Source organism: Toxorhynchites rutilus, chromosome 2 (assembly GCF_029784135.1).
Source record: "Toxorhynchites rutilus septentrionalis strain SRP chromosome 2, ASM2978413v1, whole genome shotgun sequence".
In the NCBI taxonomy this organism is placed as follows: domain Eukaryota; kingdom Metazoa; phylum Arthropoda; class Insecta; order Diptera; family Culicidae; genus Toxorhynchites; species Toxorhynchites rutilus.
The window spans coordinates 31,676,032-31,736,979 of record NC_073745.1 but is presented as its reverse complement, the minus strand read 5'-3'; the positions used below and the strand labels follow the sequence as shown (position 1 = coordinate 31,736,979).

At 39.3% G+C, this 60,948-nt stretch overlaps 1 protein-coding gene and 1 long non-coding RNA gene across 2 annotated transcripts; one reads left to right on the top strand and one right to left on the bottom strand.

Annotated features, from left to right (window-relative positions):
- Positions 1–10,257: 10,257 nt before the first annotated feature.
- Positions 10,258–11,252, bottom strand: LOC129770154 (uncharacterized). Its single transcript, XR_008742042.1, has 3 exons — positions 11,172–11,252; positions 10,676–11,112; positions 10,258–10,619 (listed from the first exon to the last, which is right to left on the bottom strand). It is a non-coding gene; the product is annotated as an uncharacterized LOC129770154 (long non-coding RNA).
- Positions 11,253–18,534: 7,282 nt separating this feature from the next.
- On the top strand, positions 18,535–28,155 carry LOC129765644 (uncharacterized). Its single transcript, XM_055766053.1, has 6 exons — positions 18,535–18,676; positions 18,736–18,872; positions 24,832–24,937; positions 24,998–25,330; positions 25,394–25,626; positions 28,072–28,155. Exons 1-6 carry the CDS (start codon positions 18,535–18,537, stop codon positions 28,153–28,155), a joined length of 1,035 nt encoding a protein of 344 aa, XP_055622028.1.
- Positions 28,156–60,948: the final 32,793 nt, after the last annotated feature.

The following is a 60,948-nucleotide window of genomic DNA, read 5'->3' as shown; positions in this document are numbered from 1 at the left end:
GGTGGTTGCCATTATTGAGAAACATCCCAACCTTTCTGTTAGAAATGTGGCTCGAAAGGTTGTAAAATCAAAATCATATGCACAAAAAGTGAAGCAAAGGCATGAACTGAAGACGTACAAAGTGAAAAAGGTGCCCAATCGTCATGATAAGCAAAATTTCACTGCAAAAAGCCGTGCTAAGGGGTTCTACACCCAGTTTTGCAAAAATGTTCATGCACCATAATGGAGGATGAAACTTATGTTCTCGAAGACTTCAAACAGTTTCCGGGTCTCGCTTCTTATACTGCAATGCGAAGGAATACCGTAGCAGAATGTTTCCGGTCCAAGAAGCAGTCTAAGTTTCCAGAATGGATTTTGTATAGTGACAAGAGGCCAAATCTGGCCAAAACAACGCTGAAGAATCGTGGCTTCTTATGAATGGTAGCAACCGCTTCTGGAGGCATTCCTTCTCGTAGGCATCTTTGTTGATAGTACATGAAGTCAAATATATGCCAAAAACAGCAAATCCACCGAACTGTCCAGAACTTCATCCAATGGAAAAGTACTGGGTTCTGATTAAGCGAAAACTATTCGAAACTAAGAAGAAAGCGAATGGCATTAATGATTTCAAGAGGAGATAGCCGCCTCTAGCATATCTGAGGATACTGTACGGAACCTAATGACAGATGTTCCCAAGAAAGTTCGTGAATTTTACAGACAACATAATTAACATCGAAGTTAGCTTTCATTGTTTTAGATATACCGTTCTGAATCATATTTCGGACAACATCATATTTCGGACACTTTGTTCTAATATCTGGAAATGCTTAATGCACTGGTGACATAACTATAAAATTAATATCACAATTGCTTCTTTAGAATAATCCCTTGGTTTCACTATCATTTCATATGAGAACTACATTTGAATTATAACATGATTGGCAAAAATCTGACACTATTCATTATCGTTTGTGTTTGACGTTTACTTAACGTGAGAACGTAGAATTTACCCGTTCATAAATATTTAAATTTCTCCCGTGTTTCATCAGTTCTCATTCATCGTTAACATTTTATTATGATTGCTTGATAAGGGTTTCGCAGTTGATTATAAAATATAATCAAGTGTAATGTAATTTTCGTCCAAAAAATTACAAAATAAAGTGTCCGAAATTTGATTTAGTGTCCGAGTTTGATTTTTATTCGCTTCATTTGAAAAGCATTTTATTCGATGATTTTTTTATGTTTTCAATCGAATAGGTACCAAAGTAGAAAGCTTAAATGCATATTGAGCTAATTTATTGAAAATATGAACCAAATAATACCTGTGCATAAAATTTAGATCTGTTTTCTGCATCATATGCCTTAAGCGTCCGAAATATGATTCAGAACGGTAAGTCTATTTTACTGAAATAAACAATCGGTTTTGTTGAAATACGTGAATTTTTGTTTTACTGGCATCATCTTGGTGTCCGAAATTTAACGTGGACAGTCTTTGAGAATATAAACACTTCTCATCATTTTGCGCCATTCTCGAAAGAAACGTTTCGGTTAATATTACTAGCCTCGAAAAAAGTTGCATTACTTTCTCATTCTAGAGATAAGCGCAGCTGTTATCCTTAGTTGAGATAAGCGCAGCTGTTATCCTTAGTGGAGAACGATTTGCTACTAGCAAGCGAAACACAATCACATAAAAAATTCTAGACATTTTCTTTCTTGGCGACTGAAAAGATAAATTCTGTCAGTTAATCTCAATAACCTCGAAAAGAGTTGCATCGCATCATTATGATCAAGATTAGCAAAAAATTTTTTTTTCTGATTCAAAGTGACATTCAACACTTTTGGCTGGTTCGTCACTTTAACCTTCCATTTCGGAAGAATGTCGAGGGTGAGAATTGAACCCGTGATCTTTAGCGTGAAAGGTATGGATGTTACCACTAAGCCAGATCGCCTCCGCGATTAGTGCAAATGCCATCCATGTTGAAGGCAGTTTTGCGAATGGCGTCAGTTTGATGTAACGATTGCAATGCCAGAGACATCAGCGAGTAAGTAATTTGGTCGCGTCCACAGCTCAATCCGAAACGAAGACATATGATGACGCAAAAAAAGGAAGCACAAGCGATATTCATTGCTTCGTATCTAGAACGATACTGAAAGTTTGCCTCAGTGAGATCCAATATTTATGCTCTAGACAAATATTCCCCTTCATTCTTATTCTTCTTCTTTTTTTGTTCACGGATCATTCCCCTTCGTTGCTCGCCGACAAGTTAGTCGTTATTGGCGGCACGGGTTGGGAAACTCACAAATGAGCGGAGCAAATGTATGGGAAAATGGACCGCTTCAAGTTTTCATCAATTTAAACCAATTACACACCAACGGATTGTGATACATAACATAAAAATAAACTTAGGGAATTCCCGATTCGTTTGGTATGTAAATCGACAAAATCCGTTCGCGCGACAAAAATAGTTATTAACGTTAACTTTGTTTCATAAAAACGTTACCTGTTTCCTGATATGACAACCTTAACGAAAGATGTAGTTCTACGTCTAAAGATACAGTTAAGTTTATTAGGTCGATTTTCGGTTATATTAAGGTGAAGGTGGAAGCTAGCCATTGTAGTAGTATAAGTAAAACCACGTGTAAAAATGGGGTAATAGTGTTTTGTGAGAGAAGAGCAAAGCACACGTAAATAGATCAATTCACTTATCAGACTGTGTGGAGCTTCATTGTTACGAGTCTTTGAATACATTTGAAAAAAAAAGCAATTCAATAGAAATAGAAATAGAATGAATGAACGATATGTTCCGATGAACAATTGCAAATATAAATATATATAGAAGGTATTTGCGTATGAAGTAAAATTTTGATTATACGCGAGCGTAACATGAGCAAATTTATAACACATGCGAATTGGGTCTTTTTTGGTATTAACAAGTTCTTCCGCATAGTAACTCGATGTTGATATTTTCTCAATATTTTCATTTGTTGATCGTATTGTTTCCACATATTCACGTTGGAAAGCCTTAACCCTTCTCTTCGTTGGCCGAGGCATTTTGATTGAATGTAATACTTTTCTGTTTACTGTTTTTGAATGCATAGGCAGCCGTGGCAGTGTTCCGAGCTCTGTAATACAATTTGCTTAACATTGGTTAAAGTTGTTAAAACTTACATTATAGACCCATTAAACGTAAAAATAATAATTGTATTGATATCAACACAATTTTATTCTATTGATTTTCATGACATGAAACGCTATGACTCAGGAATAACATTTTATTGAGTGGTTTTTATAGCTGTTTCGATGATGTTGTGTGGCATCAGTGTCGAAAAAATAACAATGATTTCACCAATACAAACAAAACCATTGCCGAAAGTTGAAAAACGAAAATTTAACTTTCAGAGCATTAGCTCGAGTTGTCCAACGTTTTTCACTATACAGTGCGATAGCAGATAAAAATTTAATATCTTGTGAGTAATCGATTAGAGCTTGGTTGATACTACTTGATGGGAAATGTGCGAAATTGATAAATTTCTTCACACTGTTTCGCAAAATTACTGATTTTCGGGCGAGGGGTGAGGGAGGGTGATGAAAGAAATGAGCGCCATTGTGGCAGCCATTTGTGGCTAGTTTCCACCTTCACCTTAAGGAGAGTGCACACGATTCGATTGCATGATCGGATCTAATAGGCAAAGGAGTAAGAGAAAAATAACAATGACTCACTGATTACAAATGATGAAATTTGCGTTATAGGCCGCACTCTCATCTCTCTCTCTCTCTCTCTCTCTCTCTCTCTCTCTCTCTCTCTTTTACCGCACTCGACATTTGACATTTGCATTGCAGAAGCCACTCCAGCCACAAGAGCATCTCGAATGATGTCGAACCTCCAAAGACAGCCATCCTTTCTTCAGCCGACTTTGAGGGCCCTTCCTTGATCGCGCGACGACGTTCACAATTGCTCGAAGCAGAACGCAGCCCCTCTTGGTGGAGGCATGGAAAGAAACATTACATTACATTGAAACTCTTATGAATGAGCTGTCTGTCAGAGCGTTCGTCTTGACTCGGTACACTTGAGTGGGAGAGCAGCGGGGGCAAAGTCATTTCAGCATAGAGCGCAGCCCTTCAGCCGCGCATAAGTAGTGAATAATAATTTAATTTGTTTTCAAACTTCGACGACGCATTAATGTTTACGGCCTAACTGTGAGCCCCCCGCGTGCGATCCAAGGTGGCGACGCCGACAGTGGCGGCGGGTGCGTAAAATCAACACACATTTTCGTGGAAACAACGCCACATGCATGCAGTGGATAATAGGGTGGATGGCCTTGTTATTGGCCTTCGGCCTGTCTGTCACACACACCGTGTTTACAAATCTGATACTTGGCATAGATATTACACCATTAGAAATAGTCACTCGAATGGAAATGATTTTCGTGGCTTGTCGCTTTTTGGTTTTTATGATGTTAGATCTTTACCCCCAGCAAGAATGCACGGAAGCACCGACACATCACCTAAGCTTTGCGCGAGTACGATCAGTATCAGATCACAAGAGACCTCGAATCAAGTGTCACGGTGTACCACCGTGGGGGTATCTCAACTTATCATGAAGGCTGTCATTTAGCGTGGCCCGGGCAGTACCGAGAAGTGATACCTTAAAAGTCAAGTTCGTCTCCGCGAAACGTCGGTTTATCTTACCCGAAAACAATGGCCGTTGAATGAACTCTTCCAGCCGGCGAACTGTTCTCGCGGAACTTATTTGAATTATACAGTCGATTGTCTCGGGACAGAAATTTACACTGAATGAGTATTTACAGCAGCCGCAGCGAAATCTTTGTAGTTACTTCTTTGAGAGAAGGAAAACGCAACACGCAATCAGCGTCAAATAATATGGTGACAATATGGTCATTTGTTTTACGCCCCCCCCCCGGAACAATGCAAACGAGTTTTGTTTTCTCATTTCGTAGCGGATATTTTATGACAAACATTTGAAAAATTTGACGTAACCATTTTGCGTTGATTTCAATTGAATAGATGTAAGAGTTATAATAACACAAAATAGGCAGAACAATGAAAGTAGTTAAATATGGACACCCAAAAGATCATATCAATTTATACTAAGATATTGCTTGTTTATCGCAGTAGAAAAACAAATAGAAATGTAAGGTCATTTCTTATCATGATTACCGTTGGTGCTAGTACGTTTCCTTCTAAGTTTTTTTTTTTCAGAATCTGGACCATTATCTGGATTTTGCTGGAAGACTTCTTGTAAGTAGTACGTTTTTAAGGGTCCCATAAAGGACACGTCAATCGGTTGTAGTCTGTTTCTGGTGTGGGGAATAAAACCAGAGCCTTAACGAAGTTAAGTCTTGCTTTCTCGGTGAAAACTAGGTTCTTCTAGGTTATAAACAAGACAGGTTTGTCTTCAGATGGTTTCACGTGCTCCAAGAAGTGATCGAACCCAGCGAATAACTCAACTGGCATGATCAATTTTTTCAGAATTTAAAAACACATGTTTTCGAAAAAAATTAAATTTAATTTAATAAAATTTTCTACATTTCATTCTTTAACCAAAATTTTGTAGATCTTATAGTTTTATATTAAGGTTTTCGGATAAAAAGATGAATAAAAATCAAAATTAAAAAAATAATTCTCACACAAAATCTATCAGACCTACAAAACTAAAAAAAATATCGAACAAATTTTTAAAAAATATTTTCAACATTAAAATTCATTTTTCTCGAAAAAAATGTTTTTTTTTTATTCTGAAAAAAAATAGAGGAATTGGTACAAATTCGGTACCCCGTGGGTAATTTGGTACCCACCCGGATCTCCGGCGGTAATGAGCGCACTCTGTTGGTGAATAAAAATAAGTGTTCTAGTAATGTAGTAACAAACGTCAGATGCCAAAAACCCAAAATATTTGTGTTTTTTTTTAAAAAATACAATTTTTGTTGTGTTTGAAATCTCGAAAATTTTTCATGTGCGTCTTTTGAAAAATCATTAAAAATCGAAAAGTGAACCGATTTTAAATATCAAAGCTAATTTGGATCAGGAAATGGATGTTCTTCAACGAATTCGAGTATGTGTATCGAGATTTTAATCACAAATTTTATAGGTTTCGTTCCAAAGTGAAAATTCGGTATACGGGTAATTTGGCACCCCAATGTAAACATAGTGTTGATGATACACTATGCTAAGTATTGCATGCCCATGCAGCAAAATCAAATTTCGCCCGATTTGGGGATACAAACCCACCAGGTCTGGCAACATTGTTTTTTTCGCGGCAGATTTATATTGTACACATTGTACACATTGAGCAATTCCAAATGAAATCGACAAATGACAAAACATGAGTATTTTTGATTCCAATGAAAGTGTGTATTCTATTTGGGTTGGAGGTAATATGAGTTTTTCACAGCAATTGGGAATTTTTTGACTCAAGCGTAACTTTTGAAAAGGGCGTATCGATTTTAGTAAAAGAAATCTTTGATAATTTATATCTCAAAAACTATGAGTCGTACCGAAATAGTGTCTTAGAAAGAGTTATAGAGTATTGTTGGTTGAATATGAAAAAATGTACACTGAGAAAAAAAAATTAGTACTCTTTTTTTTTAATACAATAATACAATACAATAGAATTTCCAACAATTCACCGATACATGGGAAGATGGGTTCTTTTACAGGAAAAAATATTTTTCGAAAAATCTTTTTTTTCATGTTTTTCTTTGAAAGTTCTTATTCTAAGAAGATATAAAAGTTTGCCGTATACACTATATCGCTATCTTGACTTTGAACAAAATTAGGATAAGTTGTTATTTTATCAAAAAAAAAAAGACATGAAAAAGTTGTTAGAAAAACTTTTTCCCTGTAAAAGTACCCGTCTTCCAATGCATGGACGACTTGTTGGAAATTTTAAGGGCCATTCATTTATTTTTTTTGAGAATTTAAAAAAATTATATTTTTGGAGAAAAATAAATTTTAATGTTTTAAATATATTTTTTTTTTTTGAAGAAAATATTTTATCTTTTTATTATAATTTTGTAAAAAATCAAGAAATTTGTTTTCGGCCCTATTCAAAAAAAAGTATGAATCTTTTTAGAATATTTCAGGTATGCAAAGTTGCTTAAAAGATCCATGTATTTACACCCACAACGTTTCACTGCTATCTGAGATAATGCCAACGGCCACTCTAGTTGGCATGACATTCGTCTATATCTCAAAACAATGACAATGATTTGGTCATAATTGAGGGACTTAGAATGAAAGGGATGTAAGCAATATTGCCACATATTAATCTGTACCAGAGGGGTCAAAAATCTTACTCATCTGTACTTCTTTTCGAAAAAACTGTACCAAAAATCAGTACCATTGAAAATATTCGTTGTAGAGAAAAAAAATAATGTATTAGCATTCCAACAATACTCATTCATTTACTACAAATACTACAATTACATTTGCAAGTCATTCGTGTGTTTGATGATGCTTATACTCAGTTTTTTTAAATCTATATTGCATAGGGTAAATGATCTTGGTTTGTCCAGTCGAAAATATGATCATGGTTTGCCCACTTTTTTGAATGCTCTAATTCAGCGCTCCTGTGTCAAAAAAGGCCTTCGAATGTTTCGAAACATATAAATGAAATTGCCTTTTACATGATTTATAGTAGTTTGATAGTATATTTTTACGAAATCACATGTTTTAAAGGATTATAAAATACACCTTCTATTTGTGTCAATGCGCCCCTCATTCGAGCTAACTTTTAATCGATCACCAGATGATTATTTGGCACGTATTCAGACCTTTTCTGGATTACAACACTTATAAATATTGTAAACATCATGCTTGCTCACCATTTGTATCGGATTTACATAGCTAAACCATTAAATTAACGCATTTTGATGAACTCAATTCTGATCATGAGTTGTCCAATTCAATAATGCTGTTTTGTCCACATGATTTCTATGGCAACCGCTTGGCGCGCTGCAGTTTGTTTATGTTTGTTTATGGTGTGCTTCGCGCATAGCAGAAGTATGGTGTTTCTGTGTTGATTGTGTTGAGGTGAACACTTCTAAAATGCCCAAGAAAAGGCAATATTCTGAAGAAAGCCTAAATTATGAATGAATCAATATGATGACAGAAAACTCAAGCAATGATAAATGCAACATCTAATTGTGAATTCGAATGTTTTCATTCAAAAATGGAGATTTCTAAAACTGGACAAACCATGATCATTTTTTTGGGTAAACCATGATCAGAGGTGGTCAAATCATGATCATAATTCTTCTTTAAGGAAAATCGTTAAAAAACATAAAAATTTGAATAATTTCAACACCTTATGGTAGTATTAGTAACTAGAGACTTGGGGCTTTTCAACAAACCCAAAATCGTATCGATTATGTGTGATTTTCATGAAGAAAAATCGATTTGCATTTACTAGTTGCGTAAAACCACCCCAAATTGGACAAACCAAGATCATTTACCCTACTATCATTTTTAACAATTTTCGAGCTGCCAACACGATGTTTGACCAAATCCTTTGATCTCAAAATAGCGTTCATCGTATCGTTGCTGAGCCGATTTCAAAGCTAATTTTTGTTCTGATTATATTCAGAAAAAACTCGCTCGACCGTAGCCGAGAAGTGAGGCATAGTGAGAACAAGACATCGAAGAGCCGAAGATGCGAGCGAATCGTCAATTCTTTTTAGGCATCCAATTTTTGTCCACCAATCCTGCACATATTCGTTTTCTGAAATTGTGATTTCCTTACATAGTAATTTTATCTTTAGGCTACAGAACTAATTCTCCACATCTTGTACATTTCCATTTTAGAATCCTGGAAGCGCTTCTAACACAACGTTAATGCTAGTCAAATTGAAAAAGTTTCTGGAATTTAACATTGCCGTAGACTTGAGCGTCGAATCATCAAAATCAAATCTTTCCTCATTTATTTGATCAGCTCCACAAAAAATCTGCGACAAATATCCTTTGAAATGATCTGCCTTTCGCTGTCCATTGTTCTGATAATTTCTTCTGCTGCTATTCTAACCTAAAATTCTTGTCGCTTTTCAAATGAATTTCATATTTAATAGCATTGGACATTGAAACAACGTAAGATTCCTTGCAGATGTGAGAATGATCAAATAAAAATCTTTCAGCTCTTCATGTAGCATCGTGAATTCAGGTTTTTTCAGCCAGGAACAAACGATTCAATCTGTTGATCTGGGGCAAAACATACGTCGCATCGTCCGACGCGAATCCTTTCAGACGATTTTTTTTTGTACGATTCATTTATGCGGTTTTCTGTTCTTGTACGGTTTTTTTGTGCGATTTTTTTTGTGCGGTGTATGAAAAGAAGCATATTTGACGAAGTTATCGTCCATTTATTTTTTTTCTCGATGGTTTATATGCATTTCAGTGCGAAAAAAGCATATTTGCCTCTCAATTATCCACTTCTGAAATCATTCCTCTCCTCTCATCAAATGCTCTAAGTTTTTGCATGACATGATTTTTAACAGCAGCACGTTTGGACTTGCAACAAAAAAGCACAAAACAGCCACACGCAACCGAAGAGTCAAGTGTCCCATCGAAAAACAGGAAACAAAAAGAAATTGAACGGTGAATGGCGTGGATTTGAGTTTTTTTTTTTTGGGGGGGGGGGAACTTTTTTAAGCGGTCCCTATCTACCACACAAAAAAAGTTTTTTTTTCAAAATTTGGTGAAGTTTTGCTCGATTTTTTTATGCGACTTTTTTGTGCGGTCCCTATCCCCCGCACAAAAAATAGGCTTGCCTGTACTCTGTACCGTAAAGAATCTGTACCAAAAATAACGAAAAAAATCGAATGAATCTGTACGTGTGGCAACACTGGGTGTAAGTGACTTGATCGATTTCTCTTCATCAACTTTTTCTTTCGAGAATAGCTCAGCGCACAAATACGATCCAATAAGTTTTTGCTGTAGAAACCGATACTTGAGATTCTGACCTATCGGTCACATTGGCAAATAGGCTGGAAATGTGTTTGCAGTTAAGTTCCCACATTCCGTTTTGCCTGCCAAGATCGGGTCGATGAAATGTCAACAATCGACCTCAAATGCTGCCACCTTGCAATCGAGTTATCGACCGATATGCATTCATCGAACAACTTGACGCCACTTTTTCGCCAACATGTGCAAGGCGTCGACCTGCTTGCTGCTTGTTTGTATTGGTTTGTTATTGAAAATGAAAAGGAAATACATTGATCGATTTTAATCATTTTATTGAAAAATAATAATAAAAATTCATGTATAATAAAAATAAGGTATATAATGGAATCGGTGCATCCGGGTTGTCTGGATTGACGATTCAAATCCGACTGAGTACATTGATGAATACCTCCTTGCCCTTGATGACACAGATATGTGGCTGAGGAGGATTCTTCAATGTGCGTGAAGCACGAGATCTCCGATGGGGAAAATTGCTCGAAATACTATCGATGGCCAGGTCCTGCTGCTGTTGCTGTTCCCCGGAATAGCACCCTGGACTTAAAGGATACTGCTGCGGGAAAGCTGATGCTGTTGGCTGGTGTGACAGAAGTGGAAATAAGCAATGTGGTGATGAGGGAAATCATCTTTCTCATTCGTCGATTGATTGAGTCGGATGTATTCATAGCTGAAACAAAATAAAATGATTAGTAAGTGAAAAGCAGAAATGAATTCCCTACTCACCAGTTGTATGATCCGGATAAAAATGCGAACATTAAAATATCATGCGAATACGTTCGCTTACCTCGCCTATTTTCATTCTACTATACAACGGAATCAGTGCATTCGGGTTCCTCCGGGTGGTAATTCAGCTGAGCAAGTTGATAAATACCTCCTTGTCGTTGAGTTTTCGTGTCTGAAGAGGATTTTTGAATGTGCGCGAAGCACGGAACCTCTAATGGGGAAAGTTCTTCGCAATACCATACCATGGTCAAATTCTGCTGCTGCTGCTGTTAATGCTGTCCCCCGGCATTGCCAACAGGGGTTGGAGGTTACTGCTGCAGGAAAACGGATGTTGTTGGCTGCTGTGATAGAAGTGGAAATCCGCACTGTGGTGATGGGAGAAATCATCTTTCTCACTTACCGATTGATGGAAGCAAACGAGTCGAATGTATTCATAGCTGATAAGACAAGATAAAATAATTAATAATTAAAAAGCCGAAATATATTTCATACTCACCAGTTGTATGATCCATTTGTTTTTGTTTGAGATGACAGTTTAGCGGAGTGGAAAAAAGAACCACCAGTGATGCCATTTGGTTTATTTAATTATTCAGTATTTTCGACTAACGAACTATCCGCGTTGGCGATATTGGGGAATAGGCATGACAGTATGGATTTGCAGAAGGAATGAATACACTTTTAAAATGAAAATTATGAATGAACATGATTTGTCCTTAATCAAATTAGTACTCTATGTAAGTGAAAATCACCATTGCCTGCAAGTGGTGAAAAAACGTCATAAAAAAATATGTTTTGAGATAATTTTATATTATAATGACAAGTTTTTTTGAGAATATCTGAACGTCTATAGAAAATAATTCAAATTAGGGTCATGACAACGTACTTTAAGTAGAAAAAATTATGCCAAGAAAAAAATTTCATACAAATATAAAGCAAATATAAACTGATTCGGGCCGACTAATATGATAGAGAATAGCTTGCCTCATACAAACTAATGCCGTATCCAGATGTCGATACCTAATCGTCGTCATCGTGAATAGGTAACAGCGTTACGGTCGTTGTTAGGTCGATGTTTTTTTCGTCGATTGGATTGTGGGTTATGATCAAAAGAGAAAGTCGATGAAGAGGAATCGATCAAATCACGCTTAACTTCTCAATAGGACCTATCTGTTTTGATCGATTCTCTCTACTGACTTTCTCTTTCAATTATCACGGCCTGGCATACAGATTTTGCGCCAATTTTGTCACATAGTTTGATAAACGAGGATCCCTTCTACACTCCTGTTCATCGAACAGATTAGGGGATGCTTTTCCCGCTGAGTTATTAGCGATAGAGAATTTCGATGAAGAGAATCGATCAAAACAGATAGGTCTTATGGAAAAGTTAAGCGTGAAATCTTCTCCAATTTTTTCAGTTGTAGCTGTAACAGGTGTCCTGATTTTCAACTCCGACCAGATGGTATACCTAAGCATAGCTGAAAATCAACAGAGCATCTCAAAGGTGTACACTACAGAGGAAATATTGGTTCGCCGCAAAAGCCCCTCGTTTGGAATTAGTAACGGTAGCTTACGTGATCTGCTACCTGTGGCGGGCAATCCAATAACTAAATATGTCAACCTGTGAATTGTAAACAAATGAATAGGGGAGAATCGTAAACAAATATAACAAAAGAAAACTATTGGATTTAAGTGCGAGATAAATACGCGAATTGCCTCAAATTAAACTAAAATTCTGTTTGTGATAAGAGAACTGCAAGGAGACTGAAATGTGAGTTCTAAAATGAATTTATACTGAATATTGTTACTGTTCGGTCATTGATATAAAATTTCATTAAGCAGCCAACATTAATGTTCCAAATTTAAATTTTACTTGCTAGAATTTATCGTATCTCTCACCTTATTTGCAATATAAAAATGCCCCCGACTTGCATATATTTGCAATGTCGTTAGGGAACACTTTTCGGTGGGAACAAAAGCTCCCCCTTGCTTTCATGTATTTGCAATGTCGATAGATACCCCCCCCTCCCCCCGCAGCTTGGTTTTGATTTCTCTGTTAGGGAACCGCCGCATGTGTCGTCAATTCCGACCAATCAGAAGTGGGTATTTCCGTTAGGATAGGAGTTGATATTTTTAATTGTTCGATAGTTATTTTCATGACATATATTATTTTCTCCAATAAGAAAATTGGAGTGCGAATGGTTGATTTTCGCTGGAAGAGCTCCATCAAATTTATCGCAAAGAGCAATGTTGTTGGATTTTCTATTTAGGAGCCCAAGAAATTATTTCCAAATCAACAACATAAATTCCTAAAATAAGTACATTGTAGAATCCTTTCACAATATAATTGATTGAACTTACGTTTGATGATTTTCTTTGTTTAGCCCATATCACTACCGAGGAACCCATACCTTGCCGTTCAGCGTTGATACTGGGTAATGAACCTGGGTTGAAGAAAAGCATATGCAAATAGCGTAACAACATTATTACAAAAATCTAGTGTATAAAATATTCAAAGTGCCTATCTTTCCCAAATGTCCTGCTTTTCCTAATAGATTTGATGTTTTTTAAGCGTTTTGGTGCGGTTTTATTATTTGAATGCTTAAAAAATGAATAGTTGGATTTTTGACCTATACGGAAGATGAGTTAAATATTTTTGTAGGTTTGTTCATGGTCTGCTCTTTAAAACAAGCCATATAAATTGAATTTACCTGTTACCTGTAGTACACGGCATGTCGTTAATTGAAAAAATGTTCGCGTGTTGACCGTTGCACATTGAGAATTGAGCATTGAACGTTGTCGTTGTTTCCATTTCCGTTTCCGTTTTCGGGTCCGGTTCCGTTTACGGTTCCGATTCCGGGTCCGCCATTTCGATATCAATGTTGCCAAAAAACTAGAATTTTATGTGATGAATGGCCGTCGCAATTTAGGGGGGTCGGATCAGGGCCACCATCCCCTATTTGCTCAAAGTAAGTGTATTTATTTTGTTCAGCTAAAGGGTGTCCCACATCAAATTGAATTACGGAAAAAACACTGTAGAAAATTACCCATTGGGTATTTTATCTTGAACATTTTAGTAGAAGTAGTGTGGAGTGTATTGTTTACACTATATTTTTATAGCAGTCTGTCGCGAATTGGTGTTCACCGCCCAGCACATGTTTCATGCTCCGGAGGAAGTAAAGAAGCTAGAACATTCAAAGTTTGCCAAGAAATACATGATTTGGCAAGCGATCTGATCATGTGGCAGAACTGATCATGCGCCGTTCGTGACTACCGGGACTGTGAACGAGTAGATCTACCTCAAGGAGTGTCTACAGAAGTGTCTGCCTTCTCCGTTGAAGCTACCTGAGTGCGCTACGATCTTCTGGCAGGATATAGCTTCATGCCACTATTGAAAGAATGTGCTGGAGTGGCACGGAGCCAACGGGGTCACTTTCGTACCCAAGGACATGAACCCCCCCAATAACCCACCTTCGTTAATACAAATCTGATCTAGTAGAAGTTATTTCCCCCTAGTGGCATTCGTTTGTTGTTACATGCTACTTTTGATGACACAAATGAGAACGAAAGAACTCTTCTTCGGTTAGCACTTCATGATACACAAGCATGCGAACTAGAGCGTCATGAACGCTGTCGGTGCCGAATCAATTATACCTCGCTAGAACCGAAAATATGTAAGAATATGTAATAAGAATAAAATTAAAGTCCAACAACACAAACTACCGAGGCAAAATTTACTGAACATAAAAAAATTTAAACCTCGCGATGATTTCAACCGGACATCAATACGAATGTGTCGGACCACTGGCATGTCAGTCAACAGTCAACGGTTTCGGTTTTCTTCGCGCGCTTGCAAAAAGTTACCAATGTAAAACCCCCGTCCCCACACGTTAGGTAGGTCGTTAGCTAAACTCTGAATAATACGGTAACAACAACGAAAAAAACTTAATTACCCCCGTACCCGTGCAAATCGCTTGCCTTCGATTGGTGCGAAGACATGTTGCACCACGGCGGCGGTTTTCCATTGCGCATCCCTCGGCTGACTAAAAATGACATAAACGTCTAACCTACTTTGCTCTTTTTCTATTACATCTTTGAAATCGAGTTTCATCATAGTAATCGCGCACATTCACACGAAACACGAACGGCCTTCTCTTTACCCCCCGGTTAGTCCGTTCATCCATCCATCCATCCATCCATCCATCGAGGGGCCCTAAGGTAGCGTAAAGTCGCTGGCTACGCTTTTATGCACACACAACTCGATCCGCGTTCCCATTACCATCTCCACTCGTCGTCATCGTCGCTGCCACCATGCCTAGAATTCATTCATTCATTCATCAAAGTGCAAATAATCGAAAGTGAAAGACACGCGCGAATGTGTGGAGGAAAAACAAAGCCTAGCCGCCTCTTGTTTTCCCACCTTTTTTTTTCTGCTGCCTTCACTAACCTCGTGTGTTACGAGGGGTTCGACAGCGACAAATACTAAATAGTTGGTTTTCAGCACAGTGTGACATAAGATTGCAAGTTGCAACTAAACATTTTGAATTGAGACAAGTTGTCTCGTCAAGAAACGATGTTGTTGGTGTTCGTTTTTTTTTTCATTCCAATTGCCCACTTTTGATGGCCGAAAGTAGCACAGCGGTGCCGAAAAAGTAGCACATTCTCCCCCACAACAAGCAGCACACCGGCTGCACAAAACTGTACGTGGTTTTCCAATTATTACATCTGCTGCAGCCAAACGAGCGAACTCCCTTCCGCGCGGCATCGGTGGAGCGGCGGCGATTGCATTCACGGATTGCAGCGCAAAACATACGCCGCGTGATGTAACCTGCGCTTCGATGCGTTTTTGTGAGCCACTTCGCTCGGTCCGTGCGCGCGCTTTCTGTGTCACAGCAGCGGTGGGGGGTATGACGATTACATCGGTCGGGTGATACACATCGGCATATCTAAACGTTGTGATCTTTGGAAATGATCACCATAACTGCGTTTTGTTTTTTCCCGGGACAACGATGATGGCGAAAACTTCCCTTAACCATGGTCATGGATTTTGCGCTTGAGCGAACAGTGGAGTGACCGCCAGCAGGGGTTGTAGAAATAGGATGTCTTTATTGAAAATAAATTTTAGTTAACCCATCTAGACCATTTCACCTGCGCTCGGACTTCTTAATGGCGAAGGAGGACTAGCCTCGACGGACTGCACGTAACCTGCATGTTCGTACTATTTAGTTCTGACCAAGGAATATCGGACAATCGCGCAGATGATAAGGATGACCAACTTTCTTTTGGATGCCGGCTGATTCCTTCTCGAAGTTAAACGTCCTCAGCGCTTCAGAATGTGTGTTCGGGACAATTCCAGTTCCAGAGAGAAATATTGGAACAATTCTCTGGAGCTCCGTTGGCCACCCCATTGGCCATTCCCTTCTGCCCTAAGATGCACAAACAGGCTCTTGGTGACCCCCATTCATCAGCGCTTTCATGATGAACGAAGTTAGCTTCACCACAACAGCGACAAAATGCTTCAATCGCTGTTCAATTATAATTGAGTGGATTTCAGAGCGGCGCTCGCTTCTATACCCATTGGTGATTTCAAAAGCCTGTTTTGAAAGCAATCTTAGGGCAATTGAAACAAGTGTTTGGATCAAAAAGTAACAAATATATAACGCGTAGATATTTTATCTTTCGAATGTAGAGGCGAATGAACTGAAAAGTTTAAAACCTCTATAATTCATCACGTTCGTTCGTTCTTTCGAATGAAGTGTTCATCATACCATTTCGTTCAGTTGTTTAGGAGCTATTAACGCTCAAAATCTCGGTCTCCGGCGTAACGCTTTCGTTTTCGGAACTTTGATTTTACACCCCAGTACAGAAATGAAAGACGTAGTCCTACGTCAAAAACGATTCCCGCTGCAGAAAACGACTGCAACAGAAACAATCACTCAGAAAAAGTTGATGGGTCTGAGCCTAGGGGCACGGGTGGGATCTTGACATAGGACTGTGATTGTGTGTAGTAATTGCATTTAAATTGAGTTTTTCATTGTTCAAAATCTGTATTTTTTCTCTTTTGATACATCAAATGGATACCCTGGGAAAACCGTTTCCTGTATGTACTTGTATCCTTTAAACGTGTTAGATGACATAACGTGGTAGAATTCGGTACCGCATTCTGTTCAAAAATGTTCACAAAAATACCATTAAAGCCATTACTACCATTTCCTTCTGTTTATTCAATCATGCAGAAGAAGACAAAGAGTCATCATGTACCATTTTCAAACACAAGTCTAAACAATTGAGACCTACATAAATATAAGACTGAGTCAAACCAATCTATGACTACAAAAATATATTTTAGGTAAAAATAGCATTATCTCCTTCGTTACCACGTTGTCCGGAACATTGTTTGTAATAACTTTATAGCCCTGTAAGATCGTGACTACTCAAGCTATCATAATCTTATTTACGTGGGTATTCCCTTTCGATCTTCTAAATCAGCAGCCATTTAAATTGATTTATTGCATTTTCTCATAACCAAACAACATAGTCGACATTATGACATCCAGGACCACAATTAAACAAATTGTTAGTAGTGAAACCTACACGATAAAAACATGAATTGAGCACAAATTGATTGGACAACATACAATATAATATAACATTAATGCATATTATCGGTAAATGGAGAATAATTCATTTTACCCATCAACTCACATTATGAGCTAACGCCCGAATTTAGGCAAAAAGATTGCTCGTTGCCTCGGAGTGGAAGCGAGTGGGTAGTGCAATCGAAAGAAAACATACCCAACTAAATCGACAAATTGTTAACTTTTTTCATTATATTCACTATTCATGTTTCAAGCAAAAAAAAAAAATCTGGATAAATTTCCTGTCTAATGATATATAACTCAACATATGTCGCAATAACCATTTTGAGTAATATGCGTTTGAAAACTCTTAATAAATCGTTACATTTTTCGTAGAGTGATCCCCCTATATAGAAATCAAAGACATAGTCTTATGTCAATAGTGTAGTAGGCTAGATATACGAGGGCAGTCCAATAAGTACTTAGCGTACAAAAAAAAATTGGCGATTTACTTCTCAACATAGTCTCCTTTTAGCGATGCGATGCTCCAACTTCTTTAATCCTTCTAAAAAAATACGTTTCCTCGAGAACTGCAAAGTAGGCCTCCGTGGTGGCGATGACCTCCTCATTCGACACAAATTTCTGCCCGGCGAGTGACTTTTTCAAGTTTGGAATCAAAAAAAAGTCGCACGGGGCCAAATCTGGAGAATACGGTGCATGATCAAAAGAAAACTACGAGTCCGATTCGGTTGAAATTTTGACAGTAGCCGTTTACGAGATCTATCAATAAGTAAGAAAACGTGAATGTGATTACGGAAAATAAATTTTGGGCGAGACGAAGTTTGCCGGGTCAGCTAGTAAAGTATGAATATAAATTTCAACTTGAAGCTGTGCTACAAATAACGTCGCTAAAAGAGGTTTTAAAAACGCGTCCACATTACGCCAATTGGCGATCTAACGCAAAAATTACAGACAGGCGGCGCTGCGGTGAAAGTGATGCTGGTTTACGTTTCGTAGTGTCAAACTGGAAGTAAATTTGTGAATGTTAGTAGTTCTTTCCATAAATTACAAAGTTTGAATCATTGAAAGTTAGCGTGGTTATGATTAGATTGTAAGAAATTTTATTCTGAACATTTTTATATATAACATATTACTGTTTTTTCTCTTTCAGTTGTGTAAAAGATGTCAGTGTTAAGAATGACTGATCCAATGAAGCAAGTTCGGAAGCATATTCGAGAGAAAGCTACAAAATGCATAGTTCCTGCATGCTAAAACTACACTGGAATGCCCGAAAATAATATTTTCTTCCGTGTTCCACCCACTAATTGTAAGGTGTATCAGAAATGGACCCGTTTTGTACACCTATCGGGAAATCGAACAGAAAGCATTTGCAGCGATCATTTCTGCAATGCGGATTTTATTAAATGTAAGTAATTGATTCGATTTGGATTAAAACATGCACCGCAAGAAATTTGTATTCAACAGATACCCGACTGAAACTGAAGAATCATGTAGTTCCTTCTGTGAAGCTTACGTCTTGTAATCATGAAGTGAAACTTGGGAGAGTATGTTGTGTAGCCGGTTGTCATACTAAAAGACGAAGGTGTTTGGAAACATTTCCAGTTTTTTTTTTTTTTATCCAAAATATATATTTTTATTAAGGCTCATATGGCGTCAGCCTAACGGGGCCGGGAGTTCAATATTTCGACACTGTTTGCTTACAACTATGTTAGTAATACGTAACCGATTACTCGCGGTTGGCTCGAGGTTAGTATTACAAGTGTTCTCATAATTGGTATGTTGCAGTCTTCGATGCTCTGTACGTGTGCCCGACATGGGATACCTCCTATTGGGATGCAGCTGATTAATCAGCAACGCCCCCCTAGTATGTACCCCATATCTAGCGTGGTGCGTCTTTCTCGACTCGAGGAATCCAGGATAGAATGGTCACTAGCCGGCGCAATCATCAGCTCGTGTAGAGTTGTCATAAGCGGTACAACCTTTGGCTCTTGTTGAATGATCAGTGGACTGCACAACCTTTGGCCCGTGTATCTGTAAAGAGTGTGTGTATGTATTGCCGCGACTAAGTAAAAGTTTATCGTTTGGATAGGAGGGATATGAAACGGGGACACAACGAAGGAAACATCATTAAACGTTGACATCGGCGTTTCTGAGGAACAGGTATAGATGAAGCAGAAGATCAGGATCCCGGCTACCTAAGATATCCCGGACGGGGATATCCGATTGTCTGCCTTGTGCTCTCAGTGCTCTAGAGAGCTGAGAGCGAACAGCATGGAACCGGATACACGACCAGACAACATGCTCGATGTCGTGGTAGCCATCGCCACAATCACAAAGATTGTTTGCTGCGAGCCCAATGCGATAGAGATGCGCGTTTAGGTTGTAGTGATTGGACATAAGCCGAGATATCACGCAAATGAAATCACGACCTACATTCAATCCCTTGAACCATGCACTCGTCGAGACCTTAGGGATAATCGTGTGTAACCAACGACCGAACTCATCACCACTCCACATGCGCTGCCAACTTACGAGCGTATACTGACGAGGAATGTGGAAAAATTCATTATAAGCAATTTGCCTTTCAAAAAGTGTGCCTTCTAAAGCGCCCACCTTAGCCAGCGAGTCCGCTTTCTCATTCCCCGGAATCGAGCAATGAGAGGGAACCCATGCTAAGGTAATCTTGAATAATTTTTCGACCAAAACACTCAATAGTTGTCTTATTCTTGTTAGGAAATAAGATGAGCATTTATCAACTTTCATTGAGCGGATTGCCTCTATTGAGCTGAGACTGTCTGAAAAAATAAAATAGTGGTCGATGTTTCAATGATCCCTAATGCGTAATATATCGCACTCAGTTCAGCGACATACAAGGAACAAGGATCTTTGAGTTTGAAAGAGGCACTGGAATTTTCATTGAAGATGCCGAAGCCAGTGGACCCGTTTATGAATGAACCGTCAGTAAAGAACATTTTATCAGATCTAACTTTCCCATATTCTGCCGAAAATATCGGCGGAATAGAATCGGAGCGTAGGTGATCTGGGATTCCATGGATTTTTTGTCGCATGGAAAGATCAAAAATGACAGAGGAATTGCAGAAGTATGGGAAGCAAACTTGGTTGGAGATGCCTGGTGAAGGGTGCACGTCGTGGGTAAGGTACTCATGATATAAAGACATAAAACTTGACTGAGGAGTCAGCTGGAGTAGATTTTCGAAGTTATCAATCACCAATGGATTCATGATCTTGCAACGGATGAGAAATCTGTAGGATAATTCTGTGAACCGAAGAGTAAGCGGGGGTACTCCTGCCAAAACTTCGAGACTCATCGTATGTGTCGAATGCAAACACCCCATGGCTATACGCAGGCAACGATATTGTATTCTCTCCAGCTTGAGAATATGAACCCTGGCAGCTGATCGGAAGCAAAAACTGTCATATTCTAACACTGACAATATCGTTGTTTTGTACAACTGAATGAGGTCTCCTGGATGGGCACCCCACCATGTTCCGGTTATTGTTTGGAGAAAATTGATTCTTTGCTGGCATTTCTGTTTCAAATACGCAATGTGTCTCCCCCAGGTACACTTAGAATCAAAATATACACCCAGGTATTTGAAAAACATAGAGTGTTGGATCGTTTTGCCGGATAGGTGAAGCTGGAATTGGGCGGGTTCGTGCTCCTAGAAAAAACGACCATTTCAGTTTTCTCCGTAGAGAATTCAATACCCAGCTTGAGAGCCCACGTGAACAGGTTGTTCAGGGTATCTTGCAAGGATTTTTGCAGAACGGCGGGATTAGTACCCGTGATGGAAATAACTCCATCGTCTGCAAGTTGTCTCAACGTGCAATCTCTAGTTAGACAATCATCTATATCATTGACGTAAAAACTATACAAGAGGGGGCTTAGGCAGGAGCCTTGTGGTAGGCCCATAAAACTGTAACGAGAAGATTTCAAGCTGCCATGATTGAAAAACATGTGCTTTTCTGACAGTAAATTGTACAGGAAATTGTTGAGAATTGGTGAAAGTCCACGATTATGAAGCTTCTCTGAGAGAATTTCCATGGAAACTGAATCAAATGCCCCTTTGATATCGAGAAAAACGGAAGCCATTTGTTCTTTGCGAGCAAATGCGATTTGGATTTCAGAAGATAGCAGCGCGAGACAATCATTTGTCCCTTTACCTCGGCGGAAGCCAAACTGCGTATTTGACAGCAAATTGTTCGCTTCAACCCACTTGTCCAAACGAAGTAGAATCATTTTCTCTAACAATTTGCGAATACAGGATAACATTGCAATCGGCCTATACGAGTTGTGATCGCAAGCCGGCTTGTTGGGTTTCCGTATGGCTATCACTCTCACTTGTCTCCAGCCATGCGGGACAATATTCAGCAAGTTCAGCAAACGCTGTTTTGCCAAGTCGGGAAGATTCTTCAACAAGTTGAATTTAATCTTGTCCGACCCCGGAGCTGAATTGTTACATGAGAGAAGGGCAATTGAGAATTCCACCATCGAAAAATTCTCATAATCGCTTTGAAGTGGAATGTCGCGTTCGACGTTTTGTGCCGTATTCCAAAGAGTGCTCATAGCGGTCTCCCTTGACAAACCATTGACGAACTTCCGCCAATATCCACGCTTTTTTGCTTTGATCAAACCTTTTAGTTTGGCTTCTAGAGCTTGGTACTTTCGAAATCATTTCACTAATCCAGTTTTCCTGAATATTTTGAAAGCGGATGATTTTTCAAGGTAGCCCTTTGAACAAAAAAAGTGGTAGCCGGTACACGTTTCTTTTGAGCTTGAAGTGCGCTTTCGTAAATCAATCTCGATATAAAGTTATACTCTTCGAGTGGAGGAAGTTCATGCATTGAAACAATTGCTTCAGATATTATTTCCGCAAATGTTCTCCAGTCAATATTCTTCGTGAGGTCATACGAAATATTGACTGACTCACGAAAGCTTGATTCATTAGCGATCGATAAAATTATTGGTAGGTGATCACTACCGTGGGGATCTTGGATTACCTTCCACATGCAATCCAGGGATAACGAAGAAGAGCATAGAGATATGTCTAGCATGCTTGCCCGTGCAGGAGGGTTGGCTATTCTGGTTGCTTCCCCAGTATTCAAAACTGTCAATTTGAGGTTGTCGCACAGATCATAAATCAAAGTGGCACGGTTGTCATCGTAGAGTGATCCCCATGCTGTTCCATGGGAGTTGAAATCACCTAAGATTAACCGCGGCTCCGGCATTGCCTCGATAGTATCAAAGAACTGATGGCGGCCTACCGTAGTTCTGGGAGGGATATATATCGAAGCAATGCAGAGGTCTTTGCCATTGATTTGTGTCTGGCAAGCAACAACTTCAATGCCTGTCATCGATGGGAGAGTGACTCTATAGAAGGAGTGACATTTTTTAATCCCCAATAGTACGCCACCAAACGAGTCATTTCGATCGAGGCGAATAATGTTGAAATCGTGGAAATTCAGCTCATCGGCTGAAGAAAGCCATGTTTCACAGAGAGAAAATACATCACAGTTAGAGCTGTGAACTAAAAATTTAAACTGATCTAGTTTAGGAATGATGCTTCTGCAATTCCACTGTATTACAGTGGTCAAATCCTCTTGCACTGAATCAGGCATCGAGGGAAATGAACGCTGCTAAAAAGGCACATTTTTCTTTCAAAAATGTTCTCACAATCGGAAGCAAACATAATACTATGCTTTTAAGAGGGTCATTTATATTTAAAGCATTTAAAATGTTGTCCACCAGGTCAGAAAGTGCAAGCAAGCCAGATTGTGGCTGTTGCCTCGACCGCGAAAAAGGAGCAGACGTGTTGGGTGCTGCTCCGGGAAGTGCTGAGGACCCCTGGTGCGTAGAAGAACCGCTTAAACCAGGAGGTACTTGCTTCGGTCTATTCTCAGCACGTTCGATTCGAGTTTTCATTCCAACTTGGGAAGTTTCGGTTTTCTTTCTGGGGAGTGATGGAAAAGAAGTAATTTTTCTTTTCCTGATGGCACCCTGCGATGTACCGGAACTTCCTGCATTGGGAGCGTCAGCAACAGGCTCGTCGTTCTGCAGAATGGAGTAGGGATTGTCCTGAGTCGTTGGAACGGGACTCTTAAGCATTTCTGCATAAGTCCGCTTGGAACGTTCTTTTAAGGAACGCTTGATTTTTTCCCCTCGTTGTATGTACACCGGGCATTGAGTAAGATCATGAGGAGTCCCGCCGCAATGAAGACACTTGCGCTCTTTCGGGCAAGGATTCTCATCATGGCTCTCTCCACAATCTGCGCAACGTTTTTTGTTGCAACAATAGGCGGCCGTGTGACCGAGTTGCATACATTTGTTGCATTTCATTACCCGGGGTACAAACAACCGAACAGGTAAACGAAGTGCACCTATTGCAACGTAGTTTGGAAGGGCGGAACCCTCAAATGTCACACGAAAAGAGTTTGTCCGATTGAGAACTCTTTTGTCATTTTTAAGTGACACAGATTTCAGTCGATCGCATGCAAGAATCTTCACACTTTTAAGTGAAGAGTTCTTGAAGCGACCGACACCATCGAGTATCTCTTTTCGAGTCAAACCCTTTTCGTTTATTACACCGTCTATTTCAACGTTGCAACAGGGTACGTATACGCGATACTCGATCGCAAAGAGATCACAGCGCGTTATTTCATTCGCTTGGGTTCTACTGGAGACGACAACTCGTAATTTGTCTGGCCCCATCCGAGTAATCTCGGTAACTTCGGAAAATTTCTGTGTCAACTCTTTTGAGATGCGAATGACGTTAAGAGGTTTGGATTTTCGTCTAAAGTATACGATAAATGGGCCTTTGGCGCCATCAGGGTATTCTTTTAGACGAAAATCCTGCTTCTCGTCTTTTTCCTCATCTTCAGAGCTTTCTATCTCGTAAACAGAATTTTCCTCCTCATCTTCTGTTTCATCCTCTTGCTCTTCAGGAGGAGGTTCATTATCTGATATATTCTTTGGCGTGGGTGGGGGATCCTCCCCGCCCTCTGCCATATTAATAAAAACGAAGAAGTAGACAACTGTTCGATATGAACAGAATATAATAATTTGGAAAATATAAATTAGTAAAAGAAATTATATTTCTCTATTAGTTATTGTTGAAAATTTTATTTATTTCAATTTTTGTTATTATGTGTAATTTGAAAATGAAAAAAGTTCCAATAAAAGTTCAACGGTGATGTAAGAAATGAACACCCCTAATGCCAACGCTTGCCGATATGATAAACACAATGATAAACAATGGTATAAATCGAGCACAGAAGCTATACAGAATGATGGAAGAGGTAAGAGGAAAATAAACTTCTACTTGCCCCGCTGTTGTGTAGCGTGTGTGATGATGTGACTTGCTGCCGGATTGTCTCGATAGCGCACCACTTTTTATGATGAGCTTTACTCGCTCGCAGCGCGCCAGATGAAAAAATACACACTAGAAACGGATGTAAAAAAAAACACCTGTATCGGATCAAATATAGGCTCGACCGATCTGCTTGCGAGTTGTCGAAGCAATGAAATTTCCAGTTGATAAGGTATTGTTAAAACGTTGGAAACGCGCACTTGGGATAACAGTCTCTTCAAGTACGGTGGGCTGGATGATTTGCCACCATCACTTCATGAAAACTGACTTTCAAAAAAGTAAATTTTCCGAATTTCATAAGTAGCAAATAAGACATTAATGATTGTGCATTTTTACAGCAATTTCAACGTATCTCGAGCCAAATACAGTTCCATCTAAGAAGATTAAACCATTGATACGGATCCAAAAAAGACGTTTCCTAGCAGGAGAGAGACCTGAACACTTACAAGATCACAATTACAATAAATATGAAGGACATTCACTAAGTAATCGATTATGCTATGTGGCAGGTTGCCGATCAAGGGTAACGGCAAGGATTACTTTGCATAAGTTTCCTCCGCGGTCTGACAGCCGCTTCAAGATTTGGATCACTTCTTTGCGGTGTAAGACAAAGCCGACGAAAAATTCAGAAGTTTGTAGCTTGCATTTTGTCAAAACATGCTACGTACCAGGTAATTTGTATCAATTGAAATTATAAATTGAAAAAAATAATTCGAATCAAATGAATTTTTTAGGAGGTAAACATCTTAAGAAAGACGCTGTGCCTACTTTGAGATTGCCCTACATAATCGATCATGCAAACGAATGCTATTTTTCTTCTCCGAAGAAATCAATTGATGACGCAGAACTCACTTTGCTAAAAGCGCCGGATGAGACGAAGGTTGAAGTCAATGAATCCTTACCAATTACATGTTTAACTTCTCCCGCCAATATTAACGAAGCACTAGATGAATCGAAGCATATGAATGTATATAATAAAAGTGCTACCATGAGCAATGTGGAATCTAAAATTTCGCTTGATGTTGGTGACATTTCCTGTAAATATCAAACCAACGAAAATCTATAAACATCGTTTATTGTGCCTGATATTAAGATCAACCATTTGAATAGTACAAAGTACTCAATTTTGAATGACACCCGTGGTTCGGCTAATGTTCAGAATCAAAGGATAAAAGTGGAATCATCAATTTTTCAAATCACAGACGACCGAAGTGGATGTTCGGAATGTCTTCTTTCAGACCTTCTTTTGACGGACAAAGAAGTTAATACATGGACCGGATTACCGTCACTAACTTTACTTGAGGAAATTTGTTTTGCCGTGAGAAGATTGGAGAGTGCTGGGGAACAACGAAAACTCTCAATGCCTACAATAGATCGAGTGATTCTCACACTGACAAAGATCAAACAAAACATTTCTTTCGAGGCAATTGGAAGTTTGTTCAGGATATCAGGTGTAGCGGCTTCGAAATACTTTTCACATATGGTTTCAGTTCTTGCTTCTTTATTCAGACAGTTCATACACTGGCCCACTAAAGAAGAGATAAAGGAGAATGTACCAATGTGCTTCAGAGAGCACTTTCCTAATGTAACAGTAGTACTCGATTGCACAGAGGTGCCGGTAGCCTCTCTAAATTGTTTAAACTGCAGGATTTCATCTTATTCTAACTACAAATGTCGACGAACGGTCAAGTTTTTAGTGGGAGTAACACCTGCTGGTTTAATATCCTTCGTAAGCAAGGCATATTCCGGAAAAACTTCCGATAAATTTATGTTTAACAGCGAAAGATTAATAGATCGGTTGACGCCACATGTGGATGGAATCATGGTCGACAAGGGAGTGTCTGTAGAAACAGAGTGTTCAGCGAAATGCATTAAACTTCATATGCCGCCATTCATGAGAGGTGGGAGGCTATCTCCATCAGAAGCAAGCAGAAACGAAGCAATCGCACGAACCCGTATACACGTTGAACGAGTCATCCAGCGTATCAAACTATTTGGTATTCTGCGTGATACTATCACCACTAATATTCTGGCATTTATCGATGATATAATGGATATTATTTGTGGTATTGTGAACCTAACCCCACCTGTACTGAAAGATGATAAATTTTAAAATAAATGTTACTAGCTTCCATTTCATTTCAACGTTGTTATTTCTGAAAATAAAAAGTAATTGTATTTTAAACAATATTTTAGTTACGAAAATAAGTGCATTCATTCCGTCGACCCCAAGAGAGAGCGACACATCTAAATCTCCATCTACAACCAGCAATCCATTAGCATCGATTTGCCATCGAACTCCATCTTATTCAAGAAAATCTTTCCATCTATTCAGTGGGCACTAATTTCCAACAACAAAGTGAAGGGTTTGGATTATAATGGGCAGGGATACGGAACGGTTCACAGTTTCAATACAATGAAATACTACTTGCACATATATAATATTTATTTGTTCAAGATAACAACTTTTTGATCATTTTATCAAAATACAAGGATTTTAAGCTTTTAACCACATTTTCAACAAACGCTTGATCGAAGGGGACTTCAATTGCAAGAAAATCGTCGTCTTTTTTCGGATAAACGACTTAATCTGCGATTCTACAATTCAAGATCCACATGTTCAATTGAACCTGGCAATAATATTGATGATTTTGACATAGTGTAAAAATGTTGCCTTGCTGCTTGATATATTTCCTAACATTCGGTGTGCCAAGGATCTCATTCAGTGACATGTCCGGAGTTCCTGGACATTTTATTTCAAGCACCACATTCCCAAGAGCATCTATTCCATCCGGCGACGCTCCAAACCAGGATTCTTCGGGGTGAATAATCAGTCCGCAGTGTTTCATCAGGGGGTTCCTTTTTCTTTTGTAACAGTTAAACGCCAACAATTCAGTTTCTTTGCCATACCTAGTGGATGTAACGTTCAAAGACCGCATGCTCCAATACTGATTTATTTTCTGATCCCAGTTTGGAGATTTGTTTCTCATGTAGGGGAACAACGAGTAACAGTTGCTGGCAGTTATTCTAACTGATCGTTCAATTTTCCATTCGTTCGTATTTTGTTTCCTTGTGGCAAAAGCTATAGCGATGGATTTATCCAAGTTGACCTCTACGTGCTTCTTGAAATATTCTGCTTCCAATTGTGAATCAAAACGAACAGGTCCTGTTTCAATGTAACAGGTTTTTCTCGTCAAGCATTCAGACACTTCTTTTGTCGAGCAATAGTTATCGGATTCGCATTCACTATCAAGTTGCAGTGCCCTGTTCGGATGCAGTTTTAGTGGATTCATGAATCTTCCACTAAGATGTTTTGCTAAGGCGGATCCACTGGCAACTAAAAAGGGAACAAAACGATAGCTTTATATACATTTATACACTTTCCAAACATCAAATGGTTTATACCACTGAGAATTCTTTTATAAGAATCTGCCAGTATTTCCTGTGTATCGTCACTTCCACTGTACACCTCTCTCGGCTTCTTGACGCAACATAAATCTGCTACACGTTTGGCTCCCCATGTTTTGTTTTTTTGGGATTTCGATATTCCCCAAGCCTGTCTCACATCTGTGCAGGATAAGTACTCCAGCTTCCGAAATCTGAAAGTATTTAATTGAAACTATGCTTCAATTGCTGTGATGTTTGTGTATATATTATACGTACCGTTCTATATGTAGCAGGCATGCAATAATATGTTTAGTAGTAGATACAAAGTAGTATCCAGTCGGAAGTGTTTCCTCCAATTTTTAAGTTAATTTTGTGAGGGGTGTTTCCGGGGTTCGATGACTGGTTCACATACGCTTCGATGGATAGTATGTTGTTCTGATTATTCCTCCAACCGATACAAATAATGTGATTTGCTGCAAACACCGATTCCCCCACGTAATCCATAATATCCACGATTGTGATATTGATGTCCTTGTCTTGATCTGCGAATTTGGGAGCGAAAAAAATCGTTTGATTCCTGTTAAAAGTTATATGATATAATTTTTGATTTTTCTTACTTGGTGATATACTCTCCATTCCAAAAAAAATTGGATTTTTCCGAAAAAAAAGCAGCCGAAAGATTTATACACACTCTGTTCAACGGTAATTGACGGATTCGGTTGATGTTTGCATCATTTTCATAGTTCGAAAATTAAACACAGATGGCGTATCGAGCTTTGCGTTAGATCGCCAATCGGTCTTGGCCGCCCGGTAAAGCCGACTAAATGTGGGCGTACCGCCCGGGCTTGCCGACCAGCCAAAAACCGACTCGAATCAAACCGAACCCAACCCGAAACAAGTGGGTCCGGTTCAAGAAAGTCGAATCAAAACAAAACGAAGTAAATTAGCGTTGCCGACATTATGCTTCGTGTGTTCGTGACGGCTTCGTGCACCCGATGGAGCGTCCACATTACATAACGAATCGAATATGCCGCCTGGTACTGGCCGATCGGCACCATTCGGCATAATGTGGACGCGCCTTAAGACTCAACAATCTCCAGAAATTTTTTCGGCAACAAGTACTGATATTCCTAAGTATCTGATATTTTTGTAAAAAAGTAGAAAACCGTAAGAACGAAAAATTTAATTCGCAATAAAGCTTACATTTATGATGCGATGCGTTGCGATGCGTTTTTTGACGTAGGACTACGTCTAACCGGAAGATATAGAGGGTGAAATGGAAATCTAGGCACTGAACAAGTAGGAAAAAATGCAAGATTTGGAACGCTTATAACTCGAGCATTTCTCAATAGATCGCGAAGGTTTTTGCATCAATTGATAGGAAATATATCTACGCATCTATCATAACGAATAACATTTCATTTTTCTTGAGATAAATAAATTGAATAATTGTGAAATATCAAGCATTGTCCAAATGCACTATGTGCCCATTTTTGATTGGTCCATTTTGCGTTCCTCAAATCGTACCGACCAAAACGGGCAACCAGAGCAGCAGCGAAATAGAATGAAGCACGATTGGAAAGGAAAAAGAAAAAAATTAACGAAACATTGGTCGCAGTCTCACACATGCGTAATTCTCGAGCCAGCCAGTCAGCTTAAAAATCCCCGCTTCGCTGCCGTAACGATCATTCTCATTCAAACCGTACACCACATCGGTTCGCATCACAACACATCAACAAACCAACCCAACCAGCCATGTCTGGACATGGTAAAGGAGGAAAAGTGAAGGGAAAGGCAAAATCCCGCTCGAACCGTGTTGATCTGGAGTTCCCCGCAAGGGTAGCTAGGCCGAGCGCGTTAGTACCAGTGCACCAGTCCACCTAGCAGGCGACATATAGTTTCGGCCGCCGATGTTATCGAGCTAGCTAGCAAAGCTGCTCGCGACGATAAGAAAACCCGCATTCGGAACAGAACACATTCAGTTCGGTGGACATCAAGACAACAGGCAGTTGCAGCGAGTGGCGAGTGGCAAACGCAATCGCAAAACGGCATCAGGTAGCAGAAAAAGTTTGTTCTTTACACAAACTGCTTTGGTGGCATATCCAGAACAAGGCGGCATCGAGGGCGTTCGAAATGGTTTTTTTCAAAACCACGAGTTTTCTAAATTGGAACCATTCCATAAAACAAGGCGCCTTTCAGGGCCATTAAACCTTCCAAAAAAGTGTTTAGGAAATACAGTTCAATGCTTTCTAAAACATTATCCAAAATAATAATAAAACACAAATTGATTTTTTCATAATTTGTTTGCCAGGATCTGATGAGTATGTAAATTTGGCAGTTGTTCTGAGCTTATTGATAGTTGGGGACTTTCCTGATTATTCAATTTTCACCAATTCTTAAATTGTTTCCAGATTGAAAGTACAGTAATTTACAATTAGTTCGACATCTAGCTAATTGGACGGACATGTAATGCGACTTATTTAGTTGGACATTTTTTTTAAACATAGAGATCCAAATTATGACCCCACATTGAAAGTCGACACTGTACCACTGTCATCGCAAATGTTCAATTACAGGTTAAGATTACCTCCAATCCGACACTGAGTGGTGGTAATGCGACGTGCCATTGAATGTAATTTACTGTAAAATATGTCACAAGCTGGATGGGAAGAAATTTTCCAACTGTGAAAGCTGTGGCGAGTGGCAAATGCAATCGCTAAACAGAACGGTTTAGCCGAACAAGATGGGGATATCGAGTGATAACAAAACAATAAACTCTTTAGATTGAAGATAATGTTGTGATCCTGAAAAGGACCCTTTTTAGCCTGCATGTGAATCCAACGAGCGAAAAAATCCTAATGAATGTATTTTTTTGCCATCGCTCCCTTTTAACGCTCATTCGTTCGTCTCGTTGGACTCGCCCCTTTGGCTGAGTCTGCCGATTTGTCTCTATCCTGTGAGTGTGTACGCTAGAGTACAAAACGCGCGCTGATGACCACCCTATCACAGCCATCATTTTGATTGTACGATATGTGCATACGCCAAAAGTTGCCCGGCGTTGATAAGTACAAAGGTTTCAGAAAAAAATAAAAAATCAACTAAAAGAAAGTGAGAAAAAAATAAAACAATATATTTAAAATATATATTTAACAAAAGCTGTCCCCTTTGTATAGTCCTACGTCACTCCGGTTATGTCCCAGACATTACCCACCCGTCTTTTTTTTTTTCAATATTATCGAAATTCGCTTCATCTGCAGTAGAACTGAAAAAAATCGATCCAAAAAAGCAAAGTAATCGAAATATTGTACTCTGAAAAAGGGAATTTATGGAATTTTGGGTAAATTTAGTTTAGAGTGTAATGTCTGCATGTGCAAAATTTCGTTCCAATCTGTCAAGTTTGGAGATAGTTATCGAGATAGATTCCAAGAAATGCAAAATCTAATAATTATGGGCGCGATTGCGAAATCAGTCCCACAGATGGATTGCGAAACAGTTGAGGGTTGACCATTCGGCCGTGTCCCGTGTGGAGAAACCCGGATGACTTAGCGACGAGCTGGCAGTGGAAAAAAAAGCGAAGACAGTCGACCCCGTGAAGGCAAGGAGAGTGCGGGATTACTTCAAGCGCAATCCGAACCTTTCGATTCGTTCAGTTCTTCCGTCTGGTTCGTTCAGCAGACAACGAAGCGGGCCGGACTTCATGTCTACGAAGGCGACACTTCGTTTTGGTCGAATCTGGCATCTTGCCATTACGCGAAACCGGCGATGAAGTGGTATGAAGCCAACGATGTTGTTCTCGTGTTGAAGGAGGAAAATTCACCAAACTCCCCAAAAACTTCGTCCAATCGAAAAATGCTGGGTGATAGTGAAGAGCAAAGTCCGGAAAACAGGGAAAGTCTTCAAAGTCGACAACGATTTGAAGCAATAGTGGATGGAAGTGTGTATTGCAAAGGATTTAATGCGTTGTGTTAAGTCCTAGGTTATATACCGGTCTTGGGGATGAGATTGACTAAACTAACTAGACAAAAACGAAGCTAATATCTGTTCATTTATTCCCTCAGAGTTTTAAAAATATCCGACTTGAAATTAAGTACGGTTGAAATCGGGTGTGGTCTTTATTCAAAAGTTACGAAAAGAGTAAAAAAAAAAGACAATCGATTTTGGAAATTTGAGAATCTTTCCGATCTTTCCACCCGACCACGCTGGGATTGAACATGAGTAATCTTCCCAACGGTGTACAACAATGCGCCGGAAGTGATCAGTCACTTCTCGTAAAAAATAAATCACCTACAGGTTCTCCACAACAGCTAATTGAACGCTCGTGTTTAACAGCTCTGAACATGCGTTTGGCTTGCGTTTAACGGTGGCGATAGTTGCTCCATCGAATGTTGTCGCGGAAGTTTCGATTGAGGTGTAATGGTGGGGCTACATACTGGTTCGTTGTCCAATAGAATCGCACCGTCAATTTGCTGAATTTGATAATCGTAAAAGTTTTTCCGCCATCGATCGATTCTCAGTAATTATTTTTTGTGCGAAAAAAAAACACTACATATTGACCCATTAGCAAATCTCCACCGATTAGCAATTATTTACTACGAGTACTTTCGCTTTTCGTCGACCATTAATTAGCACGGATGTAATGAAGCCTAGCAGTGGCCGCGCAGCAGGTAATTGGAGGTGGTAGGAAAATAATTTAACTGTTAAGCGCAAATGAATTAAAAAAGAAATAACATTTCACACCCCACCAGGGCTGTTTATAGCAGACATATATGTACGGTTCGGTTGAGCCACGGTATTGCATCGAAACCAGAAATTCTAGTTGTTGCATTGGCGTAATTTTTCTCTCTCTCCCTCTGTCCATACTTGAAAATAAAATAATCTCGCTTTTAATGAAATTCCTCGTTGGATAGACCCTGCAGGTCGGGTCTCACTCAGGTGGCAACTTTTCAGTATTTATGCCAATAAGCTTTATGCAATCTTTCCGCTCCGGTTGACCACAAGAAAAACAACAAAACCTCGCGAATGGACGCGGGGTCCCAGCGGCTGGGGTTCTTTTCTTTCGGCCAATATATTACGTGCAAATCAAACATGCAGCGGCTCTAATCGGCGGCCAGAGATAGTTTATTGTAAATCGCATGATTCCCCGAGACCAGGCAATGGTAAGGTTTGATTGGGTAAACGGCGGGCGAATCGATTAATTCTTATTTAATGTTGAACCTTTTGTTGCGTACTCTCGGCGATGTTGCAATACAGGTTTGTGGGCAGCCTTTTACGTCAGCGGAAATCTACATTCGAAGTGGTTGTTTTCCCTCTTCATTACAATCGGGGATTTATAATTGGTTAAACTGACCAGACGTCCCGCTTTTCGCGGGACAGTCCCGCGTTTTAACAAAATGTCCCGCGTCAGATTCTGTCCCGCGGAACGTTCCGCGTTTGTCAAATCTCTCGACAAAAAAAATTAAAGCTAATTTTAGTTCACTCTCTCTTTGAGTCAACATTATTATGTGATCCCACAAAAATGGAAATGATTGGAATGAATGTTCTGGCTTCGTGTTCTGTTGAGCAATGTGCCGAAATTTTTAAGCACTTTAAAAAAAATGGTAAATTTTAATTTAAAGAAAATTGTAGAATTCGCATTGTGCTCACCAGGTACAAATGCTGTAATTTAGCATTTTTTTCAGTCGTAAATAAAGTCTGGATCACCGAAAAATCACAACCAACTGTCGATACGTTAACCCACGTTAAAGCAGTGGCAACTATATTGTCTCCCACAATCATTATTTTCGTCCCTGCACTTGGGATAGTGTTTTTATTTTTTTTTTAACTGACGACTTCTAAAAGTATCTGACTATACTTCAATTTTTCTAAGGCTGCTGAAAGTGTAGGATATTCATTTGGCAGTCATTTTTATGTAAACAACCCGCGTTTTTAAAACGCCTACGGAAACTTATGTTGAAATTCGTTGAAAATCCAATAAGTTGATAAGTTTTTCACTAGAATAATAGAATAATAAACCCTTTTTGTCTTAATTTCTACAAAGTTTATTTTATACTGGCAATGAAGTGAACTTACAAGACAGCGGCAAAAATATTGCCACAATATACAGGCAAACCTGTTTTTGTGGGATCCCTTTTTGTGCAATTCCTCGTTTGTGTGAATCTCTTTGTGCGATTTTATTATGAAATCGGGGCTTGAATCACACAAACCAATTTCACAATCAATAAAATCGCACAAAAAATCACACAAATGAGCAATTGCACAAAATGCGATCGCACAAAAACAGTTTTGCCTGTATGTATAAAAAAGAAATAAAAAAAATTGTTTGACTCGATTATATACAGGGTTCGATTACACACAGTGGGAATAAATCGGAGATTATATATAATCGAGTCCGCCCTGTATATTGTCACATAACGTACTTTTTTTTTTGTTGGCGTCCCGCGTTAGACCTCTGGCCATCTGGTCACTTTATAATTGGTATAACTTGTATTGAAAGCGAGTTGAAGTGAGACTCTAAGGACTTTCTTGGATGCCTTCATAAGGCTGTAACTTCCCCCTAACGACAAACCCGCCATCATAAAATTCCCCGAAGTGGCGAATTTTATTTGAAAAAATCGTCAAAACATCACCCAGATGCAATAAAATTTTCCCTCGTCACCCATTTGTTGATTCGTCAACGACGCTTCGCTTCGTTTGACGTCTTCTTCGAGATTGTGTATATTCCACTTCGCTACTTCTTCTTCTTCGATTCTTATTCTCTGTTCCTTTTCAAAGACCTCCGCGGTGAAGTGAGCATCCGCGTGACACATCCGCGACAGCGTCGCCTTTTCCAGAATCGCTGTGTTCTTTTTTCGGCTTTTCTCGGCTGCACTCATTATGCATATGTTTATACAAGCTTCAAGTGCATAAAGTGCGTTTGAAAGGGCATAGAATCGAAGCGAACCGAACCGAACCGAAGGAACCACCGCCCATCATTCTGTGCTCCGCGGAGGGCACTTCTCTGAGGGCAATCGAATTATATTGCCGCAAGGGAATTCTGTTGCTTGATTTTCGTGGCTAACTTTGACTTGTCGCGGCATTTTGAGGAAAAAAAATCATTGAAACAAGTTGAAGAATGAGTGAGTGAGTGAATTTGTGTGTCATTCTTGTTCTTTTCCCGTCCTACACAGCTTCTCGGACGGATTGCTTTGGTGAAAATAAACAGAACGGGAAACCTCTAACGAGTTTTTGACTCGTTTCGGCGTCAGTTTTGACGTAGAACTACGTCTTTCCTTTAATGTGCCAAATCAGAAAACAGGTCACGTTTTTATGAAATAAAGTTAACGTTGATAACTATTTTTGTCGCGAATGGATTTTGGCGATTTACATACTAAACGAATCGGAAATTCCGTAAGATTTGTTTAATATGCAATACATTAGATTCCCCTGATTTGTAGATGGTTTAAATCCATGAAAACTTTAAGCGTTTCCATTTTCCCATACATTTTTTCTGTCCATTTGTGTGCTTCCCGAACAGAGCTGTCAATAACGAGCAACTTATCGACGACCAACGGAGGGGAAATCGTAGGATTTAAAGTCTCCGTGAACAAAGGAAAAGGTAGAAGAATGAAGGGGAATACTTGCCTAGAGTATAAACAGTGGATCTCGCTGAGGCAAACTTTCATCCGGCATCGGACTGTTGAGCAATCCAGTTCAATTTGCTTGCTCTGCGCTTCGATCTAAGATTGGACCCCACCAGTGGTATTCCAACTTGGATATCGTCGTTTGGTTTTTCTGTTCGTTTTTTGCGTTATTCGTATCGTGTGTTTTTCTTTCCACGTCATAAATTGGACGCTTCGCGTAGTGTGTGATGAGCAAGAAGAAGAGGAAAGCAGGTTCGGGCCCTGCAAAAAACGAACGCATTGCCAGGGGCAATGAAATTTCGAGGCAAGCGTCATCTAATGATGCACGCGATGTTGGTGCAGCGAAAAGCGCTCGCACTGAACCGAGCCTTCGCGAGTGTGACACCGCATCGAACAACAGCGAAGTAGGCGATTTCGGCGCGTCGGTCGAAAATGTAAACGCCGTTACCCAGGCAGCAAGTAAAATCAAGCTCCCTGCGCTGGTGGTGAAGGCGGTCGCTCTTGTCAAATTCATCAGCGAATACGCATCGATGGGTGTTACAGCAGAGAACAAGCTGTGTGGCATAATTCAGTCTTTTTCCAAGCTGTTAACATTGTTTGTTTTCCGTCATCATAAGGGCTTCGTTGGTGCCTTTGAGAATGCATCAATGTATTAAACTGACGTCATGGCGAAGCAGGCGTTAAGGTTGAGCGCCAATAAAATATTTGGGGAATACCAAGCATCTTGAATGTCTTACTGGAAGTTATTTGGGTTCGCGTGCCAATCGCAAAACTGCCTTCAACTAGGATTGCATTTGCGCTAATATTGATAATAATGAAGCATTGCTACTGTTTTTGAGGTTGTTATTAACAAAAAGAGTTTATTTCGCTTGTTTAGTCACCAAGAAAGTAAATGTCGTTCTGGAATTTTGTATGTGATTAGATTTCGCCTGCCAGTAGCAAAACCTCCTCCGCTAAGGGTGAAAGCTGCGCTTCTCTCGAGCATGAGAAAGTAATGCAACTTTTTCCGAGGCCAGTAATATTAACATAAGCGTTTCTTTCGAGAATAGCGCAAAATGATGAGAAGTGTTTATATTCCTAGTAGTTTCAAGCCACCAATGTATGGCGACTTATATAAAATAACAGTGTTAGTTCTACGTCAACAATGCGGTCGTATCTTGGACACAACCTGCTATAATTTTTTTTCTTTGCTTTTTCTGTAGAAAAGGGATCAAATGAAACGTCGGGGACGCTCGAAATTTATGCCTTCTCTGAGTTTATTTTTCAAGCGAAAGTTTGATATTTGTTTTGTAGAAGAAAATTTATCCTCATTAATCTGAGCTGATAATTAAAATAACAAAATGGTTTGATGTGAGACTCTCTACCGTTTTCCAGTAAAGGGCGAACACAAAATTATTGCGACACCGAAAATGTCATGCCAATTTTCTTATAATGTTTAGAATCAAACTAAAAATTTAGGGTAGTTTTATACATATATTTACTTCAAAAATCAAAAGAAAAGTTAATCGATGGAGCCTTGAGTGTAAAATTGAACGCATTTTCGCTTGATGCCCTCCATCAAAGTCTTTACAGTGTCATCCGGTACCAGTTTCTCAGTTTTTTTTTCCATTTTCTTAACATGTCCTTCTCGTCTTTGACTATCTTCTTGCTCTTCCGAAGTTCCCGCTTCATTATTGCCCAGTACTGCTCCACCGGGCGCAGCTCCGGAAAGTTTGGCGGGTTCATGTCCTTTGGAACAAAATGGACAGAATTGGCCTCATACCACTCCAGGACGCTTTTAGAATAGTGGCATGATGCCAAATCTGGCAAAAATAGCGGAGCTTCGTCGTGCTGCTGCAAGAACGGCAAAAGGCGCTTCTCGAAGCACTCAGATTTGTAGATCTCGCCATTTACTGTGCCCTTTGTCACGAAAGGCTCACTCCTCAGTCAGCAAGAGCAGATGGCCTGCCAAACGAGATATTTGGAGGCGAACTTCGACATTTTCTTCTTCTTAAATTTGTCGTCCACATCGAACTTGCTCTTGTCGGTGAAAAACTCCAACCCCGGAATTTGCTTAAAATCGGCTTTTATATACGTTTCGTCGTCCATCACACAGCAGCCATATTTTGTCAGCATCTTCTCGTAGGGCTTCCGTGCCCGAGTTTTAGCCGTCGATTGTTGTCGCTCATCGCGGTTTGGGAAGTTTTGTACCTTGTGTGTATGTAGTCCAGCTCTCTTCTTTGCATTCTGGACGTAGCTCTGCGACATGCCGATCTTTTTAGCCAAATCACGGCTTGAGACGTTGGGATTTGCTTTAATCATCCACTTCATCTTTCCCTCCGTCTTTTTGTTCTCCGGTCCCGGATTTCTTCCAGCTCCTTTGCCGTGCTCCAACGTCAACCGCTCCTGGAACCACTTCAACACTCTGGAGACGATTGAATGGTGAATGTTCAACATTTTTCCCAACTGCCGGTGCGACAGGTCAGGAAATTTCAGGTGTTTGGAAAGAATTTGTTCTCTCGACTCGCGTTGGTTCACCTCCATTTTCGTTGAATTCAAAAACCCAACTTCGAGTTTGACAGCATGTAGACAATACACATCAATGAGAAAGTGTGCAAAATTTGGTTGATTTTTACCCAATGGTAAAAAAGTCACAGGAGGGTTGTGTCTGAGACACGACCGCATATTTGACGTAGGATTCCGTTAGGCTATCTGTTCATTTTGGATATGTTTGAAAAATTAAACTCTTTGATAATGATTTGGTGGCCCTGAGAAAGGCCTTTTTGTTTGGAAAACTACACCTTCACCGCCTCCAAAAATTTTTGATGGACAAGTTGTTGAATTTGTCGATAAACTTTATAATCTGGGTGTTATATTTACATCTAATTTGTCATGGGATGTTTTCATCAATTCTCAATGTGGTAAGATCTACGGCGCCTTAAAACTTTTGAAACTCGGCATTTGAAAACACCCACGAAAATAAAATTATTCAAGTCGTTGATTCTTCCTCATTTGTTGTACGGAGATTTCATTTACACTAATGCTTTTGCGACCGCACTCAACAGACTAAGGGTTGCTTTGAATTCATGAGTAAGATATGTCTACAATTTATCGAGTTCCACACCTACATAGCACTTTATTATGATGTAGTTTCAATTTTATGTGTATCGTACATGCATAAACTTTTTCAAAATTGTTCAAAGTTGCGTGCCACAGTACTTATTTGAACAACTTCAGTTTATGAGAAACATGAGAACCATAAGTGTTTTAGTTCCACAACATTAATTTGTTTACTATGGCCAATCGATGTTAGTGAGAGGTGTTATATATTGGAATCACTTATCACCTGCTCTTAAATCGTCTATAATTATTTAAAACTTCAAAAATGGTCTGCCTGAATTAAATTCAAAATTCAGGAACTTATTATGACAGTTTTTAATGATATGTTAATTTTTTCTTATCAGAATATCCCACCACAGTGTAACGTAGTTGAAAAGGATTTAAATTTTATTTGCTACTTTTAATCGTGTCACTCACCTCATTTGCAATATAAAAAATGCCGATTTTCCCCGGGCACCTTGAATTTGATGTCTCTGTTAGGGAACACATTTCGGTGGGAACAAAAGCTCCCCCTTCTTTTATGTATTTGCAATGTCGATTTCCCCCAGGCAGCTTGGTTTTGATGTCTCTGTTAGGGAACCGTCGCATGTGTCGTCAATTTCGACCAATCAGATGTGGGTACTTCCGTTAGGACAGGCTTTTCAATTTTTCGATAGTTTGTTTCATGATATATGTTATTTTCTTCAATATAAAAAATTGTTATGGAGTGCCGAAATCGATTGAGGCAAAAATTTCATCAATCCATCATGAAATGACTGAGCAATACGCGTTTGAAATTGGACAATTTTCAAGATGTGCTCGATTTTCGATTTTCAATTTGTACCCCAATATGTTCCCGAAAGACGTAATCCTACGTCAAAAGCTATGCCCTGTTAAATGTGTCGCAATAATTTCGTGTTCGCCCTTTATTCCACGATCTCTGTATGTCTGCAGCATGCCCAGTCACTTTGGCACCGATTCCACAATTCCGCTTCACAATTACCCAAGAAGCAAAATCTGGTAGCCGAAAGACACGCTCGAAAGTTTTACATCAAGGTTTTCAAGAAGTATGAAGGATGCATGGTGATGGATGACAAAACGTACGTGAAGATAGATTTTAGACAGACATTTAGACATTTGCCAGGAAGTTCTTGATTTGGCAAAGGACTTGCAGTTGTGGACAGAAAACCTAGGTTCGTGTCACAAATAAAACAATGTATCCGAAAATGTATAAGGAGAGTACCTCCAGAAACGTCTCCTTCCGATTATTAAGGCTCGCAAGAGACCGTTAAATTTTTGGCCAGAGTTGACAAGCTGCCAATACAGTCGAGAAGAAGGTTGCTAAAGTGACTCGGAATCCTGAAGAGATCGTGGAATAAAATGTCCGTTGAGCAACAGAGAGTCCAAACATTGATGAAGGGAAAAGTACGAAAATTCATCAAAACTGTAAAGCGGACCTTACACGGTCGATATGATTGTCAATATGATGACATTTGAGAGCATAATGACAGCTGAACACAGCCGACGACGCAGAAATCCGGATTTTCTGATTTTCCAGCATAAATATCGTGACATTTCATATAAATGAAAGATGTTGACGTTTTATCTCTCGGACTTCCACACTGAGTTGCCAGATTTACCAGATTTGGAAGCATGCCTGTAAATGTGCAGACATTTCGTTTTTGTTAGTATTTTAATACGATTGCAATTGAATTTTATAAACTTAAGAAATTCTAGGAAACATAAATGTTATTTTTAATAGCAAAATACGGTACTGTTCGCAATAGAAATCAATACCTCAAAGTAAAATGACAATGTGATGTTGAGAGAGTGGATAAAACTTAACAGCGTTTTACGAGTTTTTTAATGTTCTGAATTCGGTTATTTTTAGCGCTAGCAAGCGGGGCAACCATTTTAGTCTAAGTTGTGTGTTTCTTCACATTCCGTTATGAAATTTGGGGAATGGGAAGATGTAGGAAAATCACTAGCAGGAAAAAAACTGGCGTTAATTTAAGGTATAGGGAGAATATGATCTGTAAATTATATATGAGGTGCTCAAAAGGAAAGGGGGTGTGAGTGACTTGGTCGATTTTATTTTCATCAACTTTTTCTTTCGTGAATAACTCATCTGCTCGGAATGTGTTTGCAGTTAAGTTATAACCAAAGTGACCAGAGTCGATGAAGAGAAACTCGAACATGTCACTTACACCCCTTTCCTTCTGAGCCCCTCATATAATCTTATTCATAAAATAAAAACATTTGCTTGCAGACAATATTGCATATATTTTCGCAAACTAAAAAAAACTGGCATCTCTGAAATTGAAAGGAACAGCCTGTATTTGTGAAGTGAGTATTATGATGTGTTTTTGAGTAGGAAAAATGAATTTTAAAGTGTAAATTATGAATTAAAATTAACTTTTCAGAACCGAATGAGTATCCTATGCGAATGTAAATCACTTTTCTTCTGCAAGTGGTGAGAAAATACTCTACGAAAATTGTGTCTGAAATTAATTTTATATTATAATAATAAGTTTTAGTAGGAATATTGATAAATTTAGAGGATAGAAATCAAGTTTCGGTTATGACTACGTGCTTCAAGTAATTAAATAATGCCAAGTAGAAATTTTCATTCAAATTATACCAATTTAAAATTGCCTTTGAATCTTCTAATCTGATGGTAAATACTTTGGATCCCAAACTCGAATGTCGCCACTAGTCATCGCGGATATTTTCGTTGTCCGGGTTGATGACGATATTAATCGTGTAAGGTGGCAACATATTGATTGAGGTTAGATCGAAACGAAAAGCCTGGCTGTCACGATTTTGAAGACTCATATTGTCAATAATTTTGATCGTGTAAGGTGCCCATAACGGAATAATTTTTTCAATAGTTTTTCTGCAGAGAAAAATTAATTGTCTACATTGTAGGCCATGGTTAACGATCAAAACAAGATAACCCGTTACCCGAGTAACGAAATACCCTTAGGATTCCAAAAACATTTCTCATTTCAACCTTTAATAAACAGCGATAATAAAATGATCAAAAAGCGACATCCCTAGAAGCAATAATTGTGGACCACTTAGTGTTCCATAATTTTTCCCAACCGTCCTGTTACTTAGCTTCTGATGCGGCTACTGCAAAAAAAAAAACTAACCCGCCAGGAAAACATCTCATTCAAGCGCGGAGGAAATGCTTATTTTCAGCGTTTCTTTTCCACTGTGGGCAATTTTAAAAACAAAACAAAACGAAACAAAAAAACAGCGCTATCACAAGTTAAAAACCAGACCCGGCACAAGAGAAGAAAAAGGGGAAAAATAACAACGTTGAGTGTCGTTTAGGCTCCATTATCGTTAATTTATGTATGCATCATCATCCGGACACATGACGATATGCTCTCGGATCTTCTTCGCCCGAAGTGGCGATGACAAAATGCGTACTCTAGGGCACTCTCATCCTCCCCGGCGTGGATTTTCGCAGGCATGTGTTCTCGATTGCGGTCGAAAAATTGTGATGGACCATCACGAACGACCAAAAAAAGCTGGATGAAGAAGAAGTTTCTGTTTATTGTGTTTAACACCCATTTTTCAATAAATGAAGACATGGCGAGAAGAACGTACCGAAAAACAGCAACAACAAAAAAAAAAACGGCACGACGTGAATTGCAGTCGGATTTAGGGGTTGTAGGACATTTGGCGAACACATGATCATCGGAATGGGCAACAAAAAAAAAGCGGAAACATAATCATATGCCCGTAGATACTTTTTTCGGCAATGAAAATAACGAAGAAAAAAGTTGTATGATGGATATCTGAAACGGTTTTAAAGTTTCATTGTCGGAAACAGCCTCACGGCGAGAAGCCCACTCGATTCCAAACAATAACCTAATGATTACGCGAAATGATAGTCATGAATCGGGATTCCTGATTCCTCCTCATCTCGGACCAGCCAGCGGCGAGAGGAATATGTTGAGGCTGCGCGGCCGCTGCTGCGTCATTGCTGTTGGCACTCCACTCGGGTCGTGCTGTTTTGAAGGTCAAATCGGTGCCGAAGTTGTTGAGCTGCTCGGCTCTCGACGGACTGGAATATGGGTGCGGGAAAATACGCAGTCTCCTTAAAACTGGGAACAAACCCCAGAGACGCAAACGCAGAGGGAAGCTGCTCAATTTGTAAAGGTGAGTAAGGTGAATTGCAACCAAGATGTAGAACTTTTTATTTATCAACTTCCCCGGGGTCCGCACATTATCCGCTTCCCACCGCCTTGTGATTCGGTGGGTTTTACGTGTTCATTTGTGGAAACCGGAGAGTGGTGGTTTTAAAATTCCATCCTCAATTAGGGATTGCATAAATTTGGTCCGGGTTTGGAAATCGACGTTCCAAACGTCGGTATTCGTTATAGTATCAGAGTACAGAACGGAAAAGGGCTACTTTTTTGTCATCTTGTGAAGCACTCAATCAATGGCAATTGCCATCTCATTACCATTGCATCAATTATTAACGTGACATTTCTAAACTATAACGGCGTAGCAAGAGTTCGATCTATTACGTACCAGCTGACCAGGTGAACTTCGTCCTGCTCAAAATCGTTTTGACGTAGGACTACGTCTTTCATTTCTATACCGGGGTGTAAAATCAAAGTTTCGGAAACGAAAGCGTTACGCCGGAGACTGAGATTTTGAGCATTTTTTTTTTCCAATTAATTTATTTGAAAGGCTCAATCGCATAAGCTTTGCGGAGCCGCTAATTCAAGGTTTGTTTATACAAAGTTTCAACTAATTGCTATGTTTAGTAGGATTCGACCGAATACTCGCGGTTTACTCGAGGTTAAAAGGGCAACATTTTTGTGGGACGGGTCAGGTTAGGGATATGGATATGAGGTATCGTTGTCTCAACCGAGAGTTGCCGCATGCACTGTAGCATTGTGCATAATGACCAGGGATAGCATCTGGTGTTCGGCTATCTGTCGAGGGTGGGCGACGGTGAGATGGGGGGACAAGACAAACAAACTAATAACGAAAAAGAAAAACACAAAAGCATTAAATACTTATACTAGACCGTTTCACAAACATATAGATCAACTGCATATAGCAGATGTCGCGAGTTCCCAACACGTCTCTAACAGGAACATAGGGTTGTCTTCTTTGGGCCCTAAGGGCATTCAAAAGGTACTCTCTGGCTGCGTAATTATCCGTACATTGCCAAACTGCGTGATCGATGTCATCGTAACCGTTTCCACACCGACAGACGTTGCTTTGAACAAGATTTATTCTGTGGAGATGCACATCTAGCGAGTAGTGGTTGGACATAAGTCTACTCATTACACGAATGAAGTCACGACTTACGTCCAAACCTTTGAACCACGCTCTCGAAGAAACCTTTGGAATAATTGAATATAACCACCGCCCAAGACTTCCAGTGTCCCAATCGGTTTGCCAACTCAAGAGGGAACTCTGACACAGTCATTGGAAAAATTCATCGTATGAAATCTGTCTATCAAACAATTCGCCTTCCTGGGCACCCACCTTTGCGAGAGTGTCCGCCTTCTCATTGCCAGGAATTGAGCAATGAGAGGGGACCCAAACAAAGGTTAACTTATAAGATCTTTCGATCAGTGCACTCATCTGCTGTCTCACTTTTGTGAGGAAATAAGATGGGTGCCTACTAGTTTTCATCGACTGAGAGCCTCAAGCGAACTGAGACTATCCGAGAAAATGAAGTAGTAGTCTGCAGGCTTGTTGGAGATCATCCCCAATGCGAAGTCGATTGCTGCCAGCTCAGCAACATAAACGGAACAAGGTTCCTGCAGTTTACGGAAGGCGCTTGAATTTTCATTGAAAACACCGAAGCCAGTGGATCCATTGAGGCGAGACCCATCAGTGAAGTATCTTTTCATGCAATTGACTTTTTGGTACTTTCGGTTAAAAATACGGGGAATGAAAGTTGGTCGAAGCTGATCTGAAATCCCAAGTATTGCTTGTTTCATCGACAGATCGTATTCAATTGAGGAACTGCTGATGGTGAAGTGAGCACGATCTGGAGTAAACGATGGAAGACAAATATCCGACGAAATATAGTGGTGATAAATTCTCTCAAACCGAGATTGTATATTTAGATGAAGAAGTTTTTCAAAGTTTTCAATCACAAGTGTGTTCGTGACGTATTCTGAGAGAAAATTCCCAGAAATTCCCAGAATCGGTTCTGTAGAGGTGTTACTCTTGCCAGAACCTCGAGACTTATGTTATGCGTTGAGTGCATACAACCGAGAGCTATACGCAGACAATGATATTGAATTCGTTCCAATTTCAGAAGGTGACTTTTAGCTGCTGAGAGAAAGCAGAAAGATCCGTACTCCAGATTACACTCATACCTCGCTTTACGGCCTAGATACATTCCACGAAACATGGCCGCAAAGCGAAAAGTCGTATAAAGAATCAGTTGTATATCGATATAGGGTTAGAAATAGTTTTTTTGCCGTTATAGCGAAACATTTTAGACCATAAATCGAAAACATGCCTTAATTGAAGAGAACCGTTATAGTGAAACGCCGTATAAAGCGACCATATAGCGAGGTATGAGTGTAGATTGAATAGTTGTTTTATAAAGCGTTTTGAGATCTACCGGATGAGCTCCCCACCACGTGCCGCAAATCGAGCGGAAAAAGTTGACCCTCTTTTGACATTTTTGCTTCAAATACGTAATGTGGGTATTCCAAGTGCATTTTGAATCAAACCAGACACCAAGGTACTTGAAGGTCAATGATTGGGTAATGTTTCTGCCCAAAAGCATAAGTTGCAATTGGGCTGGGGACCGCTTTCGAGTAAACACTACCAGTTCTGTTTTCTGCGGCGAGAATTCTATCCCTAAGTTCCTTGCCCAAGAAGACAAGTTATCTAAGGAATTTTGCAATGGTCTTTGCAAGTTTTCGGCATGGGGACCTCTGACGGAAACCACACCATCATCTGCAAGTTGTCTTAGCGTGCATTGTTTTGCCAAACAACTATCAATATCTTTCACATAAAAATTATAAAGAAGGGGGCTGAGACATAAGCCTTGGGGTAGACCCATATAACTATTTCTGGAAGTTGTCAGCTGTCCGAGGGTGAAGTTCATTTGCTTTTCTGACAACAAATTGTACAAAAAGTTATTCAAAATTCCAGGAAGTCCACATCTGTCCAGATTGTTTGACAGAATTTCTATGGTAACCGAATCAAAAGCTCCCTTAATATCCAAGAATACTGAAGCCAATTGCTCCTTGTGCGCAAAGGCCAGTTGAATATCTGTAGAAAGCAACGCTAGACAATCGTTTGTTCCTTTGCTCTTGCGAAACCCAAATTGTGTACTTGATAGCATATTATTTGTCTCGATCCATTGATCGAGTCTTCGAAGGATCATTTTCTCCAGCAATTTTCTAATGCACGAGAGCATAGCAATCGGACGGTATGAGTTATGGTCAGACGGTGGTTTGCCAGGCTTTTGAATTGATATCACTTTGACCTGTCTCCATTCGGGTGGCACAATATTGTTTTCTAGTAGGGTATTGAATAAGTCTAGCAAGCGTCTTTTCGCGATATCGGGAAGATTTTTTAGAAGAACGAATTTAATCATATCGCTTCCGGGTGAAGAGTTGTTCGATGAAAGAAGAGCCATAGAAAATTCCAGCATTGAGAATGGTCTGTCCAGAGGTCCACCGCTCGGAGACGTTTCTCGAAGAATATGTTGGGCTGGAACTGAGTCTGGACAGACCTTTTGACGTAGGACTACGTCTTTCATTTCTATACCGGTATAAAATACATTCATGTGAAAGAGTTTATTTGAATGTTTTCTATCCATGTAACACTGTGACCAAATATGTTTCAATCAAGTGCTATTAACAGATGGTTATCGAGTTAGCATTAACCACTGGTGGGCTTCCCGTATCGAGGAAAATGTGGAAATATCTAATCGTTACTGAAAATAATCTGCCAGTTCCTCTGGGAATTTAAAATTACATTCATATGAAAGAGTTTATTTTAATGTTTTCTATCCATGTAACACTGTGACCAAATACATTAGGTTTAGTGATTTTTCAATCAATCGCAATCAACAGGATAGCTTCTGAAGATTATTCTTCCCCATCAGTAGGATATTTCCGTATCCAATATTGGATGCATAAAACCTTGTGCCTCCAACGTAACGCTCTCGTTTTCGAAGTTCTCCAAATATTCATTCATTCAGAATGAATTCAGATTCAACTTCATACAAATGATCTCTAAATCAACGATAGTCTTACGTCACCCTTGCGGTTATACTATAGATATAACCCACGTCCTGTTTTTTTTATTTCAGACAATGATAATAAACTGCAATTTGGAAACTCCAGCGACATTTTACGAATTTCTATTCAGAGAAGTATTAGGTTGGGAAAAAAATCTTTTTTGACGTAGGACTACGTCTAACCGGAAGATATAGGGGGTGAAATGGAAGTCTAGGCACTGAACAAGTAGGAAAAAATGCAAGATTTGGAACGCTTATAACTCGAACATTTCTCAATAGATCGCAAAAGTTTTTGCATCAATTGATAGGAAATATATCTACGCATCTATCATAACGAATAAAATTTCATTTTTCTTGAGATAAATAATTGAATAATTGTGAAATATCCAGCATTGTCCAAATGCACTGTGTGCCCATTTTTGATTGGTCCATTTTGTGCTCCTTAATTATCCAAATTATGACCCCACGACACTGTACCACTGTCATCGCAAATGTTCAATTACAGGTTAAAATCGCCTCCAATGCGACACTGAGTGGTGCTTCGGCACGTCGCATTGAATGTAATTTACTGTACAAAATGTCACAAAACTGGATGGGAAGAAATTTTCCAACTGTGAAAGCTGTGGCGAGTGGCAAACGCAATCGCTAAACAGAAAGGTTTAGCCGAACAAGATGGGGATATCGAGAGATAACAAAACAATAAACTCTTTAGATTGAAGATAATTTTGTGATCCTGAAAAGGACCTTTTTTAGCCTGCATGTAAATCCAACGAGCGAACAAATCGTAATTAATGTATTTTTTTGCCGTCGCTGTCTTTTAACGCTCATTCGTTCGTCTCGTTGGACTCGCCCCTTTGGCTGAGTCTGCCGATTTGTCTCTATCCTGTGAGTGTGTACCGCTAGAGTATAAAACGCGCGGACCTCAAAAAAATATCTCATTTTCTTTCAAACCGTAAACCAGTGTGGTTGTACGGCATCGTTTAACATCGCATCGCATCACATCATAAAAAGAAAACAAGCAGCAACGTGGACGTGTGGACGTAACAAAGGAGGACAAGTTAAGGGAAATGCAAAGTCTCACTCGAACCGTGCAGGTCTCCAGTTCCCTGTTGGTCGCATTCACTGATTGCTCCGCAGGGGGTAACTAGGCCGAACGGATTGGTGCCGGAACAGCGATTATAGAATTTCGGCCGTCGGAGTGCTCGAGTTGGCTTGCAAAGCTGCTCACGACAATCAGAAAACACGCATCAAGAACAGAGCAGCTTCGGTTCGGCGCTCATCAAGGCAACAACTAGTTTCAGCGAGTGGCAAACGCAATTGCAAAACGGCAGCAGGTAGAAGAAAGAAAAAGTTTGTTTATACAGACTGCTTTGGTGACAAAACCAGCCACCGTAAAACACGGCGCTTTTCAGGGCCATTAAACCTTTTAAAGAAGAGTTATTAAAAGTTTTTCACAATACCAATGCATTCTAAAGTGACATAATATGACATATAATATAAACTGATTTTTTTTGTTTATGCTTGTTCTTGAACTTATTGGTGGTTGGGGTCTTTTAAATTGATCATTCAGTTTTCACAAACCCTTGTATGGTTTCCGAATTAAAAGTGGCTTCAAATGACAACACATTGTATGCAGGATAGCATTAACGAATTTTCTCGGTAGCAAGAACTGCTTTCTTTGGTTGATAACTGATGTTGAAAATTGACTGACGTTACATCTGCATTGCATAGAGAAATAACTAAGGAGCAACACGATGAGCTATGTATTTCATGCTGCTCTGTTCTCATGTTCATATTTACTGTTTGTTTTTCAGAACGCTTATAGCTCGTTTATTTTTCGACAGATCGTAGAGTTCGTCTCCAAAACCTCAGTTCTTTTTCATTTTTATTTACTTTGTTTGCGGAGACTACAAATCTTACAATGCATTCGTCTCCGAAACCACAGCTTAAGGTACGGTAATGTGCTCAATAGTGAAATATATGATAGTGAACGAGCTGATGACCACCTATGCATTCCCTATCACAGCCATCATTTTGATTGTACGATATGTGTATACGCCGAAAGATGCCCGACGTTGAACATTTAATAAGTACAAAGCCTTCAAAAAAAAACAAGAATCAAGTTTGTAAAAAAAAACGCAAAAACACAACACCAAAGGGTTCTTTTCAGAACCCCCAACATGTTCATAAAGAGTAAACAGTAAACTAATCCATTTTTCAGGTAGATAGGTAGGTATTCACGTAGGAGAAGAAAATTAAACAATGCATATATTTTATATTTAATATTAATATTAATATTAATATTAATATTAATATTAATATTAATATTAATATTAATATTAATATTAATATTAATATTAATATTAATATTAATATTAATATTAATATTAATATTAATATTAATATTAATATTAATATTAATATTAATATTAATATTGTATATTAATATTAATATTAATATTAATATTAATATTAATATTAAATATAAAATATATGCATTGTTTAATTTTCTTCTCCTACGTGAATACCTACCTATCTACCTGAAAAATGGATTAGTTTACTGTTTACTCTTTATGAACATGTTGGGGGTTCTGAAAAGAACCCTTTGGTGTTGTGTTTTTGCGTTTTTTTTTACAAACTTGATTCTTGTTTTTTTTTGAAGGCTTTGTACTTATTAAATGTTCAACGTCGGGCATCTTTCGGCGTATACACATATCGTACAATCAAAATGATGGCTGTGATAGGGAATGCATAGGTGGTCATCAGCTCGTTCACTATCATATATTTCACTATTGAGCACATTACCGTACCTTAAGCTGTGGTTTCGGAGACGAATGCATTGTAAGATTTGTAGTCTCCGCAAACAAAGTAAATAAAAATGAAAAAGAACTGAGGTTTTGGAGACGAACTCTACGATCTGTCGAAAAATAAACGAGCTATAAGCGTTCTGAAAAACAAACAGTAAATATGAACATAAGAACAGAGCAGCATGAAATACATAGCTCATCGTGTTGCTCCTTAGTTATTTCTCTATGCAATGCAGATGTAACGTCAGTCAATTTTCAACATCAGTTATCAACCAAAGAAAGCAGTTCTTGCTACCGAGAAAATTCGTTAATGCTATCCTGCATACAATGTGTTGTCATTTGAAGCCACTTTTAATTCGGAAACCATACAAGGGTTTGTGAAAACTGAATGATCAATTTAAAAGACCCCAACCACCAATAAGTTCAAGAACAAGCATAAACAAAAAAAATCAGTTTATATTATATGTCATATTATGTCACTTTAGAATGCATTGGTATTGTGAAAAACTTTTAATAACTCTTCTTTAAAAGGTTTAATGGCCCTGAAAAGCGCCGTGTTTTACGGTGGCTGGTTTTGTCACCAAAGCAGTCTGTATAAACAAACTTTTTCTTTCTTCTACCTGCTGCCGTTTTGCAATTGCGTTTGCCACTCGCTGAAACTAGTTGTTGCCTTGATGAGCGCCGAACCGAAGCTGCTCTGTTCTTGATGCGTGTTTTCTGATTGTCGTGAGCAGCTTTGCAAGCCAACTCGAGCACTCCGACGGCCGAAATTCTATAATCGCTGTTCCGGCACCAATCCGTTCGGCCTAGTTACCCCCTGCGGAGCAATCAGTGAATGCGACCAACAGGGAACTGGAGACCTGCACGGTTCGAGTGAGACTTTGCATTTCCCTTAACTTGTCCTCCTTTGTTACGTCCACACGTCCACGTTGCTGCTTGTTTTCTTTTTATGATGTGATGCGATGCGATGTTAAACGATGCCGTACAACCACACTGGTTTACGGTTTGAAAGAAAATGAGATATTTTTTTGAGGTCCGCGCGTTTTATACTCTAGCGGTACACACTCACAGGATAGAGACAAATCGGCAGACTCAGCCAAAGGGGCGAGTCCAACGAGACGAACGAATGAGCGTTAAAAGACAGCGACGGCAAAAAAATACATTAATTACGATTTGTTCGCTCGTTGGATTTACATGCAGGCTAAAAAAGGTCCTTTTCAGGATCACAAAATTATCTTCAATCTAAAGAGTTTATTGTTTTGTTATCTCTCGATATCCCCATCTTGTTCGGCTAAACCTTTCTGTTTAGCGATTGCGTTTGCCACTCGCCACAGCTTTCACAGTTGGAAAATTTCTTCCCATCCAGTTTTGTGACATTTTGTACAGTAAATTACATTCAATGCGACGTGCCGAAGCACCACTCAGTGTCGCATTGGAGGCGATTTTAACCTGTAATTGAACATTTGCGATGACAGTGGTACAGTGTCGTGGGGTCATAATTTGGATAATTAAGGAGCACAAAATGGACCAATCAAAAATGGGCACACAGTGCATTTGGACAATGCTGGATATTTCACAATTATTCAATTATTTATCTCAAGAAAAATGAAATTTTATTCGTTATGATAGATGCGTAGATATATTTCCTATCAATTGATGCAAAAACTTTTGCGATCTATTGAGAAATGTTCGAGTTATAAGCGTTCCAAATCTTGCATTTTTTCCTACTTGTTCAGTGCCTAGACTTCCATTTCACCCCCTATATCTTCCGGTTAGACGTAGTCCTACGTCAAAAAAGATTTTTTTCCCAACCTAATACTTCTCTGAATAGAAATTCGTAAAATGTCGCTGGAGTTTCCAAATTGCAGTTTATTATCATTGTCTGAAATAAAAAAAACAGGAAGTGGGTTATATCTATAGTATAACCGCAAGGGTGACGTAAGACTATCGTTGATTTAGAGATCATTTGTATGAAGTTGAATCTGAATTCATTCTGAATGAATGAATATTTGGAGAACTTCGAAAACGAGAGCGTTACGTTGGAGGCACAAGGTTTTATGCATCCAATATTGGATACGGAAATATCCTACTGATGGGGAAGAATAATCTTCAGAAGCTATCCTGTTGATTGCGATTGATTGAAAAATCACTAAACCTAATGTATTTGGTCACAGTGTTACATGGATAGAAAACATTAAAATAAACTCTTTCATATGAATGTAATTTTAAATTCCCAGAGGAACTGGCAGATTATTTTCAGTAACGATTAGATATTTCCACATTTTCCTCGATACGGGAAGCCCACCAGTGGTTAATGCTAACTCGATAACCATCTGTTAATAGCACTTGATTGAAACATATTTGGTCACAGTGTTACATGGATAGAAAACATTCAAATAAACTCTTTCACATGAATGTATTTTATACCGGTATAGAAATGAAAGACGTAGTCCTACGTCAAAAGGTCTGTCCAGACTCAGTTCCAGCCCAACATATTCTTCGAGAAACGTCTCCGAGCGGTGGACCTCTGGACAGACCATTCTCAATGCTGGAATTTTCTATGGCTCTTCTTTCATCGAACAACTCTTCACCCGGAAGCGATATGATTAAATTCGTTCTTCTAAAAAATCTTCCCGATATCGCGAAAAGACGCTTGCTAGACTTATTCAATACCCTACTAGAAAACAATATTGTGCCACCCGAATGGAGACAGGTCAAAGTGATATCAATTCAAAAGCCTGGCAAACCACCGTCTGACCATAACTCATACCGTCCGATTGCTATGCTCTCGTGCATTAGAAAATTGCTGGAGAAAATGATCCTTCGAAGACTCGATCAATGGATCGAGACAAATAATATGCTATCAAGTACACAATTTGGGTTTCGCAAGAGCAAAGGAACAAACGATTGTCTAGCGTTGCTTTCTACAGATATTCAACTGGCCTTTGCGCACAAGGAGCAATTGGCTTCAGTATTCTTGGATATTAAGGGAGCTTTTGATTCGGTTACCATAGAAATTCTGTCAAACAATCTGGACAGATGTGGACTTCCTGGAATTTTGAATAACTTTTTGTACAATTTGTTGTCAGAAAAGCAAATGAACTTCACCCTCGGACAGCTGACAACTTCCAGAAATAGTTATATGGGTCTACCCCAAGGCTTATGTCTCAGCCCCCTTCTTTATAATTTTTATGTGAAAGATATTGATAGTTGTTTGGCAAAACAATGCACGCTAAGACAACTTGCAGATGATGGTGTGGTTTCCGTCAGAGGTCCCCATGCCGAAAACTTGCAAAGACCATTGCAAAATTCCTTAGATAACTTGTCTTCTTGGGCAAGGAACTTAGGGATAGAATTCTCGCCGCAGAAAACAGAACTGGTAGTGTTTACTCGAAAGCGGTCCCCAGCCCAATTGCAACTTATGCTTTTGGGCAGAAACATTACCCAATCATTGACCTTCAAGTACCTTGGTGTCTGGTTTGATTCAAAATGCACTTGGAATACCCACATTACGTATTTGAAGCAAAAATGTCAAAAGAGGGTCAACTTTTTCCGCTCGATTTGCGGCACGTGGTGGGGAGCTCATCCGGTAGATCTCAAAACGCTTTATAAAACAACTATTCAATCTACACTCATACCTCGCTATATGGTCGCTTTATACGGCGTTTCACTATAACGGTTCTCTTCAATTAAGGCATGTTTTCGATTTATGGTCTAAAATGTTTCGCTATAACGGCAAAAAAACTATTTCTAACCCTATATCGATATACAACTGATTCTTTATACGACTTTTCGCTTTGCGGCCATGTTTCGTGGAATGTATCTAGGCCGTAAAGCGAGGTATGAGTGTAATCTGGAGTACGGATCTTTCTGCTTTCTCTCAGCAGCTAAAAGTCACCTTCTGAAATTGGAACGAATTCAATATCATTGTCTGCGTATAGCTCTCGGTTGTATGCACTCAACGCATAACATAAGTCTCGAGGTTCTGGCAAGAGTAACACCTCTACAGAACCGATTCTGGGAATTTCTGGGAATTTTCTCTCAGAATACGTCACGAACACACTTGTGATTGAAAACTTTGAAAAACTTCTTCATCTAAATATACAATCTCGGTTTGAGAGAATTTATCACCACTATATTTCGTCGGATATTTGTCTTCCATCGTTTACTCCAGATCGTGCTCACTTCACCATCAGCAGTTCCTCAATTGAATACGATCTGTCGATGAAACAAGCAATACTTGGGATTTCAGATCAGCTTCGACCAACTTTCATTCCCCGTATTTTTAACCGAAAGTACCAAAAAGTCAATTGCATGAAAAGATACTTCACTGATGGGTCTCGCCTCAATGGATCCACTGGCTTCGGTGTTTTCAATGAAAATTCAAGCGCCTTCCGTAAACTGCAGGAACCTTGTTCCGTTTATGTTGCTGAGCTGGCAGCAATCGACTTCGCATTGGGGATGATCTCCAACAAGCCTGCAGACCACTACTTCATTTTCTCGGATAGTCTCAGTTCGCTTGAGGCTCTCAGTCGATGAAAACTAGTAGGCACCCATCTTATTTCCTCACAAAAGTGAGACAGCAGATGAGTGCACTGATCGAAAGATCTTATAAGTTAACCTTTGTTTGGGTCCCCTCTCATTGCTCAATTCCTGGCAATGAGAAGGCGGACACTCTCGCAAAGGTGGGTGCCCAGGAAGGCGAATTGTTTGATAGACAGATTTCATACGATGAATTTTTCCAATTACTGTGTCAGAGTTCCCTCTTGAGTTGGCAAACCGATTGGGACACTGGAAGTCTTGGGCGGTGGTTATATTCAATTATTCCAAAGGTTTCTTCGAGAGCGTGGTTCAAAGGTTTGGACGTAAGTCGTGACTTCATTCGTGTAATGAGTAGACTTATGTCCAACCACTACTCGCTAGATGTGTATTAATATTAATTATATATATATTTAAAATATATATTTAGCAAAAGCTGTCCCCTTTGTATAGTCCTACGTCACTCCGGTTATGTCACCGACATTACCCACCCGTCTTTTTTTAGCGAAATCGAATATCCATCGGTTGGAGTATTCTTCACTCTCGTTGGTAGATGAGCGGTTACGCATGTTGCGAGCTATCCTCCACAAGGTGCGTATTGAGGTTTCACGAGAAAGACCTTCGATGAAATTGCGCCAGTAACCGCGTTTTTGACGTAGGATTACGTCTTTCGGGAACATATTGGGGTACAAATTGAAAATCGAAAATCGAGCACATCGTGAAAATTGTCCAATTTCAAACGCTTATTTCACAATCATTTCATGATGGATTGATGAAATTTTTGCGTTAATCGATTTAGGCACTCCATAACATTTTTTTATATTGAAGAAAATAATATATGTTATGAAACTTATTATCGAACAATTGAAAAATCTCAACCCCTATCCTAAGGGAAATACCCACTTCTGATTGGTCGAAATTGACGACACATGCGGCGGTTTCCTAACAGAGACATCAAAACCAAGCTGCCTTGGTGAATTCGACATTGCAAATACATGAAGGTAGGGGGAACTTTTGTTCCCACCGAAATGTATTCCCTAACAGAGACATCAAAACCAAGCTTCCTGGGGGAAATCGACATTGCAAATATACGAAAGTCGGGGGTATTTTTATACTGCAAGTAAGGTGAGTGATACGAATAATTCTAGCAAATAAAATGTAAATTTGGAACTTTAATGTTGGTTGATTTGTGAAATTTAATATTAATGACCGATCGTGTATTGTGAAAAATTTAGCACAAATGTAATTGAACACTGTTGTGTTAAAAATGACTTGATATATGAAATGATTTATTTCAATTATCATAAATAAAAACCAAGGTGTGTTCCCGCTCGAGAACGGGTCGTTTGGTTAAGCTGTCTATTTTGTTGTGTTCATTTTTACCCAAGAAAAGTTTATACGGCGAGAAAAATTGTAACATGTTTTTACTGATGAGAAAAATTGATAATTGTGTTCTGTATTGGTAACTATCTTATATTGCATTGGTGAGTTTTTTTTTTCTTTATTCCATCCATACATAACAAAGGAGGCATCACCTATAGGATCACAGAGGGCGGCTTTCATCATATCTCGGTACACTTCAGTATCTTTTATCTGATACGCACCAACCAACGACTGTTTACATCTTTCGATCATCATCACTCGGTAAACACTGGTGGAGTGAACAAACAATACCCAACAACCAATCATTATCAAAGAGTTTAACGATGTAATTCTTCAAACATATCCAAAATCAACAGATAGCCTAACGGAATCCTACGTTAACTGTGCGGTCGTGTCTCGGACACAACCCTCCTGTGACTTTTTTTTGCTTTCAGCTGTATTTCAAGCTTTGAATATTCCTCGAAGTGTGTGGATGTTCCATGTCTGCGAAAAGCTTTGAAAGCATCAGATTTTTTTCAAATACAATTTTGTGCATTCATCGTCCCAGCCAGGAGTGGCTGGTTTTCTTTTAAATGAAGCACTTGGAACTTTTCTTTTTTGTGCTTCCAGTGAGCTTTTATACAATAAATCGACGAAGAATCGATATTCTTCCAATGGTGGAAGTATATCTATTGATTCGACACCGATTGTTACCGCCGTTGCAAATTTTTGCCTTTCGATGTTCCTTGTTAGATCAAATGGAACTCGAGATGGTTTAGTGGATTGCGGGCTACACTTGATTGATATATTGATTGGCAAGTGATCGCTACAATGGGGATCATTGATAACCTTCCACCGACAATCTAATGATAGCGAACTTGAGCACAAAGATAGGTCGAGTCGACTTTCCCGAGCCGGAGGTTTTGCAATTCGTGTCACTTCACCAGTGTTCAAGATAGTCAAGTTGAAATCGTCACATAAATCGTAAAAAATAGCCGCTCTAGCGTCATCATAAAGATCGCCCCACCCAGTACCATGGGAGTTCATGTCACCCAAAATTAGAACTGGGGTTGAGAGAATCGAAATTAGATTCCAAAGTTGACTACGGTTAATGGAAGTATTCGGGGGAACGTATACTGAAGCTATGCAAAGTTCATTATTCTTTGCAGTTATTTGACAAGCGACGATTTCGACGTCTGATAGAGCTGGGAGAGGAATTTTATAGAAAGAGTAGCACTTTTTGATCCCTAAAAGTACTCCTCCATAGGAATCATCTCTATCCAGGCGAATAATATTAAAATCGTGGAACTTGAGTTCTGTGTCAGAAGAAAGCCATGTTTCGGAAAGAGCGAATATATCACAATCATAATTTTGAAGTAAAAATTTGAACGAGTCTAGTTTAGGCACTAGACTACGGCAGTTCCATTGTAGCACATTGATCATATCTTTTACTACGTTAGATGAATTATCCATCGAAAGATATGATTGATGCAAGGAGGGGCCATGAAGCAGTCAATTGCTTAAGATAAGACTTTAAAGATGGAAGCAAGGCAGAAATAAGGCTTCTGAGGGGGTCTTGAATTTTGAACGTGTTTAGTATGAAGTCCACAATGTCCGAAAATGCTATCAATCCTCGATTAGACGCAAATTTTCTACGAGAAGATCGAGGAGCAGCGTTTTTATTTCTCTCTTCTCTGGGAAATGACGTAAAATCCTTGCTGCAACCAGGAACTGGCTGAGAAGGAGCCTTCGGATTCGTTTTTTTGCTACTATTACCCTTGGAATTAGACAATCTTCCGAGGGTCATTTTAGCTTTCTTACGGTGCACCATTGGTGAAGAGAGCTTTCATTTTGATGATTCATCCTTCATTGAAGATTCTGGTGCAGCCGAAGTATGACCCTCATCAGAATCAGAATCCGATTCTTGAGATGACAAAACCGAAAATTGGTTTTCATTTTGAGCGGCTGATGCGGTTTTTTGCATTTCAGCATAAGTCCGCTTGGAGCGTTCAGCGATAGAAAGCTTCACTTTATCGGAGTGCTGTTTGTACCTTGGGCACTCTTGTAGAGGGTGAGGATTCTCGCCACAGTGAATACATTTTTCCACTGTTTGTGTGCAAAATCCTCACTATGTTTATCGCCACATTTGCCGCAACGAAATTTGTGGCCGCAGTGGCTAACCGAGTGTCCTGACTTTTTACATTTGGTACAATTATAAACCCGCGGTACAAACAGACGCACTGGGAAAAAACATTTTCTACTTTCACATAGTTTGGGAGAACAGAACCTGCGAAAGTAACTCGAAAAGAGTGCGAGGGCTTATAAACTTTTTTATTTTCTTCCAAAGATGCTGAATGCAGATTTCTAACATCCAGGATCTTTACAAGATCTCCAATCATCGAGTTTTTGAAGGAACCCGACGCTTTTTTTAGTTCATCGACACTCAGACTCGCGTCGGTTACTACGCCTTCTATCTCCACTTCTCGAGAAGGGATGTAGATGTGATACTCCCTATTAAAAACTTCGTGGTCAACAATCTTGTTGGCCACATCAAAAGTCGGTGCTTCTACACGCAGTTTGTCCGGTCTCTCTTTATGTATCGAGACGCCCTTATAATTACGCAGCAAATCTCTTGAAATCTCAAGAGTTCTCAAAGCTTTTTCCTTGGGCCGAAAGAAAACAACCCATGGTGCCTTCGAGGACTGTTGATAATAACGTGTCCGCGCAACATTGGCATCAGCAGATGTCATCACGGTTGAAAACGCCCATGAAAACGAAAAAAAAACTCGCACGCACTCACACACTCACATGCACACACTCGCGTAAAAACTCAACTTAAAACTAACTTAGACTAAAAACTAGATCAAATCAAAAATCTTCTTGAAAAAAAAACAATAATTTCGTAAAAAAAATAAATAAATAAAAACTCAAAAAAAAACAGGAAGTGGGTTATATCTATGGTATAACCGCAAGGGTGACGTAGGACTATCGTTGATTTAGAGATCATTTGTATGAAGTTGAATCTGAATTCATTCTGAATGAATGAATATTTGGAGAACTTCGAAAACGAGAGCGTTACGTTGGAGGCACAAGGTTTTATGCATCCAATATTGGATACGGAAATATCCTACTGATGGGGAAGAATAATCTTCAGAAGCTATCCTGTTCATTGCCATTGATTGAAAAATCACAAAACCTAATGTATTTGGTCACAGTGGTACATGGATAGAAAACATTAAAATAAACTCTTTCATATGAATGTAATTTTAAATTCCCAGAGGAACTGGCAGATTATTTTCAGTAACGATTAGATATTTCCACATTTTCCTCGATACTGGAAGCCCACCAGTGGTTAATGCTAACTCGATAACCATCTGTTAATAGCACTTGATTGAAACATATTTGGTCACAGTGTTACATGGATAGAAAACATTCAAATAAACTCTTTCACATGAATGTATTTTTAAATTCCTAGAGGAACTGGTAGATTATTTTCCGGATCTTTCTCGATCCAAACGGAAAGAATTCCGTGCGTGTATGTGTGTGTGTAGCGGCTGCTTCGAGATCTTCCCGGGGAACCGTTTGTAGCATCACTCTCCTCCTGATGGATTCCCTTCTGGCCTAAAGTGCACAAACAGGCTCTTGGTGACACCGTTCATCCGCGCTTTCATGATAAATGAAGAGCTTCACCACAACAGCGACAACATGCTTCAATCGCTGTTCAATTAGAACTGAGTGGATTTCCGAGCGGCGCTCGCTTATATACCGATTGGTGATTTCAATAGCCTATTTTGAAAGCAAATTTAAGACTATTGAAACAAGTTTTTGGATCAGAAAGTAACAAGTATAGAACGCGTAGACATTTTATCTTTCGAATGAAGTGTTTATCATACCATTTCGCTCAGTTGTTTAGGAGCTATTAACACTCAAAATCTCGGTCTCCGGCGTAACGCTTTCGTTTTCGAAACTTTGATTTTACACCCCGGTATAGAAATGAAAGACGTAGCCCTACGTCAAAATTTTAGTCTGATGAGTTCGAACAACTTGAACAACCCTATTCAGGGAGCTATACAACGCCGGAATGTTTCCCTAACAAAGACTTCCGAACCATAGAGCCAGGGGTAATCGGCATTGCAAAGTAGAGGCAAGCAGCGGATACTTTCGTACTCGTTTGCGTTTCTGCAAATCGGAATGTTTCCCTAACACAGATTTCAAAACCATGAAGCCTGCGGAAATCGGCATTGCAAAATAAATACAAGTTTCTGCAAATCGGAGTGTATCCCTAACACAGATTTCAAAACCACGGAACGTGGGGAAATTGGCATTGCAAATGGATACAAGCTGCGAGTATTTTTGTACTCGCTGCCTTTTTGCAAACCGAGATGTGTTTTCCCAACACAGAATCCGAAACCAATAAGTTGGGGTAATCGGCATTGCAGATCTCGGCAGTACTTTTATACCCCCATGCATTTTTTACACTCCGAAATTCGTTTTGCTGACACGATCTACAAAAGTGGGTACAAATGCAGCACTTTGGCTCGGTTATTCAAGACTACATGTCCCTTCATGTCGCCAGCTCACTGAACTTTTTCGCATATCGTTTGATGATTAGGCGAAATGTTGACAACTATTTGCTGCGATAACCACTACCATAATGCATGAATTGACCTAAATTAGGATTTGTTTGCAATTGAATTCGTAATATGTTTCGTTCATTCATTAGTTGAATCAATAATTTAATCAATACATACAAAAGATAGCCCTGCGCAGCGGCGATATCGTACCCAATGAGGAACATTCGAAGTGTGATTATTGTTAATTGAAAAAAACACAAATGATTACTAAGCCAACGGCAGTCCAACGTCAACCTTGCGGTTATATCATAGGTATAACCCATTCATAGTTTTTTTATATAAATACTTTAAAATATTCACGTTCTCTTACTGAGCGAACGTTCGTAGGTTCAATCGCAGAACTCTCCATTGATTAATTACCCTTTTACCCTTCACAATTATACGATGAATTTCCCAGTACTTCTACCAAAATTTGTCATTATAATATAAAATTGTTTTCAGACACAATTCTCGTCCAAGATTCTTCAATAACTTGCAAATAATATGTTTCTCCATTGCATGGAATACATGTTTGATACAGAGAATATTATAATATAAAGACAGCTCAAATCAGACAATTTCTTCCTCGTGTTTTACGCTTACCAACAGATTTGGCTTTCCATTTTTATCTAT

Excerpts from the sequence above, each read along its gene's own strand:
- LOC129765644 (XM_055766053.1), top strand. The coding sequence starts at position 18,535 with ATGCCCGAAAATAATATTTTCTTCCGTGTTCCACCCACTAATTGTAAG. Across the intron at positions 18,677-18,735 it reads CAATGCGGATTTTATTAAAT|ATACCCGACTGAAACTGAAG; the intron begins GTAAGTAATTGA and ends TGTATTCAACAG. Across the intron at positions 25,331-25,393 it reads CAAAACATGCTACGTACCAG|GAGGTAAACATCTTAAGAAA; the intron begins GTAATTTGTATC and ends TGAATTTTTTAG.